Here is a 60948-nt window from a genome sequence, read left to right as displayed (position 1 = left end):
GACATAGTTAATTTGACTGCAAAAACTCAAAACATTTTATGCAAAGCTTATGCACCAATTCATGTCAAAGGAAGAGCTTCAAATTTTGCCCCTTGATTAAATCATATAGCCTCAATTCTCTGGTTTCTATTAAGGGAGACTTCCTTGTTATTTCAGATTTAGTGATTGAATGTATGATTCACGACGATTCCTTTTCAGGAAAATAAATAAAAACTGTAAAATTCTTCTAACAAATTACCATTTGATCAAACCTTTATATACACTGTTGCATTGGGCTTTATAATTCTACTTTTTTTTTTTATCAACCTGTTGCAGCTTTCAGTTTTAGTATACTGTAACTATAACAAACAACTGGTTCGGTTGAATGACAGACAGCAGGGGGAGCGTGTGTAACATCCATTTATTACCACCTTATATGACAAATCTGGAAATTACAAACATTGTTTAATTGAAACATCATCCTCAACATTTCCAAAAAAAAAAAAAAAAATCTAATTGAGAAAAAAAGATTTAAGTTAAAAGGGTGACGAGTCAACCTGAGAAACGGTACACAGATGATCAACTGATCTGGAGAAAGAAGAGAAGCAAAGGGGGGACGTATACAGAAAACCTGACCATAATTATTCATCATGTAACATTGATTTACAATACAGTTTCACATTTTATCACTTCATTTGTCAAAAAAAGAGATCATTTTCACACTTTGAGAACTTTTGGTTTTGGAGAACATTACAAATCTCCATGAACCTTTGTAATAAAAAGGTCCTTTGTTTTAAAAAATGAGCCGTTACTAAAAAAATATCACTGGAATCACACTTCAGTTCTCATGCTTTGGCTTATATCATTAGTAGACGAAGCCAATTTGAACACAACAGGAACAAATGGGGTTAAACTCTTCTGTCAATTAGGAAAAGACGAATCTACAAGAGGATCAAACTTTGGTTGCCAAAACAAGTCAGTTGCTTGGTACATCAAAAAATATTTTAAATCTGCTTTGTTCTCTGTAAAAGTGTTTTAATCTGAATCATCCCCCCCCACCTCCAAGTCATTCACAAATACTTCTCTTTTGCAGTGAAAAATCCCATTCGTGTTTGAGCGTTATTGAAAAAAAACCCAAAACAAAAAAACAAAACAAAACAAAGCAAAAAACATAACATGACCCATAACAGCGATGATCAATATGGTAATCATAAATCAACTTCTCCAAAGATGCTGATGGATTGTATACAATTTGCTGTGGCGATCGGAGCTGACACTCACACAGACACATAGGGACAGAGAGTCCAGCCTCGGCCTTTATGAGGAGAGACCAGCGCCCGGTGCGGCTTGGTCTCTGCACACTAGTCGGCGGAGGCCGGTCGAAGGTAGGCAGCGGGAGGAGAGGAGCAGGTAAGTTCTTCTAGCACCCTGCTGGAGAGGAGAGAGAAGAGTCTCCCAGCAGACAAATACCCGTCCCCTCCTCCCGTCTGCCCCTCCCACACTTGCATCGTCCCGGCCCAGATCTTTTCATTCTCCTATTCTCCCATCCCAATAATCCTCTCCTGACAGTTTCTTGAGGCAGAGCGGAAACGGTGCAAACTAGGAGACGCGTATGAGCGAGTGCTCGTGCCGGTCTGATCACCAGCGAGCAGGTACATGCACAAAAAGAGAGTACCCTAGAAGTCTGCTGCCAAGAGCACTAAGAAAAAACACGACTATACACTTTATTCATAATATAATCAGTTTTCCTCTATACATACTACCAACACGGGGAGAGAGGGAGGGGGAGCAGGTGAGGGACGGAGGGAGGGAGAGACAGACTGGTGAAGGGAGGAGAGGAGGAGGTGAAAAGGAGAGAGGAGGAGGAGGAGGAGAGGGTGTTTAAGCACGCTCCCCGCGGATGCGGCGTGCCAGCTGGATGTCTTTGGGCATGATGGTGACACGCTTGGCATGGATGGCGCACAGGTTGGTGTCCTCAAACAGACCCACCAGGTAGGCCTCGCTGGCCTCCTGCAGACGGGACAGAGGAGAGACAATGGGGAACGCATCAGTTGTCAGTTCCTGCTTGTACACCGTGTGAATGTGACGCATTTACAGGTGTTTTCTTAATATTCTCATCGTCTTATTTGTTGTATAGTGCATATATTTTGATTATTATTTTTTTCACTTATCTTATAATGCATATATTTCGTATTTTTGGTACATTTTCATATTGGACATATTTTTCCATTCATTTTTTCTTTGTGTCTGTATGTTCTACTGCTGGTATTTTGCACACCCACATAGTGCCATACTTCATAAATATTTCGTTTTTCACAGTTTTATTTCATACATTTCTACATAATGAATTCTGGTGTTGAAATTGTTGGTTACGTTATGTTTAAATAACCCCTATTTGCTAATTTCTAATTTATATTCTATTTTTCTTTCTGCTTTAGCCTGTTACTACTGTATGTGCTGCTGCAACAACCCAATTTCCACACGGTGATTAAAGTTTCATCTTATCTCTTATCTTATTTTCCCTTTAACATCACACCTAGTCAACATGGTTAAGAAGACACTTAAACTGACAGGCCTTTACACTATCACATCCATGAAGAGGTTAAGTGTACAGTTGGTCCTCACACTGTTAACACTCAGTAGCACCTTATGAGTGCATAGCGTGGATTTAGTACTGAGTTCTTTTTGGTTTTGTGCTACATACCTGCAGAGCTCCGATGGCCGCACTCTGGAAACGCAGGTCGGTCTTGAAGTCCTGGGCGATTTCTCTCACCAGGCGCTGGAAGGGCAGCTTGCGGATCAGCAGCTCAGTGGACTTCTGGTAACGACGGATCTCACGCAGAGCCACGGTACCGGGCCTTAAATACAGAAAGAATTAAGTCAGACGGGTATAGGAAATTGCAGAATTGAGCTGCAGAAAGTCCTCTTGTGTTAACTACATAAAAATTACAACAACATCTATACATCTATGGGTAATAAGATGACACCTCACACAGGGTTCCCACTCCTTTTCACTTATGAAATTGCACAACTTTTCCATTACCTTTCCCATGACTTCTCCATGACCAAATTTGAATGAGACTGAATTAAAAAGTTTGTTTTTCCACTTCAAAAATCAAAGATCGTAAAATCATTTTAACTCTGTTAACAAAAAGCAGTCAGCAACCAACAATATTTTCCTCCAACAGGGAGGCCTAGACTGTTTTGTAGCCAGCCACAGCTTTTTGTGACATTTGACAGTATTAAAGAAAAAAAGCAACAACATTAACTTAGTTTCATGACTTTTCAAAAACTCTTCTCCCTTTTACCATTTTTCATAACTTCTCCACACCTGGGAAATACAATTTTTAAAATTCCAAGACTTTTCCAGGCTTTCCAGGAGTGTGGGAACCCTGCTCACAATCTAGGGGCTGAGAGGTGACAAGTTTTATTTACTCCCTTTTTATTCCTCGATACATTTTAATACATTTTTCATCTTATTCTCCCTGCGATTGTAAATGCATCAGGAACTCATATGGTTTATGATATCTGTCTGTCAGTGAAAACATTTGTCTGGGAGCCCTTGTCGTCTGTCTCACCTGTAACGATGGGGCTTCTTGACCCCACCAGTGGAAGGGGCGCTCTTGCGGGCAGCCTTTGTGGCCAGCTGCTTACGCGGGGCTTTGCCTCCAGTGGACTTACGGGCAGTCTGCTTGGTACGGGCCATGGTTACTACAGATCACCTGAAGAAGATGGAGAAAGACACAAGCGTTAGGCTGAATCACAACTGCTTCAAATTGATTGTGTGCAATGTGTTCCACGGTTATTATTTCTTCTTTTAAGTCTTGTGTCCTCTTTGACCCTGCTCACTCACAAAATAAAACATTCTGAGATAGATCTGTGACCCCCACCCTTATTAAGTTAACACCAAGAACGCATACTGAAAATAAATAAATAAATAAATAAATACTGAATATAAAAAAACAAAAAAAAAACAAAGCAAAATGTGAATTTGAGTCGATTTTGACTTTGTAAATTGCTTCATCTTGTTGGTGTGACACTTTTACATAACATCTTGATACTGCTGTTAACAGCGGCAACAGCAACTTCCTTAAAAAAGTGATTCTTAACTTCAAAAGGGATTATCCTTTTTAACTAAATGTTAAAAGACAGTTTTTAAAAATGATAAAGTTTTGAGAATGAACCACACGACTTCAAGGAAGTGAACTTTTAGGTAAGAATACACACAAGACATTCCCTATCATAATCAGCCAGACAGACGTCAATCAAAAATGACCGTCGATGCTATTGGCTGAAAAGGCATCACGCTGCTGTAAATATAGGACAATAGCCAATCAGCATGCAGAATTAAGAAAGTAGGCGGGCTCTACAATTCCGCGACACTGTTGCTAGGCCCGCCTACTCCGCTCTGATGATGGCGGCGGTTTGATGCGCAAACGGGATAAAGACCCAGGGCAGAAGAGCAAAGGAGTAGCACATAAACAATGACAATTTTACAAATAATGACTGTGCCAGCGTGTCGAGTGATCAAAGAACTACAAAGAAGACATTTTAAGGAACTCATAAATAGACATAGGAAAGCCGAACGGTCCCTAACGGCTGCGTAGAACCGAACTGAACCCGCGCATAATTTGAAACAGAATTTCCCCTCGTCTGAACGGGTGTAGAAAAGACTGCATTTTACCTTCGGTTCGATAGCCGTGTTTGTTATTTTTCCGCACGATGAAATTATAGTTTTTTCTCTATTAAATATGTCTAGAAATGTGTCAATCTGTAACTTAAAAAATCCAAAGTTCGTTCACATTCATGGTAGTATATTTCGAGGGACTTACCTAAGGGAAAAGTCTGAGTAGAAGACGTGGGAAATGTTTCGCTTGTCTCTATTTTCTTCTTCGTATCCACAATGGGAAGCAGCGTCCAGCGGGAAAATGGCCGCCGCGTCAATCATCGGTCCCACAATGCAACAGTGTTTACAACATTTCTTTGGTTACTTTTGTCAGTTTGAGCCATGCTGGATACGTGCTGGAAAACACGATTTTTAGTTTATCGAGATGGCTCATTAAGTTTGTAAATGTTCGTCTACAAGTCAGTACGTTTGATCTTACGTATATCTATGACCAAGTATCTAAAATACGGACCTGCTGCTGTTTGGGTTGTCTTGCCTTTTTCCACTGATTTTACCATGAGGATCAACTTTATGTCATGGTTTTTCATTAGCCATACAGCAAGAGTCCAAAGTTGATATTGTATTTGTTAAAAAATATAATGGAGAACAAAGAGCAAGTAAAAATCCAGAAATCTATGTGAAAGCCATATTTTATTTAAAAACGAAACAAAAGCACATCAGGGGAGTATTCAGAGCCAGTGTTCACTCTGATAAGCTGATAGTTTGGTGACCTGTGTCTAATAATTTATCACACTGACCAAGATGCAGGGACTTTGCCATAGCTCGGGGGTTAATTAAATTACACCCCTGAATTTTAACATGTTTGTATAATAATTGCCTGGTTTCTCATACTTATTTTCTCATCTGCATTATGTATTTGATTACTGATTGTGATTGAAAATAGGATCATTGCTGACTTCTATAGATTTAACTGCTTAGTATTTGCTGTTATCTGCAGTTATTTTCACTCAGATTTCACAAGGTCAACTATGCTGTTCCAAAAGGGATGTTTAGTTATCAATCACAAACACTGTGACTTACAAAATGAATGCATGAGCAAAGAATTTTTTCTAGACAGCTTCATTGCCCAGTCTGTGTTCACCACTCGTACATCTTAGTTAACCACAAGAATCCGTTTATTATCATGTTTGCATGTGAATTCCGGAGTACAAATATTTGCTTTTAAAAATGACCAAAAACATAAATCAAAAACACAGTAGAAAAAAAAAATCATAGGTTATCATATCAACCTGAGAGAGGAACAAAAAGTCATAACATTACCTGGATATAATAATGTGGCTGAAAATTAAAATATGATCAACATAGGTCTGCTACATATATGCCGCTTGTAGTCTGTCAAACCATGCAGTGTCATTATAGCACAATGACGATTCTAATTGACAACCAGAATCAAACTTTTGTGATTTGATACATTTAACAGTAACAGTAGAAATACACCATTATCGTAAAAAAACACTACTATTACATCAAATTTCTGTTTAAAAAAAAAAAACTTTTTCAGAAGGTAAGACCCATTATATCAATGCATGTGTCCGTCTGAAGATGAAAATGTCTCAACCTTAATGCTATGTCCTATGCTGATTTGAGAACACGAGACATTCTTGACTTTGCAAAAACACCCATTCTATACAGATAACTAGGTATTCCTGTGAGCTAGCTAGTTAGACGTGAGGAGTGTAATCGTATGCGATTCAAAGTTTCAAACATACATGAACGTATTCTAAGCAAACTCTGCTACTAGTAGCACCAAAGGAGACGTGACTACACATTTTACGGTTATCACAATCATATGATATATAGAACCTCAAACCAAACTACCAACTAAGTATAGAGGAAGGAAAGGGACGAAAAGAGTGGTGAAGGGACGAGAGGATGCTCTATAATAAATGGGAGAGAAAGCGTTTTTTTTTTTTATGCACGCTCCCCGCGGATGCGGCGTGCCAGCTGGATGTCTTTGGGCATGATGGTGACACGCTTGGCATGGATGGCGCACAGGTTGGTGTCCTCAAACAGACCCACGAGGTAGGCCTCGCTGGCCTCCTGCAGACGGGACAGTGGAGAAACCATGGAATTAAGGGGGAATAAAGCATGGTGTCAGGTTAATAGTAACAATAAACCAGCAAGAGGCAATTTAACCTGATAATATATTTGTATCATGCCAGTAAAAACTTATCTAATGAAATCCTTTTGCTGAAATGACCCATCCCCCTTGCATGCAACAGCCCTCCCTCCCTCTCTATCTGTTCCACTGACCTGCAGAGCTCCGATGGCCGCACTCTGGAAACGCAGGTCGGTCTTGAAGTCCTGGGCGATTTCTCTCACCAGGCGCTGGAAGGGCAGCTTGCGGATCAGCAGCTCAGTGGACTTCTGGTAACGACGGATCTCACGCAGAGCCACGGTACCGGGCCTGCAGACGGGGAGAGGCACAACATGAGATATGGGGGAAAATTTGAGAAGGAACCTGCTTTATCGTGAATTGAAGTTCTTCTCCTTGAGGTTCAGCAGATTATATTGCAGAATGCATGATACTTGTGCACTTATATTCATGTTCAGCTTGCACCCTCTGTTGCTTATTGTTGGTAGGACAGGTGCATGCTTGAGCACACTGTGTACTCCGGTCTCAGCTGCTTTCCACTACTAAGGATTTGACACTAGTGGGTAGATTTTCATCTCCACTCCAATTATTGATTTTAAAAAAAGTGTTTTAAGTGTTTTTTCAAATTACAATCCAAGTGTACTGAGAATATGCATACTGTGTTAATGTTTTGTGACAAAGTTGTGTCTTTGTTTTGTTTAAATGTTAGGTGAGTTAACTGCATTAGTAAGCAAGCTAAAATGTCTGCACAATCAGTTTCTTGGGAACTGGAGAGAAATTGTAGAATATACGACTGTGTCAGCTGTGTTTGACTGTATAGTGACAGGTGTAATAAAGGGCTGTGAAGAAATGCATGAAACTGGCTGATCTGGTGTTGTTCCTCTCGCCAGCACTAATAGACAGGCTGCATTTGCCCTCACCTGTAACGATGGGGCTTCTTGACCCCACCAGTGGAAGGGGCGCTCTTGCGGGCAGCCTTGGTGGCCAGCTGCTTACGCGGGGCTTTGCCTCCAGTGGACTTACGGGCAGTCTGCTTGGTACGGGCCATGGTTACTACAGATCACCTGAGGGGAGATAGGAGGGTTTATTTCAGTAAAGTCATTATACAGCTTTTTTTTAAGGCTCAGGGTTGCTGAAAATGAAAATGTCAAAGCTAAAAAAAATAATTTGCCAGCTGTATCTATCATGACTTAAAAGTTTACAGTAAACATGACAGTTACTATTCTGAAGTTAGAGTGGGCTAGAAAACAAAATATCTGCACTAGCAGCCTAAAATATGTCAAACTGTATCCAAGGCAGCTTATGCAATGACTGGAAACAAGAAGGACATCGAAGGTAGCGAATCACAGTCGAGCTCTTTATCACCTAAACCAATAACAATCCGTATATGAGCTTCAGGGGCGGGATTTTCTGAGCCTTTACACCAATAACAACGACACAATCGACCGTCTAGCACCGCCCCTTGCGCACTGAATGTGGGTCTGTTCGTTTCGTTCATCTGAATTCCCCGGGTGCGCACGAGACTTGATTTTTTATTCAAAATAAGCTATTTCGCAGGAAAACCAAAGGACGCCGCCCGCGCGGGCTGCTCGATGTCAGCAAACCAGCACACCGAAAGATGATGGCTGGCTGCTGGCTAGAAGAATGTAAACGGGAAGGAAAAAATCGTTGTAGCAAACCAAGAGGGTGATGATAAAAACGACCGAAGAATATAAAAACTGCGGCATGAAACTGGAATATACATTTTGAAGACGACACTAGACATGTCAATGGAGCTATTGGTGAACAATATTTTGTCAGATGACCCCTCACTTTAGGCGCATTTCCGAGTCAAATTCGACCAGATCACAAGTGCTTTTAGGTCCCTGACTCCCCGAGCAAGCAGATAATAGCTCGTCTGCTTTGCGTTTTCTTTTTCACCAAAAATAAAGAAAAACATGTCAACCCGAGAACTAAAAAACATTAAATGATAGATTGGAGTTTTATTGAAAAGGTGACACTTACCTTTGAAAACTTAGTGAAAGATAACAGCTCAAAATTGTGAATTTATTCTGGAGTCTCTAAAGCGTTGTTCTCGCAATAAAATGAAGGGAGGAAAAAAAGGAAAAAAGAACATAGGAAAGCGATAGGACACGTTTCCCATAATGCATTTGGGACAAACATATTACATACAGAAACATGATAAACAACTGCATGACCTGACCCACATTCAATCTCATGCAACAAGTTTTGCACATTTCTGTTTATCGACAGTTCTGGTTAGTTAAGTATTAATTATTTATGTAATTGAGCATTTTAATTTTAAAGAAAAAAAAGTGAAGCACTGTCAGTTTTCAAGAGAAAATATAAAAATGGATGCCATTGAGCCCATGTGTTCAGACTGCTAGCACTACATTCATTGTATTACATTGTGTTTATTAAGTTATCAAAATAATAATGATCATTTAAAAAAATCATATGATTCCTTATTGTCTGAATATCACCTAAAACTATGCCACTACAATCATCACATTTTAAATACGAATAATTTAAGATAGTCTTAAGAAATATGATGCACTGAAAGACAAAAAAATGTTTTAAAACTTTACTTATAAGGTGACGTCCTAACATCTGCGTCGCCATTTACACTGTCAGTCCTGCAGGTGGCGCCACCACGGCTCAGCTCCACCGCCTCGGTACTAATGAAGAAGAAAGGCGTCGTGTTATTCTCCAACATGGCGGCTGCCAGGAGGCTAAAACGCGTGGTGGCTGGCGCAGCCAGGTTTTTTACCTGTAAAGTCCTCCACAAACCCCGAGGATTTGGTCAGCAGTCGGAGAAAACGTGTTAATAAGAATAAGAAGAAGAACTGGGCCAAACACAGCGACGTTCAAGATGTCGAAGAGTTTCTAGACGACGTCCGGCTCCAGCAGAGGACTACAGGGTAGGTGTGCGAGGAGTAGATAACAAAATGTTAATATCGACGAGGTGTAAGATGGACAGACTCCAGATTGTGACTCTGGCTTAAACTTGGCGTGTGAGAATTTCTTTACACTATATTTTCAGCAGCCCTGTTGATGAAAGCATCTTGCATGGGCCTGTATGGCTGTTAGCCTCGAGACATGCTGTTCTCCTGCATGGAGACAATCTCACGACAAACTCCATAAAAAAAAACCATAAAATAAAAAAAGTCTGGAAATTCAGTGTCGCTTTGATTAACAAGCATCATTGAGTTAGCAAGTCCTGCTGATGTCTAATAAGATAAACAAACAATGAAAATATTAAGCGCCCCGTGTTTTCCCACTAGTGCTAAGCTGGCATTTTCAATTTGTTAGTCTTGTCTTTAAAAAACAATTTACTTAATGCCACATGTCACAATGATTTTAGATAATGTTTGTCCACCAATTGTATCTCCCATTAGTTTTTTTTTAATAGAAATTCCCAACATCTAGTAGAAACTTGAAATCTCCCTATAATTATCCATTTGATACCCTTTCAAGCATTGAAATCAGTACCAGCACTGGAAATGTTTCTGTTTCTTCAATGGTCAGCCTTATGTGTAATAATCTGATGTTTCTGTCTGACAGGGGTCTGCTGTCTGAGAAGTCAGATGACAGTTTGTTCTTTCTGGATGTTGGACACCAGAAGAAAACCACACAGAAGGGTAAATAATAACTCCACACTGTTGTCAACCACTGTTCAGATTTTGACTGCGGTACTATTCAGTAGGTAGAATATAATTGTGAATAAAGGCAAACATGTAACCCTGCATTTTTCAAACTAGGGTATTGTGTAAATGAAAAGCTTGGTCGGTGCTTTTGGACATCGATCGGTGAAGAGATTTGTTTGTGTATCTGCTTGTTGGTATTTTGTTGGGTGAGGCTGAATTCTCTCTCTCCTCTGTGAAGCGGAGGAACCTGAAGAGGGGAAGAAGAGGAAAAGGAAAGCGTCTCGCCCTCTGAGGATCGACCTGATACTGCAGCACGACTCCCTCGTCCCGCCACCTAAAGAGTCAGTTCACATTGTTATGGCCTTCTGCCCTCTACCCTCCCTCTGTGGCTAGATTGATACTTAATCAGTCATTATCAGACGAAATGGCACACAGTTTGCTCTCTTGAATTGTTAATGCCTTTTTTGGTGGATTGTAGTTACAAACCAGCTCTTTCTAGAGTATGAATCTAGCCTTCCCCTGCTATACTCTCACCTTTCCTATTCCTCCTACCTGTCCCCCGCTTTTCAGTCTAGCCAACCCAGGCATGATTTTTGAGTCCAATACCGATAACTGGGAAAGGTTAGAGCCACCTGATATATTTCCAGTATATCGAAACATCAGCCATGCCCTACTTTTCTCAGGTTTTTATGAACTGTGTGTTTCCAGTGATGATTCCATCCTTGCGCTCCCAGTATTCCCTGCAAGGGAATGTGAAGACCAACATGGAGCTCAGGGGACTGTTATGTGAACGGCCCCCTGGGGATCTGAGAATACGCACACACACACGCCACAGTGTAGACGATGTTAAGTCACACCGGCTTAAGCATCCAATGAGAGGAAGAGTAGTTGCCTTCCCCTGTTTGAATTGCATCCCTTCCTGCTGCCTTCCTGCATGGACTCCACCTCCCTTCAGTCGCTTCTCCCTTTCCCCGCATCTCACCTCGCCTATTTTTTCCTAAACCACATTTTCCATGAGTCCTCATCTCTCATCTGCCCTCTCCCCAGTGTGTTGGCCCACCAGCAACCCAACGCCAAGAAGCTCCGTCGCATCGCCCAGAAGGCCGAGCAGCTGGCGGCCAAAGGCGTGGTGCCGCGCAGTCAGAAGCGGCTGCTGAACAGACGGCCGGTCGACAAGGCGGCCAAGAAGGCAGCGACAGAGGCCAACAACAACCCAGACAGAGGCTACTACGACCTGTGGGGACAACAGTGTGAGTTTTGTGTGTGTGTGTGTGTGTAAACGTCTGTCCATCCAGTGATGATCCCATCCTTGCGCTCCCAGTATTCCCTTCGTGGGGATGTGAAGACCAACGTGGAGCTCAGGGGACTGTTATGTGAACGGCCCCCTGGGGATCTGAGGATACTGAAAGATACACATGTAGAAATAAAGTTTAGAGATTGTGTATGATCCACATGTTCCAAATGGGGGTGTAAGGCTGGATGGAGATTACAAGATTTCCTCAAACTTCTTGAGCTGATCTCCAAAACAGGAATCCACCAGAGAAAACGTTGATGCAGGCTTTTCATGGTTTTGTGAAATGGCGAGGGCTGGCCTAATTGGAGTCCGCATTTCAACACACAAGGCTTGATTTAACCATATTTAGTCCCAATGTAGGCCACACCAACCAAATTTAGAAGTTGAGGGCAAGAATCCTTGGCCATAGTCATTCTCATAGGCTTTCTCTGAGCCCACGGTTTCTGGCAACTGTGCTGAATTGAAACTTGGACTGGAAGATGCGGTCAGGAATTTGGCCATTTGAAGTTTTCATATATTCACAAATGTTCTTGAAAAGTTGGACTTGTGGGTGTTAAATAAGCTTTTTTTCCCTTTTCTTTCTTAACCCGTTACAGTTCAAAATGTATTTTGCTCCAGTGTCTGCAGACAAAAATAATGTTCAGCTGTCATAGCAGCCAGTCATTGTATCGAAAGCTCAAACATGAAATTTCAGAGAAAAATGTCTTGAATTGAACAAATCACCATGTAAACAAAAACAGCAAAAGGACAACTGTGTTTCAAATGGGGGCGCCAAACAGCAATTATGGAGTTAAGTTCAGTTAAAAGTATTGAGTATAACAGAACCAATTCACATCTATATTTGTAACCATTTTTATTTTTCATAATGCAGCCAAAGATGCAGCTGACCCCTGGTACCTTCAACAGACTGGCAAGAAGCTTGTCAAGGTGAGAGTGAATGTATCTGGGTGATGGTTTTCAAACTGAAATGTTTTTATACAGTTTGGTGAAGGTTTAATCAAATGAGCTGCCAGCGGTGGGTCACTAATAAAGAATGCTGCCACCAGTGTGAGTTTGACTACTATTTGTGTGTGTTGGTTGGAGTTTGACTGATGTGTCGTTGTTTTGTCAGCGTCCAGAGAAGCTGAATGAGAAGCCGTCGGTGCTCCCTGCAGTGGAGGTGATCGCTCCTGGAGGATCCTACAACCCAGACTTCTTCTCCCATCAGGTAACCCACCACTCTGCTCCCTCAGTCAGCCTCAGACTAGAGCAAATCCACCTGCTCATGTGTCAAGTTGACTGCTGCAGAGAGTAGGGCTCGTGCCAACGTTTTTTTATTTAATTTTTTTCTTTAAATATCTACTATCTAAACTCAGTAGAAGGTCTTGAATACATTTAAATACAACATTGTGCATCTTAAGAGGTCTCTTGTTGAGGTTTCTTAGTGTGATGTTTTTCCAGTGAGAAATCAGCTCAGTCATGCAGACTTATGTTCTGACAAGTATATCGTTATTTTCATGTTTATTTCAATTGTGAATTTGGTCTTCATATTTCACTCTAACTAGCATCAAAAAGTCTAACATTTACCTTGGTGAACCTTGCAGACACCCAGAGTACTGACCAAATCACATTCAAAACATGAAGATGTTCAATGGGAACAATATTGAACTTCTAATAAATCCATTGTTCATGGCTTTTCTAACAGCAAAGCAGCAATGCGAGGGACCCATCTATTTGTCTACATTTTGGAGATAATTAAGAATGACAAAAATATGGTTACAATTGGACTCCAGCAAAGCAAACAATGACTTGAGTCTACCAACTTGCATGCTTCAAACGAAGGTGCTAATTGTGCTAACCAGCTCAAAGATGTGTAATGTTTTTCCATAATTTGTTTTAGTACTGTGTTGACTCACCTTGCTATATAACTAATGGGGTAACTATTCTAACTAAAGCCAGCCCCTTTAGTTATGCAGTTGTTGTTGATGAAATGATGAGCCTTCCTGACATGCCGCTGACACCGTACCATCTTAAGCTCTCTCTTGCTCTGCTCACCCAGGCCTTGCTGCTGGAGGCCCATGAGGTGGAGGTGAAGAAACAAAAGGAAGAACAGAAAATAGAGAAACAGCTGGCTGTCAACAAAGAAGACATAGCTACAGAGGTACATGTTTGGCGTGTTGTTAGTCCAGCGACTGTGATGATCTCCCTGCTCGATGCTGTAGAAGCTTTGATCATGGATTTAATCTGACCTGTGTTTGCCTATGTGCAGGAGACGGTCTTCCAGGAGCAGGTTGAAGGCCTGGTAGAGGAGGAGGAGGACCCTACTGAGGAAGGGGATGACGTGCCAGTGGGAGCCATCTCATTGGCCGCAAAGAAGACGGAGAGACAGAGGAAGAAAGAGAGGGCCGACAAGATAAAGGTACATACAGTGTTCACTACATACACAAACCTAACCACTAGCTGTACCGTTCACTGTAGCACGCAGCTTGTGAAAGACTTCACCATGATACATGGCTCCTTCAACACACATTTTATTCATATCAGTAGGTGCTGCATGCAGTTCGTACAGTTTCTACAATTGGTTAAATTCACAATCACTCACTGACATACAGAATCATCACTTGTTTTGCATTACTTGGCTGATATCTTTGCCATACTAAATGTGGAACAGAGTGTAACATCTTGACACTTGAAGTGTGGTGATGTTGGCGAAATATATTCTTAATAAAACATTTTTTAATTTAGTGAAGTCTAACACTGTAGGCAATAACCATGCAGTAGGACACTTGCTGGATCCAGCTACGAGCTTCTTTGAAAACCTCATATTTCCTAAAATTTTATGGAGTTATTTGACAGAATAATTCATCAAACAAAACACTGCAAGATTTATGTTGTCTTCAAGTGCTCCCAGAAATATTGCCGTTGGCCGCACATGAATGGTCAAACAAAGTTGTTTATACATCTATGAATTTTCTATGATGGCTGGGTTGCTAAGATGTGACATTTAGGGAATGTGTCTTGAGGAGGGAAAATGCCAGACGGAAGCCAATAATAGCCAAAAGTTGTTGAATACTACATCACTTGTACTAACAAATGAAAACATCAGTTACATGGCTGCTGTACATTTTCTCCTCTTCATTCTGCCACTGCAGCACAATGTATCTCTGTGCCGTTGGTTTCTAAAATAAAACAGTCATCCCTTTTGCTACATGGTCCGTTTATTATCGACCAAAAGCGCAGCAAGTTGTATTTATGAACCGGGAAGTTGGAACTTTACTAGTGGGGCTTCAGGACAGTATTGCGCTTCAGAGACAAGTTTGGAATTGCAGTATGTGCAATCCTTGATGATTATATAGAAAGCAAAATGTTACATAATCACTCACTCAACACACCTGCAGCTAAAAGCTGTGAGAGGTTTTCAAACTGCTCCCAAAACCAGGAGTTAAGCTGTTCAAGGTAAAGCATTTTTGCGACTACTAGAAGTCTGGATTCTAATGGCTTCCAGGAAGCATTCTCAAAAAGTTGCCAAGTTAAAATGTGTATGAGGCCTTTGTTTCTGGGTGAGCCACAAGTTTTACAACAAAACGCATGTCAACAAGTGGTGTTTAGAATCGAGACACGTGCCCTTCCCTTTCTCCTCCTTTCCTCTTTTCGAGATCTAATCGTCCATCTCAACCGTTCTCTTCCTCTTCCCACCCCAGGAGCAGCGGCGGCAGGCCAACAGACAGCAGACGGACCGGCGGCAGCAGCTCTTCCAGCTTCGCTCCATCAAGGCCTCCATCAAACAGGTGGAGCAGAAGACCAAGGAGAGACAGAAACAACGCAAGGCCAATCAGGAGGCCCAGAAAGCCCAGCCCAGACGCCTCGGCAAACTCAAGTACGCAACCCAACAATCTCCTCCTATCTGCTGCTAGATGTTAAAACTATTAAACACTTAGGCCTGTTTTTAATCTCCAATATCTTCCTTGATCCTCAGAAAAAATCTAGTTTCTACAAGCTACAAAAGTGTGTGCGTTTGCAAAATGTTGTTCATAATGTGAACTTTAGTTATTGTAAATGTTCTTGTCATTGCTGGAGACAACCTCAGTTTTCTATTGGAAGCTTGGTAATAGTCACTTTGTAGAAGAATAGAAGGAGTAAAAAAATGTTCTGTTACTCAGTTCTGACTTTTACAGCAATATTTAAATAACTTGTCTCAGTAGTGGGCAGTATGTGGACTGTGTAGCAGGGACTGAACTGTTTATTTCGCCATGGTAAACAGTTGCTGTTTCTTCCTCTGCAGGTTCCAGGCTCAGGACCTGGAGGTTCAGCTGAGTGATGAGTTGGCCGGCTCCCTACGACAACTCAAGGTACCTCACTAACTGGTATAATAGTAATACCTGGCAGTGCATGCTTGCACGTCCACTTTGAGGACAGAGTCTTATTTATCTGTATTCAGTTTTGGTGCGTTTGGTTAGTGTAGTTACTTGTATTATCTTCAGTTCTCTCTATTGTCGTATTCTTGGCTATATCCTATCCTCTGCTGCAGCGACAACCCAGTTTACCCTCAAGGATCATTAAAGTTTCATCTGATCTCATTACCAGTGGCAGAGTTTAGGCCCTCCTCTCTTTCCCCCCTACCATTATTTCTCTAAATGGTACTCAAGTCAGTCTTTGTAGTGCGAACAGGATTTTTAAAATCGGGGTGGGAATTGTGCATTGAGTGATTGCAGCGTGACGTTTGTCTCACATGGACTTGTCTGGGCTTGTCTCTTCCCTCTTCACCACTTGTAATGTGGCGGCCCTGCAGCCAGAGGGCAGTGTCCTCAAGGATCGATTCAAGAGTCTGCAGAAGAGGAACCTGATTGAACCAAGGGAGAGAGCCAAGTAAGGAACCTCTGCTTTACTCTTACATAACAGCTTGTCAGACATCCCAGTGACTTACAAACCAGTAACATGCAGATTCATAAAGTATGAAAGCACTCTTGCTGGTAAAATGCTTCCATGTACATTTCCTACTCGCATCTCATTGTTCTCCTCTCTATTACTCCCCCTTCCCCCTTTTATTAGGTTCAAGAGGAAACACAAGCTGAAGTACGTGGAGAAGAGGGCTTTCAGAGAGATCACTTAATGCCGACTCACCATACCACAGAACCTGAACACCAGGAAAAGCTGGCCAATGTTCAGAAACACAAGTGCAACATTATTGAACTGTTTAAACACAGGCGCTGCAACAGAATGACTGTTTCAGGCCCGCCGGACCCATTTGAAGGTCTCAGTACAGTAATCACTTGTGATGATTACAACCGCTAAAATGAAAATGCTTCCCACAACAGTGGAATTCCAACTTTGTGATATTTAAAATGAGACTGAAAGCGCTGGAGATGTGTGTGCCGTTTGACTCATGGTGTATTTGCTGTACTATATGTACGGTGCCTTACAGTTTTATACGGCGATCACTTGTTATTAACAATTATATTCATATAATGCCTGCTCCGTGTTTATTTTATAATATGCCCGATCACTCTGAAACCTCACTTTCATCACACTTGTTAAATCTGTGACACAAGCAGATGCGTCGGAATGGGAGCCATGTGCATTAGAAAGGTTATCTAAGGGTCATTACTGTACAGCCGGGTCTGCTGAGGCTGGGGCCAAGTGTCAGTGTGTCACTGCATAAAGACTTAATGCATAGGTTAATAACAGGGTCAGCTATAGGAAGTGTCAATATCCACTGCATGGGTATCGCCTGGGGTTATGTCAGTTCTATATATAGTTTACAGATAAGTCTAATTTGGCAGGATTACTGTAACGCTCTGAATATGTAAACAGCCTACATCGTGACTTTCTTGGTGAAAGCTGGATGGGTTAAATCAGAATGTAGTAAAAAATAATGAATGAAATAGGTGAGTTTTCAAATTCACCGCTATTCCTGGGTGATTTTTTACTGCAGTGTCGACTTGGTTCTTTCATTCTCTGTCCTCGAGCTCGCTCAAGGAAAAATGACAGGAGGTGAAACATTCAGTCATTCTTTCTCATAATCTAGGGACTTTGTCTGCATCTGCTTTGGATGCCGAGCAGATTAACATACTCCTACAGACAGACCTGCAACCATATGAACAGTTATTAAAAAGCATTTAGGGAAGAGGCAAAATGTGTTCATGAGCATGTCCAAAAATCTCCATATGCTTTTTTTATTTTTAAACTGTCCATATCGGATTAATTCATTAATAAAGTATGGTTAAACTGCAGTTGTTTAATGGATTGTTGCGTGTCAGGTAAAAAAGCAGACAGCCAGGCTCGGGGAAGTTGGCATGTGATAATTGATTTCAACCCACTGGCTTAAACCATAATTGCCTTCAGTGTCCTGCTGGTGTGGACAAGGACACACACACACACACACACACACTGTCCCCTGGTGCCTGAAGCTGTGCCAAAGCCTCTTATCCGTTAATCAGTGTGAAAATGTAATCTTTTACCTTCAGAGTCCACAGAGGCCCCCCACCCATCTAGCTGCCCAAAAGAGTTCTCTCTCTCTTTCTCTGTCATACACACACACATGCACAAGTGTGTTCTGGACCCAGGAGCACTGGGCTCCCACAGTTTATCATGGCAAACCTGCTGATCATTACAAATTAGACCACAGACAAACATTGATAATATTTTGCCCTAAGAAAACCCATCCATTGTTTTTGTATTTGGTTCTGAGTGATTATAGAATTACATAGCTGTAGGTTACAGTGGAGGCAGTGAACCCTGTAATCAAATCACTCATCTTTATACATTCTCTTAATGTGCTTATTTCTAGTGACTGAAACAGCGGTATTATTAAAGTATTCCTCATGTCGCTCGGGCCCCCTGGAGGTCTCCGGACTTTACTTTGGGAACCACACATCTGATTTACGTTACCCCTTGATGTTCATGCCTACCTGTCTGTCTGTCTGTCTCTGCAACTTGTAGCCTTGTCTGTCTCAATGGTTTATCTGTCTTTTCTATGTATGTCTTTCCATTTATCTGTATGTGCACAATGTATCCTTTATGAAAATAACTATAATCTGCTAACGTTTTTTTTCATTGTAGCCCACTACACAAATATCTCAGCATATATGTAGCTTCCTATAGAAATATTATAGTGATAACATAGATGATACAGAAATACCATAAAGAGTAGGCTACCACACAATATAAGTCCATATGTAAATCAGAGGGGTATTCTAGGAAGCTAGTTTCAGATGTCATGAATGTGGCTCACCTTTAAGTGAGGTAGTCCTACATCACCATGGTAACTGCACACCTAACCAGCTTATGTTCAGGCTATTGGACCCACACATAAAAAAACTCACTGGAAAAATGGCATCACCATTCCTAGAGGATCATATGTATCACATTCGTAGAGGTTCATATTTATGAAAATAACCTTTACTGCAAAACTCTCACTTACAAAACCAGATATGAACAGAAGCACTAAAATCAAATGAATGAGACAAATAATAAAAACTCTACAGGGGGATACTACTGAATTAACGGACAGTAAGAAGATCAGAGATATAATAACTGTTTGTAGTGTTTCCAAGTCATTTGCCCACTCTGGCCATAAAAGAGAGCTTCTAACAAATAGCTGGTAAGTGACATTACTTCATTACAATGATTAATAATGAATGATATTTACTGTTGCCTGTCAAGTGCACTGAAATTCCTTTACAGGATTCCCAGAGTGATTGGTCCATACTGCACCCTTTCCACTGTTACAATGTATTGCTCATATGTATTCATGATCACACATTGTTGTTCTTTAGAGAAGAACATACATGTTAGTAATCAATTTCTTTCTCATACTTGCCAATTTTACAGTCTACTGAACTGTTGTGTCTAATTTCCCCATAGTGATCAGTGTCATTTTATCTTAAATCAACTGCTCTGGATCTGCCCATGTTGCATTAGCCATTTGTTACAAACCCCGCCCCTTTCATGTGAATGCGCTGATAGTTGACACAGCCAGTTGATTACCACCGTCATTGTTTGGTTTTGTGAAGCCAGCTATCGCAGATATACCCTGATGATGTTGAACTGGCTTTGTGACATAGAGCACAAGTTTATTTAGCGCTACTAGTCACCATGGATTAATGTAATTGTCTCCCGACCATGTCCTTACAGGGACATTAGAGGAATATTATAGTGTTTTTTTAGGGTTGTGCCAGACAGAGGCAGATTGCAGCCGAGTTGTGTGTGTGTGTGTGTGTGTGTTTTTCCCCCTTTTCCCTTACTCTCCTCACGTGTGAGACGCGGATGGTGCCAGATTGTCTCGGCATGGGGTGGAATAGATTACGAGTGTGTGCTGTCACTCATTACCTCCTTCAGACTAGATTACTACTCCGGTCTGTGGTCTGCGGAGTGAGAGAGGAAGCCATTGAAACACTCATCTGCAACCAACAGGGATGCTTTCAGACAGTGATGGAATTGACATCAGAAAGATATTTACATCCTGATTTCATAAAATAATGCAGGTGGCAAATATGGACGACTGTGGATGTCGTCTCGATTTTTATTTTAGTGCTGCATTTACACATGTTTTCAACACTGGTGCAGGCTGTCATATCAGCATCTGTTCAAATCAAAATGTTTGCTGGGAAGTCACATGCGTTGACGTGGGGGCCACGTCTCACATGTTGTCAAGGGGACCCACAATTTCTAGCAGCGCCCCTGCCTGCATCACTTCATTATGCTGGGTTCATGGTTTCGTGGGCATGTCAATGAGGAGAGCCTGCAGCAAGGATAGAAACACACACACACACACACACAGTCCACAAATGTAATGTAATATTCATACATGTATGAACTTGCCCCCAGTGATACCTTGCGATGTTCGGTCCTCTTTAAAAAACACAAGTCCTGCATGAGGAGAGAGAGAGAGAGAGAGAGAGAGAGAGAGAGACTCAGCTGAGTAAATTACTCTAAATCTTGATGATTGTCGTTAATTCCAGTTCCATCACACACACACGCACACACACTGTCACGCTCTCTCGTCACACTCTCTCTCTCTCATCACACCCTTCCCCTTTTCTGCTTCAGTATCCTTGCATAGCCTCAGCTTTGCTTCTCCTTGGCTGAATGGGCATGTGTGTGTATATATGTGTATGTGTGTGTGTGTGTGTGGATATATATACATATATGTGTGTATGTAGACAGCTAGGATCATTCTTGCTCACAACAAAATGGAAAAAAAATAAGAATCAATACACACACCCTGGGAGAGAGAGGATGATGTACAATAAGCGTAAACAAGAAATAAATGGAAGAAGTAGGGGAATGGAGGGAGGAAGCAAGAAGAAGGGATGATGAGGGTTGAGAGAGAGAGAGAGAAGAGTGGGGAATGGTTTGTGTGGTGGTGATGGTGGTGGAGCAGGGAGAGATGAAGAGGAGAGAGGGAGGCAGAGAGAGTGGAGGGGATAAACAGAGCGATGGAGGGAGAGAGTGGAGGGGAAAGAGAGAGAGTGAGAGAGAGAGGAGGGGGGAGGAGCAGAGAGATGATTCCACTAATCCTCTAGACACACGCACGATCTGGCTGCCTACTGGCTCAGAGAGAGAGAGAGAGAGAGAGAGAGAGGCAGGTGGAGGGTGCAAACAGAGAGAGAGAGAGGGAGTGTGAAAACCAAGATGAGGGGAGAGACGAAGGGAGGAGAAGAAAGGAGAGCTGCCTCTCACAAACCCCACTGAGAGAGAGAGAGAGCGAAAGAGAAAGCGAGGGAGTGAAGAGGAGGAGTGGAGAAACCAGCGATTCACACACAGTTTGGTAGCGGAGGGAGCAGAGGAAGAGGAGGAGGAGGAGAGCGACGCTTCAGTCCAGCGCTGCCTGAACGGAACCAGGAGAGAAGGAAGGAGCAGCGGAGAGAGAGAGAGAGAGAGAGACAGACAGAAGAGAGGAGGAGAAAACAGGACAACGTGGAGAGAGAGAGAGAGAGAGAGAGGGGGGAATCTCTTCAAATATCAGGAGGAGAGAAGCAACTGGAAGGGAAGACAGAGAGAGAGAGAGAGAGAGAGAGAAATGAAGAGGATGGAGGAGTGGAGAGAGAGCGCAGACACACACAGATCCCTGGTTACTTAGGCTCACATGAGCGTATGGACCCGAGCCCGGCCAGACTACTACAAGACGCTGTCAAAGAATGAGTGTGTGTGAGGGGCGGAGTGTCGCTGCATGTGCGAGTGTGTGTGTGTGTGTGTGTGTGTGTGAGTGAGTGAGTGAGTGATGGGTGTCAGTCTGCACAAACCGCCGTTGGTCCTCGCATCTCAGTAGGAGGACAGAAAGTGCTGTGTTTGCGAGTCAGGGCCGTCCGTGTGTGTTACACCAGGTATATGTGTGTGTGTCAATGTGTGTGTGTGTGTGTGTGAATATATGAACAGGGCAGACCAGCTGTTTAAGAGGTAAACAGGGTCAGGCGCACCCAGAGGGCCGCCGCCGCTGAACCAAAAGGGAAAACAAAGAGAAAGTGGGAAGACAAACTCACGTGAGCGCAGAGCAGGTGCACGGCTGGACCAGGGGGGGCGTGACACACACACACACACACACACACACACACACACACACACACACGGATAGTGAGTGTTTGGGTGTGTGCCTCACTGGTAGACAAGCTTCAATCCAACCATCTCAGGTGCAGGTAGGGACAGTTTGGGACAGTGAGACAGTGACAGCACCGTAAAAAAGGAGGGAGGGAGACACACAGCAGCTGCAATGGGGCGTCACTGAGCTTCTTCAGGGGATTCCGCTCCTTTTGATTCCCCCTTTTTTACCCCCGGACGCTCCCCACTTCGCTCCACTACCTCGACTCGACCCAACCCTTGGACCCTGGACTTGGAGAATCGGACAAAGGGAGGCAACCCCAAAACCCTGGTGTCCCTCTGACTAGGAAGCCCGCAGGAGGTGGGGCCAGTGCTGAGTTCCTGTGTCCGGTGGATTCCTCCGAACCCCAGCCATGGGAGAATGGACCATCCTAGAGCGCCTCCTAGAGGCCGCTGTGCAGCAGCACTCTACTATGATCGGGAGGTGAGTTCTCATCTTGCCTTGAGCCTTCTTAGCTGGTCGGGAATGGAGCTGGTGGGGGTGAAAGTTGAGTTTGAGTCCCATTGAACTGGAGATAGGAACAGGATGTTTTTGTTCAATTCTGTCATATCTGTGTATACGTGTGTACAAAAATGCATGTGTCTATGTGTGTAAATACATATTTTAAAGTCCAAGTGTACCAATGCATGTATAACGTATGCATGCAGAACATGAATCCTCCCCTGCCTCTAGTCAGTGATTCCTGGTCCAAAGTGGCTGATGGCAGGGTGAGGGAGGCTTTAGCTTCTTTAATCCCTCTGAGTGACATGCGGATGGGAGGGGCGGGCTTAGCAGCAGCAAGGAGGAACGCCATTGGCCCACACAGAAGCTAAGGATGTCCGAGGATTCAGAGCGGGAGACCTTTTGTTGACACCTCACCCTACAAGACCACATCGCTTCCAAATTGTCTTAACTCGCTTTCTCTGTTCCGAAGAACCGTAGCGCTCGCCCCTGTTCTTTCCCACACACTCTCTCTATCCTGACACTTTAAATCTCCTCCTCCTCCTCTCCTCTCTCTCCCCCTGTCCCACTCTTTAATGTCAAGTTTGTTTTGGAAGCCATCACGTTCCACGAGCGTGCCTTGTTTGAACTTTCCCACCATTTCTCCTCCCTCCCTTCTCTCCCGCCTTTCTCCCCCTCTGTCTTTCTCTGTAAAGTATGAAGTCATTTCATGAGGTAACAAAATACCTCCGTGCCGCCTCTGTCCCTATGGTGTAAGGTCACGGCAATCATGATTTATGCATCATTTTGTCATTTCAGTCAGAATTACTCATTCTTCTAGACTAGATGACAAATAATTCATGGACATTTTAGGCACGGAGACACGTCAGCTTGGTAGACAATATGAAACATGATATTACATCTGGTAAAAGAGATATTTATGAGTTTGGGGTTGTCTTGGGCCATGCGTGAAGCTGGAGGTTTAGCATGGGGTCACTAGAGACCGTCTAAATTAGAAGTTAAACCAATCCCCCGAAGCCACTGAGTCACTCTGACTAGTGCTACTCTTGAACGAATGAGTGAATAAATGTCAGCTGGTTTACGAGGTAAATGATGTGTACAATTATTCTCTTTTCTTTTGGCATGGAATGACTCTTATTCTGCTGACAAACCGCTGCGTGTGAAGGCTGTCATGCCGAGTTACAAAACCAAAGTGATCCCAAGCCCCGCTCCGTCTGTCGGTTGGCCAGTCACTTAGTCAGTGTTGTTGTTGTTGCTGTTGCGCTGCCTCCTTGGTGTTGTTATGAATGAGTGGTCAGTGTTTGCTTTCATCCTCATTCATGACACACTGGAAACACAGTGTCGCTCATCAGCCGGACTAGTCATACTGGCTCCGGGGTCTCCAAGACAGCAAGGAAGACACAGAGAGAAAGAGACGGTTTGTGAGAAGGAAAGGCAGAGAGGAAAAGCATGAAGGGGGGGGGGGGGATGAAATCCGGAGAGGCAATCGAGGAAAAAAACAGAAAGAGAGTGTGGGTGCAAAGTAGAGGGGAGAGGAGCGGGATCGACGGGATAGAGTGTGAGACGTGAGAGACGGGGAGCAGACGACGGAGGGAGAGCGGAAAGAGCAGGAGAAAGGGAAAGGGAGCGAAAAAACAGTTATTCACAGACAAGCGAGCAGACACATGGCTTCAGTCTACAGGGCATTGGCGGGGCGCCAAGAGGACTGTCTCGTCACGAGATGGTGCTGCATGTCATGACCTCAGCGGGACAACCAGGACACCCGTCCGCTAAAAGCCTCAGATCATCTTCGCGCAGATTATATGCGTTGTCCAGACAGTTGAAATGTTCAGATGGCTGGAATACACGCAGCAGCGGGCCAAAAGTTTTTCACAACATGAAAAATGCATGCAGGCTTTCCGCCGGCCTTGTAGAGTTTAATTTGCATTCGCTTTACGCATAACTACATGCAAGCTCCGCTGCCTAAGGCAATTCAAGCAATGCTTTAGAATTTATAATGTACATACTGTTTGAATCTCTCATACAAAGAATAATAGGTTTTGAGATGTTTTCAAATCTCATTATCTATAGACTGTTAGCTGTGGTGTTGTGTACATTCTCTACTTTGTGCTACTATGTTGATGCCATGAATGAGAAATTTACCTTTTTACTTGAGCTAGTAGGGATTCAGTGTCTTGCTCAAGGATACTTCAGCAGGGCGGATGCTTGCTGCCACGGTCTTTCTACCTAATGGTTAAACCACTGAATGACTTTTTGAATGCCTGTACAACATTGTCACACTGGCTATTAAAAAATTTCAAAACAGATTTGCATGATTCGCCATCTGAGGGCTTTAACTATGTCCATTTCACTAACAGATTAGGAGTTCAGAATGATTTAGGGTTCACATGAGGGAGGTTCCACTGTAGTTTTTCTCATCAAAGTCACCAGATGTAACACATATCCACCATTTATGTCACTAATGTGTCAGAGATAGTGCTGGGAAGGAATTAGAGTGTGATTTGACCCAAGGTACTCTGTGTGGGGCTGTAATCTATTTATGTAATGTGTTACAAAAGTGTTATTAGAGTTAGTTGTAAAACTGCAAGTGCAACTCCTTTGGTGTTCTCTCTAAAGCCTTGTCTATCCAACATTTGTAGTTAAAATGGATTGACATATTGATTGACTGTCCAACTGACCAACTGGCTAATTGTAAGGCTGTCCTTTCCCATGTTCTATGTGTTATTTTTATCATTAGATCTAAAGGGCTACATTTTTTTTTCATTCACTCACAAAATTACCCCCCCCCCCCCCCCCCCGGTGTGATCAGAGAGCGCCTCATTGGCCGTGCAGGTGACAGCCCGGGTGAGGAGGCGGTGGATAGGTTGTGTGGTGGGCATCCGTCCCTGAGGCGATGCCAGTGTGTGTTCTCATGAGCCCGCCGTGACAACAGCCTGCGGGCCCGAGTTCGTCATAGATGAGTCACACGCAAACACACATTAGTGGGAATAGAACACACAGCGATGTGTTTGGGTAAGATTGCAGCGGGCTCCAGAGATTCCCGTCTACAGCCAGGGTGTGTGTGTGTGTGTGCATGTACAAATATACTTAGATTATGTGTAAAGTATGTGCTTTGGGTGGATATCTGTGTGTATGCGCTTGGATGGGCCTCGGTCTTGTCTATGTGTGTGTGTGTGTGTCTGTTTATGCACGTGTATTCACCTGCTACCTGTGATTTATTCCTGCCATTACGGGCTGTTGGATGGGTGCAAATCGACTAACCCCGGGACCATGTGATAGACCGTGGGACCGCTCCGCCTGTTGGTACACAGAGGATAAGCCGCCATGAAGCGCTCTCTACCTAACTACTGTCAACACATCACTCATGCTGCCTCTCCGGCTCTCCCGCTCCCATAGGCCGGAGTCCCGTTCGAGGGCTCCCATTGGTCGGGGCGGGGACTGATAAACATGGAAATGCATCCTCCCGCCGCCCCATGGTATTGATCTCCAATAATGGGATAGGAAGTGGAGTTTGATAGAAGACAGGCCACTTAATGAAACAGTCTTTAGGGCTGTCCGTTTGCAATACAAATGGACTCGCTGGTCGTAGCGACTGGAATGTTAAGTGAGCGCTTAGTGCTGTAAGTGCCTCGTTGAGTTGTTTACCGATTAAAATAAACCTTGATAGTAAATTAGTCAGCCGAATGTTTATTCATGCAATACCCTTTCTCGCTTAGAGAAGCGACGCTGAGGCAGAGGAGGGCAATGTGATAACAGTTCTAATGGAATTTAATAATCAGCCTTACTGGTTCTGATGAATCTCTCTCCATCCTCTTGCCTCCTAAAATGTTACCAAGCTGCTCAGTAGTGGATGTGCGTTTTAATATACCAGCTGTAGGTCAGTAGGCTACCATATGGACCAGCAGATATTTGAGAAAAGAGTGTTCTTTGTAAGAAAAACTTGCACCCACGTCACAGGAGGTGATTGAAAGTGTGTGTGTGTGCACAGCCTCCATACACCTCAGTCTCAACATAGGCCAGCTCAGCACGACTCCTCAGCACGGTTCCCCCGAGTCAAATGAGTCTTGTCACTCACGAACCTCTACCTCATCCCTCAAGGGAAGCGGGTGTGTGTGCGTGTGTGTGTACTCCACACAGCAGCATATTGCGATCCATACACACGCTAATAAGCATTAGTAAACAGAGTATGCATGTGACTGCCTGTGTCTGCTACAGGTACGGCCCTGTCGTCACGTGACCTCCAGATCATTATGCTTTTATTTTGCCGCTCCCCGGGGAAGCCTCGCAGCCCCCGCGGTGATGGATGATTTTGTTTATGTAGCGCGAGGCTTATCTAGCCGTGTCCGTTCTTGACGAGGGAGGGAAGAGAAAAGGGGGAAAGCGAGAGAAAGAGAGAGAGAGAGAGAGAGGCTGCGATGTCGCCTCGGTCCCGGCAGATCCCCCAGAGAGATAGCCAAAGAGACTGACTTACAGAAGCGAGGCGCCCGACATCTATTCATCCCATCCCTCCCTCTAGTATCTCTCCGTTCACACCTTCGTCCATCCATACGTAATGACCCCTGGGGTGCAGCATGCCTGTAATGTCAGCTCCTTCCTCCCTGTATAGCCATAGGACGCCTGTTATTAATATGACCTCCCATGTTCCATAGGGACAGATTATGAGCCGCTGGTGGGAGGCAGATGCATGTGATTTAAGCTATGAAATGGACTTGTAGAACAAACGTAAAGGATCACTATTTATTATTGAAGATGCCCAAAACCAACCCCGGTGTACAAGTGTCCATTACCGCTCATGTCAGTGTTGATAGTGGGACTGATCAATTCTATCTGAGGTACTAGAGATACTACATCCTGGAAATGAGCCCCATGAGCCCCAATGCAGCTGCTTATAGCCCTACATGCAAGGCTATCATTAGCCTGCTGAGACTGTAGTACTATACTACTATACTACAACCAAACCAGTCTCCATTGGGACTGGTGTAGAAGCAGCGTTGTAGTGGGGGAGAGAGAGGCAACTGCGCGTAATTATGCAGTACGTGCTCTCATTTCTTTTTGCTTACATCTGTCTCCTTCCCTCTCGCCCTCCCTTCCTCAACTGCTTATTTTCCATCCCTTCATCCTTACAGTCCACGCATATGGCAAGGTCAAGGTTCCTGCGCAGTGTTTACACGCTGATGGATTAATCGATAAAGCTGCTGTTGCGCCAAGTGTGTGTGTGTGTGTTAATCAAAGATTATCTTTGAGGATAAACCTCCATCATCCTTGAATGTCTGAGTTATCCCCAGCTATGATATCTCTTTGAACGTCTAAGTCATGGTTTTCTCAATGGAAACACAAACTACACACATACACACTTGTGCGCACAATATAGATTAGAGACAGTAGTGGAAACACAGGCAGATGGATAAACATCCTCAGCAGTGATTATGAAATCTTGTGTGTGAGAGAGAGGGATAGAGAGATGGAAAAAAGGGCAAATCAATAGACAGAGACAGGTGAGACTGAACCAGAATACAGTAACAAGAATGGGAATACAGAAGGGAACTGGATGGATACAGATGGAGAGATTAGAGCTGGTGAAAAGGTCGGGGTTCGGACAGATTTCACCTTGCGGGGCCTCAGGGAGAAGCTTGTCTCTGGCAAGGTGACTCAGCAAGGCTTATAGGTTTACCATTAGCACCTCGCTGGAGGACGGCACTGGTCAGTGTAATGCAGCATTCATGTCATATGAGAAGAAGTTTGGAAGCATTCATGCGTTGAACTCATTGGAATGCCCGTATTCAAAATCATTTTTATTTATAAATTTGAAATCAAACATAAACAACGTACAGCAGTCATTACATACTGATTTTTGTTGTCTTGGACTGCTGACACTGGTGGATTCGCTGCAGTATTGCTTGAGTTGACACACTTCTGCAATCCATGACCCCAAGTGGGAGAAACAGGAGTCCGCAAAAAAAGTCCCATTTGTAATTACCGCTAGGAGTTTGACGGGAATGGGTTTTCCCAGTCTGCAGGCCGTATTTAAGGTAAATCCGATATGACATGAACGCAATATATAGTTCAACTGGGACATTACCTCTCTTACACCAGCTACTCACACAAACACAGGGAGGCAACCCTGCAGAAAAATATCCATCTCAACAAGCCACAAACATCAATATATCATTTTCAAATTAATTGAATTACCGTAGACATGGTTGAGAACATGGTTGATATGCTTGGTAGCCTCTATCTCATGCCAGTGCTAGTGCTTCTCAAAATGAAGACCACATTTCCCATAAACCCTGTTGCTTCCTGAGGATGAATGGCAGCCCTCTTCCTGTTTTGTGCCGTAAAGCAATGCAGCAGATTTCCCGCCAAATCTGATCTGGTTACACACAGTGTAAAATGCAGTGTAGAGGCTGCCAATCTTCTCAGTGATGGTCTTGTTTATTTATGGTAATGTCTATACTAATGTCTCAAAATGAATTCGGTGGTGATTTATTGATGTTAAAAATACTACACGTGGCACCTTTAAAGTGAGTGCAAAATTCTTATTTCCAATGCAATATCACTTGTTTCAGGAACTTTATAGAAACAAGTGTTAGTACCTTCAAACAAGGCAGAATAAGGCAGAGCACTCAACTAGTATCAAGAAAAACACACTAGATTTTTTGAAGAAAATAAGATTTTAAGACTCAAATGACTGGATATTTTTGCAGTGTAGCTTCTGACCACACAACAATACTGACAAACTAGGGCAGTGTCTCCCCTATGCATTTATGTCCATTCAAAACCAATGGAGCAAAGACTTCCTTAGCGCCATGGCACTTTTGGAAACCCCGGCCTAGATCTTTGAAAGGTGTCATGATCAACTACACGCAGGCAAAGTCTTCAAAATACACAGTGAGACTGCGGTCGTATGGTAAAGAAACATCTGCATTCTCAGACCAGGAGAAATAGCACAGCTTTACATTTGTCCTGGGTCAAGGTTTATGCCATTTGCCTGGTTTAGCTGAAAAGGATTTTAGGTTTAATTGTAATGTTATGCGACTAGATGACTTATGAATAATTACTCAGTGTGAATTGATTGTGCTGACTCCATATGTAGTGAGGTAAAAATTTAACATAACAAAATATGAGGGATAATATTAAAATTTAGAGCCAACTTTGATCTTTGTGTGCTACAAAGAGATATCAGCTTTTGAAGTTTTCCTATTTGTATGAGTGTGTGTGTGTGTGTGTGAGGTGTCAGGGGGTGTGTGTGTGTGATTATCTGTTTTTATCACACTTGACTAACAGACATCTCCATGTCGGGATCACAAAGTTTCCATTTGTCGCTTTGTTTTGTTTGATTGATCTTAATGTTTGCCTGGTGATGTGGCGATAAAATCCCTCCGACACAGAGAATCTCTGCCTATCTCTCTCTCTCTCTCTCTCTCTCTCTCTCTCTCTTTCCCACTCTAACTCCCCACTCTATCTCGCTCTGCCTCATTCTTTGAAGATGAAAAGGACAGTCTGCTGCCATTGATTTACTCACAAGAGAGAGAAGCGCTTTAATCCCCAGCCGTCCTTGACTCTATCTCCACAGTTTATTGGGGTCTCTAATGAAGGAGGTGAGAGTGTAAGAGGCAATAATAGACTTTTGAACAGCACATACATAGGCCTGTGTGAGCGTGTGTGTGTGCGTGTGTGTGTGTGTGTGTGTGTGTGTATGTGACGGCTGTTTTCCATAGGGCCTGGCAGTGTCAGCTGCTGCAGTGTGTGATTTACTCAACATGATACAAGATGATGAGCAAGAAGACACGCCCACACACCAGTCGAACACCTTATACCTTGCCAGCACACACACACACACACACACACACACACACACACTCCGCCAGGTCCAACATACTGTAAGTAGACATCTGATTCACCACCCCCTCTCACATACACACACACACACACACACACACACACACACACACACACACACTCAGAAGAAGCATAGTCACATAGCCAGATGGTCATCCAAACATACAAACATGTGCGTAAGCAAAGTTGCAGCGTGGTTACTAAATTTACTTATTACTCAGAGGCAGAAATGTACGCATACACACGATTTCTCACACACACACACACACACACACACACACACACACACACACTGCCAAAACTGGCATTCTCCTTGCAGCCAGATCATATGCATATGAACACCCCGATAGAGTGTGACAACGTATTCGCACCCCAACACACACACTCCACACACTCCGCACACACTACACGCACACTCGTACACACACACACATTCACAGATCCTCCAATTAAGCAGTGAAGTCAAGCTGCAGGGAGGGCATTTGACTGTCGGCAATATGCTACATTCACACTGCTCTCCCAGCCAATTACGGAGAAGCATGAAGAATTTGGTAGACAGTGCTGTAATGTGAAACAGGGAAAATTAGCCCTCAGAACCTGTAAAGTGACAACAGCAGGAATCATATTATTTGCTGCTATTTACTGTAGAAAGCTGCACCTCCTAACAGGTGTCCACACCACATTATGAGACAAGGGGATCATTATGCTGCATTCATGTCATATGGGATACATGGTAGATATGAGCTTCCTACATGAAAATACTGTTCACCTCAGCTTTGGGAATTCTTCCCAAATTCTTCCATTCTTCCTTCATTCATTTCAAAGAAAGCGAGCCAAATGAACCATTTTCATCACATAAGTCATTTTGTGATTACATCTCTTAAAATGTCATGGCTACTTGCTGGACTTTTCATTTGTGGTTGAAGTTGTTTGGTTTGCTTTAAACTGCTTTGAACTCAAATGCATCACTCACTAAGTGCATGTTAAGTGTGAAAAAGCTGATCAGGAGCAAGAAAAGCCTGCAGAAAACTTCAAATGAGTCCAAGTCCGTAATTTGAACTGTCAAGATGTTTGGACAGGTATTCCCATATGACATGACTGCAGCATTAAATATAACAAAACAGATGTTGATTGATTCTAAAACACTAACAAGCTTAACAAATTTAAACATATAACGTTTGTTATCATGTCAACCCCTCTGACTGCCTTTCCACCCTGCATTAACAATGATCCTGGGTGAGAGGACAGTAATCAGGTCAGTACAAACACATTAAAGCTACATGTATATGCACCTAAGAAGCATTGAAGATCCAATCATCTGACCCACCTCCAGTGGTCAGAGTCACATTTGTCCGCATTAAAGGCAAAGTGTAAATACAATGGATCTCCAGTGCAAATAGCAACGACGTAAATGAGACACAAGGGAGACAATGCTTTCTGAGCCAGTGTGAAAATGGATTTGAATGGTAGATGCATATTGATCTCTCTCATTGTGACATTCTCTTTTACTGTACTGACTCCCAGCCTCAGGAGAGGTTTTCATTCACAAATCTAAATTCATGAGGAGGAAGCTCCTTCTTCATGTATATATTATTGTTTTAAAGATTATATTGGCAAACTATTATTGGCATGCAAGCATCAAGCATCACAGTATGTGATGTTTATTTATGTCTTTTTAATTTATTGTCTATATTTCTTATATATGTCTCCACATATGTGTAATAATCCCTCTCTTTTTGTGCTAATTTACACTATATAGTTACATGTTCATGGAACAAAAAAAGGAAGCAAGCAGAAGTGAAAAAACAAGCGAGACGAGGCGTTTACTGTCCATTTTAAAGGTCGTAAATATCATGACAGGAGGTGACAGGCAAGAGAAATGTGATTTTAATATGTAAACCAGAGACACATTTTAATACAAGGTGTAAATGTAATCCAGTTAAATCATATTGAGACTCAATCCGGATACATGACACATGTTAATGTCAGGTGTAAAGGTGGAATTTCTCACTCCTACTCCGTATTACTTTCCATTGTAGACTATCTGGTGCATCAGAAATGCTATAAAACTAATGTTCAAACATAAAGAGTGTGTTTGGGGTGTGTGCTGTACAGCAGTATGTGCTGTTCCCTGCACAGGCCATGTGCTCCCTGCTTGTGTGTCATGGAGGCTCCCTGCATGTGCCAGGGAGGCTGCTTTGGGCCGGGGCTTGGCACGGGAGGACCGGGGCGGGTGGGGGAGTTGGCATGGACGCGACGGCCCTAACTCGGGATTGTCCAAAACCCACCGATTTAATCCGGATTAGGCCCATCGTTTCTCCCTCTCTCTCTCTCTGTCTATATCTGTTTCCCTCTATTGCTCTCTCTCTCCCCCCTTTCCCGCCCACGCACTTTGTGCGCTCTTCCTCTCTCCCGCTGCTCTTTCCCTCGCTCACGCCTTGCCCCTCCATCACAACCTTCCAACCTTTATTCCAAAAAACCAGCGCTCCGACTGGTTGGTCTGTTGCCATGGTGACCGCATGTCACTTCGTTTCATCCCCGCCGATCGATGATCAGTCTGAATGATGATTCAGAAACAGTCTAGATTTCAGACACAGGTCTATTTTTTGATATTTGAGTTCCTTTATGACTCTTTACTTGATCTGTTGCTGAGGTAATTTCCATGGTTATTATCGTCATGGAGACCCTTGCCTACACTCCAGTACACCAGTGAACTAGAGCAGTTCCTTAACAAAGACAATAGGATGCACTTAATCTCTATATGGATCCATTTGTCCTTTATAACCCCTTTACAGAAAAAAAATCCTTTAATCCTTCTATAGCCATTTTTATAGCCAAGATTATCGTTAATTTTCTCATGGGAATGCAACTTCATCCACTACTGATGTGCAGGCCTGCACAGAAATACACAGCTGGACATTTGTGTCTGTGTGCGTGTGTGTGTGTGTGTGTGTGTGTGTGTGTGTGTATGCATGTGCATGTGTGTATGTGAGCTACTAATGTGTTAAATATGGATTATTGTCTGCTTCAGTAGGGATTGTGATCCATTCATGTCCAAGGCCAGCCAGCCAGTCAACATTCACACCACCTAACTACCTTTGTGTGTGTGTGTGTGTGTGTGTGTGTGTATGTGTGAGAGAGAGTGAGAGAGAGAGAGAGAGAGAGAGAGAGAGAGAGAGAGAGATGGAAAGCGAGATAGAGAGAGAGAGAGAGAGAGATGGATAAGTGAACAGTATTAGAGCACTATTAGATATTAGATTTCTATTTCAACAACGTAATGTTGCACCTGAGAAGCAACACATGGAGATGCTTTCAATATTTTTATCCAATATCCTCTTTGAGAGGCAACTGATAAAAATAATAATGCGCGGCCAGCCTGGCCGTGAGGTAATACTCCTGACTTACAGTAATATTTTGTAATGCGGTCGCAGATTTATCTACAGCAAGCATCCTTCCGTTAACAAAAAATCATAAACTGTATACAAAACCATCAATGCACCACATATTATAATACAAGCCTGTACAGAAGCAGATAGGAAAATAATGTCAAGATGCATATTCACGCCAAAGCTGCACAGACTGACATAAAGTAATAATGAATGTGGCAAAACAAGTATGCTCACATGTAGACTACATATCTAAAATCGTCTGTTCAGTTATGATTATTTGTGTTTTGGGGCTTTGGCAATAATATTCCCTCAGCCTTCCTGCCAGTAAAACACATTAAGCTGAAACTGAACTGAGCTCAACATAGAGAGAAGCCACCTGATTGCAGATCACAGGGTCCAGACAGTGGTAAAACCATTATTACTGGTTGGTATGATACAAATTCATCTTCTTCTGAGAGGACGAAGCAAACACCCGGCAATGTCAGACACAATCGGCTTTGTGATGCCCTGCAACAGCTGGAAGTGTGTGTGTGTGTGTGTGTGTGTGTGTGTCTGATTAAATGTGTTTGTGCACATGTGCATGCAGAGGTGTCCTTATTCTGTGTAAGCCGAGAGTTTACTCCGCTCCTGTGTACACTCTATGTGTTTTTTTTTTTATATTTGTCTTAGCATTTGAGTGTGATGGTGTGTGTGTGTGTGTGTGTGTGTATGTATGTGTGTATGCGTGGGCAGGAGGAGGTGGGGGGTTATGCAGGATAAAGGTCTGGCAGCAGGGGAGAGTGCTGCCCCCACACTCCTTCTGTCACTGGCCCTCAGCACCGGAACATCCCTTCTGCGTGTGTGTGTGTGTGTGTGTGTGTGTGTGTGAGGGCTCCTGTCCGAGGATGGCTATGGCGTGATGCCAGGTGACCTGCCATGAACCATGCTCTATTGATAAACCTTGGCAAATGAACAGAGAGAGAGAGAGAGAGAGAGAGAGAGAGAGAGAGAGAGAGAGAGAGAGAGAGAGCGAGAGAGAGAGAGAGAGAGAGAGAGAGAGAATATGACAACTGTCCGTTCATGTTTGATGTGATTTGATTAGATCTGTCAGAGCTGCTGGTATGTTGTTTTTGGATTATCGACTGGCACCTTGAAGACAGAGAAGAGAGATGGCATGTCATTGAGAAACTGAGGAAGAGATGGATGGAGAGAGGAAGGATTTCCCTACACATAGTTAACACTGGTGGCAAAACATTACTCACAACTAGATGTACAGTATATGAAGATTTGTACAGTGTATATATGCCGTTTGAGGGACGTTTATGCTATTTGAGGGACCCAAGGCATGCATACATTTTTAGCATGGGTGGTCCCAGTAGGAATTGACCCCTGACCCTGAGAGTGTTACTGTCATGCTCACCTCACTGAGCCACAAGAGTACAGGGCCAATGTTTATGATGCGTCCTTATATGAAAGTATACAAATAAAATAACAGCCATTAGGAAACCATCCAAGGCACTGACAACAATGCTGTGTGTACGGTTACTCGCTTCCCATAAACAACGAATGGAGGCAAACTGTTCACGGCGTGTGCAGCTACCATACACAGACACACACATCTGGGTTTGTGGAAATAAAGGAGAGAGGAAATGCAAGACGGCAGGCTGCGAGGTCGAGAAAGGTGAACGTATTGCGGAGGGAGAGATGGAGAGAAAGGCACAGTAAAGCCGCGAGGGAACAGGTATTGATGGAGGCTAAAGGTGAAGCTCTAATAAAGGATTAGCAGGTCAGCCGTAGCACCGGGCTTGTTTACGTCGCCGGACAGAGCGGCTGACAGACTCCTCAGCCTGCAGAGGCACAGCACAGAGCTTCTGTATACATTTAACATTGAGGATTTTATACTTTTGACTAAAACTAGAGGCTGAGTTCGCTGTTCTTTTGTCTTAAAGGTGATGCTTGGGCCCATATTTGCTTATTTTCTTGGCGCCTTATATTACATACAGTATTATTTGCTTTGCCTCACATCCTTTAAGGAACTCGCTCTAGCTTTTGTTCAGAGTAAAGTAGCATCAAGCTCTATCAAGCCACGCTCTAACTGGTGCTACAAATCTGCTCCGCTCCTTAGCGCAAACAAGCTGTTCTTTAGTTGCTCGCAGACTTAGCATCTTGTCGGCACACTTCTCTCTCTCTCTCTCTCTCTCTCTCTCGCCCTCTTCGTTTTCTGCCCCTCGCCTGTTGCCGTGGTAACTAGCGGAGGGAAGTTGAGTGGAGGGCAGATTGAAGGGAAAGCGGGAGGAGAGGCGAGAGGAAATGAGAGGAGAGGAGGAGAGCAAAGCAAAAGGGGGGTTGCATCGGGTTTCTGGGTAAAGGAACCAAGGCTGCGCTTCCTCCCTTCCTTCCTCCCTCCCTCCCTCCTTCTTCTTCGTTTTATCTCCGCCGCCACATCTGCCAGTCTCTCCAAATCCTCGCTCCTTATCGATCCCCGTCCAATTATTTCCCGTTCTTTGCCTCCTCTTCCTCATTTTCTTGCTTCGTGCCTGCCTTCTCCCGTTTTAATTTCTTCTTCTATTGTCTCCTTCATCCCCAGTCCCTTCATGTTCATGTTTTCTATCCCGTCTCCATCTCTTCCCTTGTCTCTATCCCCTCTATCTACATCTCTTTTGTTTCACACTGTAATCCAAAGTGCCTTACAACACCACAAGTGCATACATTTTTCATATGCTTGGCCTCAGCAGGAAATGAAGTCACGACCCTGGCATTGTCAGTGCCATCCTCTACCCATTGAGCTACACATTACCTCTTTCTCTCCTCTACTATCCTCCTTTTTCATTCAGCTCATACTCTCCCATGGCCACACAAACAGCATTCAAGCCTTTGTTAAAGAGATTGACAATAAACACAAAGGGGGGGTCTTCAATAATATTAAGGGAGCTGCGCTGTGAGTGGCATTTCAATCTCTCTGCGAGTTAAATAATACAGTGTGTATGTGTGTGCATGTGTGTATGTGTATGTGTGTGTGTACGTCCATGTACAGTATGTGGATGCATATGGATGGGGACAGATGGAGCTGGATTCCTCCTGTCAGGCAGAATCCATTGTTGTTTTTTCCCCCGTTACCGCACACGTTTTAATTGTTGATACACTGCAGATGCCTAATAGGAGCTTTTTGAAATGACAAATGCCCCCTTAGTGCCAGATATCAATCGTGGATAATGAGGAAGAGAAAGAGAGAAAGACAGAGGGTCGGGGACAGACAATGCTGGGAGAGAAGAGTGGTTTTTGCGTTGTGTGGGCATAATGTTTTTACATAATCACCGCGGCGTGTGCGACAACACAGGCGGCCTATTAGTCCAAGGGAACAACAAATAATGTCTGCTGGGAACAGAGGGTCGGTGGGAGTGTGTGTGTGTATATGTTTGTGTGTGTGTAGCAGTTTGTGTGTGTTGAGATGTGTGCTAATAGGTCTGGCGTGTGCCTGTCTGAAGAACGCATATCCAAATGTAACGTACATGGGAATGCACAACTTGGTGAATGCAACTGGTGAATGCATATAGTAAAGGAGACAGAGAGAGTGAGAGAGAGAGGGAGAGAGTGCGTTATTGTGGAACGATGTCCTCTAAAATCACCAAGGCGATATAAACTCCTCTTCTGCCTGTTCTCAGAGCCGCAGTGGGAAGGGAGGCTCTTCACAGAAAACTAAAGACACAGCCTGTATGAGGAGATTATTCTTACAGAGAGAGAGGTGAGGGGGTCATGGAGAGAGGCGGCCCGAGCACGAGCGCCGGGAATAGAAAAAAAAAGAAAGAAAGAAGGAAGAGAGACAGAGAGAGAGAGATGAGCTAGAGAAGAGAGAAGAAGCAGGTGGGGGTTGCTGTGTGGGCTATGATAATCTAAAGCTATTCGATGGCATTAACAAAAAAAAAAAAAAAAAAAACCTAATGCAAGAATCCTCCCTTGGCCCAGCCACAGATTACAGCAGTGGGTTTGCGTGCGGAAGCCATTATATAATTCATTCTCTATGATGAGATTTCCCTCCATTGCTGGTTTTCCTTACTACCCCCCTCCATCTCTCTCTCTCTCTCTCTGTCCCAACGTTGGCAGGTTTCTCTTTTAATTTAAGGAGAAGCTGTCCGAGCCGCACTGGGTTTTTTGGTGACTTTATAATCTTTTTATCCCTGTCTGGAACTAATTCATCTTAACCAGTAATTTGATGTCTTCCTTCAGTACCTAATCAGTTTTAAACAGCCTGACTGCATGTTTCGATTTTTGCTGCATGGATGTGTGTCCATGCGTGTGCATATATGTGTGTGTATCTTTATCTAGCAGTATGTGTGTGTTTTTATGTGCACATTTAGCGCGATGCTCCCTCACTCGGGTATTGTGAATTCTCTGCTCTCTAAGCTCCTTAATGGAGTCACTACAAGGGCAAAAGCATTTCCAGTTTTTTCATTTGTTTTTCTCCCTCCATCCATCCCCCTCCACATGCCAGCTGATCACAGGTGGGCGGGTCGGCAATAAGTCCTTTATTTTTCATTTTTGGAGGTCGTCATCGGCGACCCGCCGTTTTGATGAGAGGTACACGCGAAGCGCTCGGCGTCGGACTGTGGAAGGGATTAACTCTGCCCTTCGACTCCACATCTGCGCCACACAAGACTGGCAGAGCCGCTGTGCGATTGGTAGATTACCCTTCACACGGCCAAATGCCATCTAATGATTATTTGGCAATAGCGAAGGTGCAGTGGTGCGGGCCTCCCTCTGGATCCACCCTGCGGTCACAGCGGTGCCCAGATATGTGTTTGACAGAGTTTAACAGCTGGAATCACTGTACAATTCAGTGTTACTGTGAAATCTCTGTTTGATAAATCTACAGAGTGTAGATAATATTGAGGACCACCTTGTCTTTCCCTATCATAGACGGACCTGAGGTGAATCCTGGCGAAAGCTGCTATTTCTTGTTGATTGCACCTTTTAAATCCACTCTTATCCTGAGAGACAGATGTAGGTGAAGAGGAGGAGGCTGGTTAAGAAAGGATTTTTAACTTGCCCTCAACCTGCCTCGTCTACTTCTACTTCAGTTAATGCTTTCTTACATTTCCCAGAATGACCCCTTACTCAAAATGCAACCTGTCTCATGGCTGCATTGCATTCTGGTCTATTGAGGTTAATGTCAGTGGAGCAATTGGTCTCTCTGTTTCTTCTACGGTGGATTTCTCCCTGTATTATTGTTGAATGTTGGTGCAAAATTTTCTGTTGTTGTGGTGTTATGTTTTCGATCGCTGAAAAAGTTTCTGCTATTAAACTCCATTATATATTATATATATTGTCTAATATCATCTACGTTTGGCTAGTTATCTGCAGGAATAAGAAAATTACACCACCAAACAACAAAATGGACCCAAAATGTACATAAACAACAGCTGTGTTGATTTTCTCTTTAATCCTTCAGACAACTGTGATGGGAGTGATGTGTGTGTGTGTGTGTGTGTGTGTGTGTGTGTGCGTATATACTGTATGTGTGTGTGCATATGTGTGTGTTCTCAAGGTTCAGTGATCAGTCTATCTTGAAGTGCTGGTTGGCAATGTTGCCAGCAACTGCATCCAGCTGCTTGTTGTGATGCTTTGGTTCCTTAAATTAAAACCCTCTATATTATGCACATTGACTTTGTCCCAGGAATGAATTGCTCACCCTGTGGCAGGCTATATTGCCCATCAACACTGCTTCAAAAACATTTGTATGTCACCATCTATTGATTTGTATATGCGCACAAAGCCCATAAATCCATGATAAAAATCTGTGACGTCAAGTTTCAATGTGTTACTGTAATGGCTTCTACTATATGTCCTCAATGAGGTAATTATGGTGATATAGCATACCGTTATTTACGGGATCATCATTAGTGAGAGTTGATCTTATGTGGGAATCGGTTTGAACTCTCTGATCTCTGTGGGCTTGAAAACAAAGAACTACGAGGCAGTAATCAGTACTGTATATGCCTCTCTGCAGTCTGCAGCCTTGCTCCAGACTTTAGTTTAGCCATAGATTACACTGTGAGACAGCCAACAGACACACACACTCTGGCAAAAACCAAAAAGCCTGCTATCTAAAGTGCTTGCTTGGTCGCAGGTCTGAAAAATAAATGAGGGATGAATAGAGTGAGGAAAGAACAAAGAGAAGGGGAGTGTTCGAAGACAAATGTCTGCAAGCAGGGAAAGCAGAAGAGAGTATGTAGAGTGAAAGAATGGAAACCTGTAGTCCATCTACTGAATGTGTATAACACCATGTAAACACACACACATACAGTACACAAGCACTGTAGGTGTTCTCATATGCTAAGTCAGCACATCTAAGCGTAAACACACACGCACACGCGCACACACACACACACACGCTCACAAACACAGAGAATTGCCTCACCTCACTACAGCCACAATAATCTCTCTTCCCTACCTCCATGTCACACACACAGAAATAGCATCTAATCTGCAAACAAGGTACACCTCAATCTCATCTGTTGCTAGGGCCAGAGAGAGAGGGAGACAGAGAGAGAGAGAGAGAGAGAGAGAGAGAGAGCAAGGGAGACAGAGAGAGAGAGAGCGAGGGTATATGTAGTGTATTAAAAAGTGAACTGAGAGAACACATTATTACTCTGTGTGTATGATTGTGTGTGTGTGTGTGTGTGTGTGTATATTTTGGTATATACGAGTTAAGAAATTAATCAGAGCCCCAACCTCAACTGTCACCATGTTACCGTGCTAACTGAGCCTAATGATGCAGAAGACGCTAAAATTAGACCAGGTGATGTGTCATCCCACCTCTTTACACCTATAAACACCCTCCTCTCAAATACAGACACACACACACACACACACACGCTCCGTCTTGAATCACACACACAGCCCCCTCCAGATAAGTGGCTGTGTGTTATGAGGTATGACGACAGAGGCTCCACTCATAACCGCTCCTCTTCTGGAGTGTTTACCAGGGCTAATAAATGAGATTCGGTGCACTCTTCTTCTCTGGTCCTTATCAAGTGTAGCAGTGTCATAACCGTGACATAAAGTCCCTCACCAGTCTTCATTAGTACATGTCTTTCTTTCTTTTTCTCTTTATCTCTCTGGCTCTGCAATTTCTCTTACTTCTCTTCCTGATTACGGTGTTAAAAGTCATTTCCCAAGCTCCCTGCCACGATTTCAGTTTTAGATATTTCCTCTCAACCTCAATTCTGTCTTCTGTTCTGTCGGTTCTCCTGCATTTCTTCCCCATTTATCTTGCGCCTTTATGCACAGTTTGAAACCAAGTGGTAATGTAACAATCCAGTTTTATGCTTTCCAAAATTGATCATACAGACTTCTAGATTGAAAATCTTCATGCTTTTTAACATTCATCCACCCTTTACTGCCTCTTGTATTTTGTCTTATTGTTCTTTCCTTTGTCTGCTTTCTCACACTGTTCCCTCTCAGTCAGCACATCTTTAGGACCTGTGGGGAGGATATCTCAGGACATCTCATCCTTCCTAATGTCTCACTCTATCTCTCTGACACTCTATTAACCCGTTTGTCTCTCTCTCCTGTAGGATCCTGCTGACAGTAGTGGTGATCTTCCGCATCTTGATCGTGGCCATCGTCGGCGAGACCGTGTATGAGGATGAGCAGACCATGTTCATCTGTAACACCCTGCAGCCCGGCTGCAACCAGGCCTGCTATGACAAGGCTTTCCCCATCTCCCACATCCGCTACTGGGTCTTCCAGATCATACTGGTGTGCACGCCCAGCCTCTGCTTCATCACCTACTCCGTCCACCAGTCGGCCAAGCAGAGGGACCGCCGCTACTCCTTTCTCTATCCCATTCTGGAGAGGGACTACGGGGGAAGAGACGGGGCGCGAAAGCTCCGCAACATCAACGGGATCCTGGTCCAGCACGGCGGCGACGGCGGAGGCGGGAAGGAGGAGCCCGACTGCCTGGAGGTGAAGGAGATCCCGAACGCGCCTAGGGGGCTCACCCACGGGAAGAGCTCCAAGGTGCGCCGGCAAGAGGGGATCTCGCGCTTCTACATCATCCAGGTGGTGTTCCGGAACGCGCTGGAGATCGGCTTCCTGGCGGGCCAGTACTTCCTCTACGGCTTCAGCGTGCCCGGGATCTTCGAGTGCGACCGCTACCCGTGTCTGAAGGAGGTGGAGTGCTACGTGTCCCGGCCCACGGAAAAGACCGTGTTCCTAGTGTTCATGTTCGCCGTGAGCGGCATCTGCGTGGTGCTCAACCTGGCGGAGCTCAACCACCTGGGCTGGCGGAAGATCAAGGCGGCCATCCGGGGCGTGCAGGCGCGCAGGAAGTCCATCTGCGAGATCAGGAAGAAGGACATGGCACATCTGTCGCAGCCGCCCAACCTGGGACGCACGCAGTCCAGCGAGTCGGCCTACGTCTGAGGAGGAGGAGGAGGAGGAGCGCGGGGGTCGAGTAGGAGTGGAGTGAATGTGCGAAGGTGAGAGAGAGAGTGAATTTATTCTGATTTTAATTTAACGAAGAAGGCACTGAGGTCCAGCTAAAGGACCTCTGCTCTGTGGTGATGGAATGAAACGGAATGTAAAAAAAGGACCAAACCTCCAGGTCTTCGATTATGAGAACGATGAAGAAGAAATACAGGGAAGATCGCAGAGGATGAAGAAGAAGTTCTGCGAATGGACAAAACGTGACTTGATCATGACATTTTAGAGATGAGGAGGAAGCAAAGAAGACATTCCAACTGCCACGGAATATTTTATACATTTCTCTTTTTTTTTAAACTAAACCTCTCCTGTTCGTCTCATTTCTTTTAATGGGAGGAATATAGCCTCAAAGGGCTGGATGTGAGAGCGAAGGCCTGGCGATGAGCAGAAGAGGTGAGGGGAGGGGAGAACAGATGAGAGGCTGTTTTCTGTTCATTGAGGGTTGTGAGGACATCGGGGCGATGATGTTGACGTATCCCATGGTGCTTTTCTTCTGGACTGTGTCAGCCCCAGCGAAAGAGGGAGGACAGGAAAGACGGCGGGACAGGGGAGACGAGCGGGGGACATCATTAAAAGAGCAACGGAAGAGCTGTCAAAACCACGACGGACTCTAGAGAAAGGAGGGAGAGACAGAGAGAGAGAGAGTAGGAGGGAGATCTTCACGCTCCAAGAAAACATCTGAGGAAAGGAGAGGGGGAGGTGTTGTTGAGGAAAGAGAGAGAACGGTACTCTTTCGCTTCCTCTATCCGAAGGTAGGCCGAAGCCAAGAGGGAGCTGCCTCTGATCAGTGTCAGGCCGGCCCCGCTGGAACGCCGTCGCGGGGCCAAAAACCGACAGAGAAAGTGAGTGATGATGTTTATGTTTTGTCTCTTGGCAAAAGATTATCGTAACGCAAACACGAGGAGTACCATAAACACTTTCCTCTCCTCTCTCGCTGCCGTCTCTCTCTCTCTCTCTCTCTCTCTCTGCTCGGCGGCTGGCAGCTATGTAGTAGACCGCGGGGGGGCTCCGGGGGACAGTAATGACCCTCGCCGCTCTCTCCCCGCTGTGTAAACTTGAGAGAGGAACCGACAAAACAGGACAAACAGCTCGTAAACGTCAGCAGCCCTCCGCCCGGGCATTCCAACGTGTTGAGAGACCCGAAGGAGAGAGAGAGAGAGAGAGAGAGAGAGAGAGGCAGAGAGGAGAAGAAGAAGAGGGAGAGGGAAAGATCACTTTATGACCACTTTAAACAACTTTTATAAACTTATATCACCGTGAGTTATGATTTTTTTTTTTTTTCTTTTTTTGAGAAAGAGATGGTGCCATCCTCGGGATATTTAATTATTGTTTGAAAAGTTACATAGAGTATATCATATTATTTAACCATTTAGGATATATCCAAATAGATTTATTTATCTTTGCGGGACGGGGGGGGGGGGGGGAGGGGGATGGGTTGGTTGGGGAATCATGTTGCTGTTTTTTTCAAATGTATAAACTGTCTGTCTTTTTTTTTCTGTTTTTGTTTATTTCAAAGCATTTCTCACTGATGGAACTGAATGACATGTACGGGGGGTGGGGGAGGGACAAAGTTCGCCGAACACGCCGAGGTTGTGCAACTGGTTTCGGAAAACTTTGTTCTCTTCCCGAGACGTAGGAAACCAGTCTCCAGTAATTGTTCAACAGTGCAACAAAATGCAGCTGTTACATCAGCCAACATCAGCACATGAAGTGTTTTTTGAGAAAAACACATCTAAACAGAGCCTGGGTTCACTTCAGAATCAGTTGCACAACCCCAGGCAGTCGAGGCCTGGGAGCCGTTTGAAAAAGGCATGTTTACACGAAGCGGTGTTTCTCGAACGATCGAGCTGTGTATCTGATGAGTCGTAACTCTCTGAGGACAGTAGTGTTTTTCTGAATCTCAGTGGTTTTCATTTTTGCATTTCTCTCCTGACCGGGCGATCAGCATGCATGCCTTGTAAGAGAAAAGAAAAGGAATGAAATTTAAACGAAAGAATTAGGAAAAAAGATAAAGATGACGGAGAGATAAGTGTTGCACCTTGATTCTTGCAGACAGGTGGGAGAGTGGCAGACTGGAAGGAACTCACGCTGGGGAAAAAGGCTGTGGCGGACCTGGAGTAATACACATCACGCACACACACACACACACATTCACACACATGCATGCACATCATTGGAACTATCATACTGCAAGCCTATGAGACCAGATGTCGGGACAGTTTGGTGCACAACGTGTGGTGTCCTTCGAAAGAAAATTAGAGCACTTAACCGACACACACACACACACACACACACACACACACATGCTAAGCAGTCAAACTCAGCTATTTTCAGTCAAAATTAGTTCGGTACATCATCATTGTTTCTGTCCCAGAGAGACAGATATGGGGGTGACAGTGTCTTGGTTATCAGCCAACTCAGGAATAATTCCACAAGGCTTCTTTCACACCTGATCTAAACATAGCTGAGGCTAAACGTCAGGCTGGAGGAAGACTGGCTGCTGTGTGTGTGTGTGTGTGTGTGTGTGTGTGTGTGTGTGTGTGTGACAGTGTGTCTGTATATCTACCCATGTTCTCCCCCATCGTCCCATTCTAAATTTGGTAAGTCCATTCTTGGATGGCGTGTTAACCCAACTCTGAATTACAGTCACTACATCTCGACCTGCAAGGGTTGTAAATAAAGAAGGGGCACCTTGGAGGAGAATACATGCTATGTAGCCTACAGAGCGGCCCCCGCATCAAACACCTTCACTGACCGAGAACTGAGCTGTGAACCCTGCACCGCCCCAAGCACCAGTAACCGAAATGAAAACACAGATAAAGCAGCAGAAAGCCTGGTGTGTATGTGTCCCAAGTATTATAGAGTATCTTATCTAACGCTACATACTATGTTGTACAATATACTTCACATGGAGCAAGGCACTATCACTGCCACAGTTAGGGTTTTGACTCCTAGAAGAGTATACACTCACTATGCTTGTAAGGCACTTTGGATAAAAGCATCCACCAAATGGCAGATATATTACACCGCTGAGGTATTAAAAATTCCCCTCGGATAGTCTTACTTGTTATGATGAAGTGTTGTAATTTACTTCTTTGGAGTGCCCACTCTACTTCTACTTCAGTTTTCCTACGTTTCCCAGAATTACTTTTAACAACCCCCAGAGAATCTGACCCAGAAACGCAAAGTACATCAGCAGCAAAGTACATCAGCGATAGCTGTTTTTTAAGTGTTTTAGGATAGATTTAAGCTCACTGTGGCTAGAGCTAAATCTTGGCCAGGCTTGAGCTAACAGCTGAAGTGACAGAACAAATCCCAACTCTCTCTCTGTCTGGGTTAGAGCTAACCCTGGGTTAACAATGCACAGCGTGAAAAGCCCTCTCCTGTCCTAATCTCTGTGGTTCCTACAGGTGATTATCCCCTGATTTAGACCCCTCCAAGGATCTCTATGGAGCTCAATGGGCATCGGTGCGGTCTACAGTATGTAAATGCTGACAGGGACTAATAATAGAGGCTTGGCTTCCCCTAATTTAGCCAGAGCCTGCGCTTCTAGTGAGGGCTTAAACCCTGACCTTGAGTTGGAAGGCCAAGCCAATGTCCTGTACTATAGCTGCTGCTGGAGAGTCACCGCACAGTGCAGCACCCATCTAATCTCCACACAGTGCAGGCAGAGTGTGAAGGCTGTCCTTACTTCATGATACATACACATACACATATGCTGAACTCTTACATTTTACATACAAGAAGCAAGTAAATATGGATTCAGGAACAGCAGTTTGAGTTCAATTTTTCTGCTCCTCTTTGATTCTCTGCTTATGTCTGGTCTCATTTAGGTCACAAACATACACACACACACACACACACACACACACACACACACACACGAGCACACACACACATTGCAAGGAGGTAGAGGGTGAGGAACTCTTGATTTTCTATGGTTTGCATTTATTACTGAACAGCTCCTTACAACTGAACTGCTGTGAGTCAGTGGGTTCACCACCTCCCAAAGTAAGAGCTGGCCCCAGCTCTTCTAACAGTCCACCACTCTCCACGGTCTACTTTTCTATTTGTCAATGTGAAATGAATTATGCAACTTTTTTTTTTCTGATTTGTTTATCTTTCTGACTTGTGGATTCATTTTGTTGTCTGTTGCTCTTTTTGTACAGTGACATATCAAAAAAAGAAAGATGGGTTTTTTTCTATGTAAAGGAACAAAAAGAAAAATTTTCAGTGTGCAAAACCAAGGGTACAGTGTTGAAATATAAGACTAGCAGAAAATGCATTATATTTCCTCCCTTGCCAAAGTGATATGCAAAATAATTTTCAAAGTTGTTTTTTTTTTTTTAAATTGCATGTGTAATGGCTAGAATAAGCATGTTTCTACATTTTCTTCAACTGAATCTTTAAAGAAAGATGTTTTTTAGTCCAAACTTTGGAGATAAGCTATGAAGTGTTGATGCCAAGTGTCTATAATACCCAGCTCTCCAGACGGGACGAAGCCAAGCAGATGACGCCAACTCAGTGATGTTTCCAGCTACCTATTGTAATCTCAGTCTCAGTCTCAACTCCCACAAGATTTTGAAAACAGCTACACAAACCTACCTAAAGAAATTCACACTCAAATATATACCTGTAAGCCAACCAGATAAGTGTACAGGCAACATTGTGTGTAGGGAACACAGGAACACAAGAGTACAGGGTGAAGGTTGGTGACAGAACATTCCAGGGTTAGCTCCCCAGCACAACGTCTAATTAACTCATCATTCAAAACCTCTTAATGTGTCAATTAAGGCATGATTAAATCCTCAATAGCCCCAGCAAGACACAATGGCAACCTATTGAGTTGCTGTAAGCCATCTCTAACTAACACAAAGGGGCACAGTACTGACAACAGACTCAGGAAAGAAAACAACGCTGATCTTTTACAACAATCTTTTGTAGGGAAAAAAAAACTATTTCTATTTCTAACGCTTTTATAGAAATGGTATGGACACGGGTCAGCATACTTTCCATATACCACCTTACCTTGTACTGTAAAGGCAACCCGAGAAAATCCTCTACCAGCCTGATTATTTACCTGTTGGTGCTTTTGAGGGTCGACTTGTTACCAAAAAGTAAGGTTCAAAAACGCGGCTCATGACGGAGCTAATGGAGCCAATTGGCTGCATGTTAGCTTTGGATTAGTCAAGTGATCAGATACATTCCCTTCTCTCCAGCGCTCTACTGCCTGAATACCATTCAAGACCATAGCAGCTAAACTATCAACCACTAATATAATTTTGATGCAAATGCCCCACTTCCTTCATACTGAAGAACAGTAGCAAACAAATTGACTCCTCAGGAAAGCAACATCTAATTGAGCTGTTTTCATTCATTAACATAGTCCTGACTGATAAAACTACTATAATATTCTTTATACAGGTTTATAAAGATTCTTAGATTAATTTAGTAACCACATTATGTAGCCAATCTAAAGGGCTGGTAGCCCTTAAGCTTTGTGGACTCCCCTCTCATACAGCTGACTTGAACGTTCAAGGGCTTCTAATTTATTACAAACTAAAAAGCCATAGTTATGAAAAACAAAGAGTTTTGAAACTTGACCACTTAAAAAAAAAAAAAAACTTGACACATTACTTTGATAATACATTCATTCTGTGAGTCACATAGGCCAAACTACAGAGTGATGAAATCACTCACTATATGGTGATGTGCACTCATATGGGCCGAGGTTAATCACATTCCTATCCAGTCAATTGGATATTTTTTTTTAATTTAAATTGAAAAATGAAGAAACCTTTTCAAATGAAAAGCTTACTGTGTTTAACCGAATGAAAACATTTATTTTTAAGCATCCTTTTCCCCAGATGTTCCACTGCAATTTTCATTTTGTTCTGTGAACTGAACTGAATTCCCCCCCCAGCCCTGCCTGGTCCTGGTGCTGCTGTGCTGTGAGCTAGATTATAACCATTTCAGGGTTCAGAGAAGGACCTCTAGACCTCTCACTAATCTCTCATGATATCAATAGTGATTAGTTCATCTAATTACGCAGAGTGGCAGGTCCAGGCAGAATGGAATTTAAATTACAATCCGGATTTGACCAAACGGCCCTGTGCATCTCTCCCATCCCGCACTAACACTGCCAGCACCTCTATACAGTGGGGTTGTTGATGTGAGAATATGAACTACCTGGTATTCCTTCTATAGCTCCTGTCATTAAGATCAATAGTCAGTCCAATTCTAGATTGTATCTTTACAGAGCAGAGTGGGGGAGGGAGTTTGAATTGAAACAAAAGGGTGAACACGGACAGAGGAAACAGCGGCTTTTAACTGCACAGCATCGCCTACCTCAAGTCCACTTCTCACCTTTCCACTTCCCCCCCTCCAAGACCACCAGCCACCCAGTGAACTAGCATGACCAACCTGGGTCAGATCAGCTCTGTGACGTGGTGAGTGTCGCTCTTTAAAGGATCAGAAAGGGAAAGTCGTTGATGATCTTATAGCTCTAGAAACTTGTCATTCTTCAGCATAGCTTCTACAACACACCGTATCTCCGACATCTGTACGGATGTAAAAACATAGACTTAAAGCAGGAACGTTAAAACACACACACACACACGCACATGCTTTGTAGTTTTCAACTGAAAATCTGTTGTTTTGGACTGCAGATTTTGTTTTGTACCTGACGGACCTTCGTTGAAGGCCAACTGTATATTTCTGACTGGTGTACTGTATGTAAAGACTGAATAAAACCTTGAATGTTACAACATGGACTAGCCTTGTGCTGCCGATTTATGGCATGTGAGTGGGTGTGTGTGTGTGTGTGAGAGTGTGTCATTTCCTGTGTGATATGATGCATACTTGATGTGTGTATAGCAAACCTGGGTGGGTGGATGTATGTGCATGTGAGCAGGAGCGATGGGGATTAATCAAATATAAAAGCATTCTTTGGTGTGACAGAAACCTAAAAAAGGTGCCTACAATTCATATTGATAGGTCTATATATAGCTGACCAAAACCAATATTCACAGAGAGCTTCGTGCAGCCCAGTTGGTTGGCTTAATGGCATTTCTGAAATCAGTAGGTGACACTGAAACCTTTCAGCAGGATTAAAACCTTTAGACCATGGCACTGATGTGAGGAGAGGAGGGAGGGGGAGAGGGAGAGGGCAAGTGTGTGTGTGTGTGCGTGTGTGTATGTGTGTGCATGAGTGCAGTAATTTTCCCTCTTAAACCACCCTCACCATGGAAAGTGTGTGTTATGCGCACAGCCTGTGTATGTGCATGCCAACCTGTGCAGTAGGTGTGTGCTCACGAACAAAACATGCATGCATCAGAACACTGGACCTGTGTGTATTTTGGTGTTTGCTTGTGTGCATATATATGTGTGTGTATGTGCGTGTGTGTGTGTGCGTGTGCGTGTGTGTGTGTGGGTCCAACCCCCACCTACCTTCCTCGGCAGGGTCACATGGTGGCTGCGCTGGACTGGGATTGAAGGCTTGTTGCCACGGCGATAAGCCAGCCGGTAATATCTCTAAGCACAGCCAGGATTAATCTGCCGACAGATGGCCCGCTGCTCGGCGTCACTTCCTGATACACACACACACGCACACACACACACACACTCACACACACACACACACACACACACACACACAGTGGCTTCATATTCATATTCATCATCATCATCATCATCATTGTCCTCTTATCCTTCAACACTACCATCACCTTCGCATCCGACGGCGGGCAGCGACACACACACACACACACACACACACACACACAGATAACATCACTAGCAAATATGACATTCATTCTATCTTCATCATCATCTTCATCAACACCCAAACGTGCCACACTAGCCACATCATCTTCACCATTATCTTCATCCCTGCAGTGACCATCATCATCACCGCCATCTCAACATCAGCTGCCTTTATCTCTATCGCCATCATCATCATCATCATCATCATCATCATCATCATCTTCATCATCATCATCATCATCATCATCATCTTCATCGTCATCACGACCGTCCTCATCCTCCCCTACCACCACATCCAAAGTCAAGCGCTTCTCTCTCCTTCATCATCATATCCATTGCCACCAGCTTCATCTTAACCACAGCGGTCATTACCTATAGCCATCGTCATCATCCCAGAAGATCAATACAGTAGCCAGCTGTTAAATCAGCCTGCGTGCCGCTCCCTGGTTCATCAGCACAGCCTCATAATAACAGCAGCATGCCCTTAGTTCACGGTTCAGCGGGCCTGTGCCTGTTCCGCACAGAGGAGCTCTTGATTTACCCTCTTAAGAATTTCCATATGAGCTCAGAGGTGAGAACACTGCGGAGAAAAACTTAGCTTTAGCTTTTCAACCTGGATTATAGATTAGAGATCATATCTGACCCTAAGAAATGCAGTCAGTGCATATAGTTTTGCTGCTCACTGTTCAAATGGCGTATATCACTGCACTTTGACCTTACAGGCTTCTGTTGAGGCTAAACTAGTTTATTTATAAAGCAGGCAAATGCATGGTCCAGTGTTTCCTCACAGCATACTGTATACGATGCAACAAAATGCAACAAGCATTACTCATGCTGTGCGTAATGTGACAGGGCCATGGGCAGGGAACGAGGGCGAGAAAGTCATTACCATAAACATGACTGTATATGTGACACTAATGAAAACTGTACAAGAAAGGAGGGAGCAGATGAGGGGAATCAAAGAGTAAATAAAAACAGGGAGAGAGCTAGAAAAAAGAGGAGGGATGGTGGGGAAGCAGGAGGTTTGAGGCTGAGCGCGAAGGAAGCAAGGGAAGGGAGGAAGTGGAGAAAGAGAGGGATGGAGGAGAAAAGAGGGCTAAGGGACGAAAGGAGGCAGGGGGGGCCGCAAGCAATGTTTAGAAGGGGAGGAAGAGGAGGAGGGGGGAGTAGGAGAGAGATGGAAAAGGGAAAGGGTAAAGCCCGGAGGGGAGGAAAAGGAAAGGAGGCAGAGGAAGGAAAGGAGGAAGGATAACGATCAGAGAAAGACATAAATGAGAAATGAATGGAGAATCAGGGAGGGCTGGCAGGTTGGGAAATGACAACGGCGAGAAAGAGAGAATGAGGAGGCAGGGAGAAGAGAGGGAGCGCTGAGGAGAGGAGAGGAGGCATGGAGGAGGAGAAGAGGGGCTAATAGAGAGGCAAGGGGGAGAGGGTTAAGAGGGCTGCTGCTGCTGCAGAGCTGGAGTAAAAGAACATGGGAACATGCTGGCTGTTCTGCCTGGCTGCCTCTGCTCTGTCTTCAGGGAGAGCAGCTGAGGAGGAGGAGGAGGGAGAGAGGGAGGGAGGGAGGAAGATGAGGAGGAGGAGGAGAGGGGGTTGCTATAGGAGCGAATAGAGGGCATGGATGGATATGGAAAGAGAAAGAGAGAGGTTAGGGAGATGGAGAAAGGTAGAGAGAGAGGGAGGGGAAGAGATAAGAGAGAGAAATGGGGAGAGAGAGGTAGAGGGAGAGAGAGAGAGAGAGAGAGAGACTTCATTGAGGATGATGAACCGACTGACAAGGTGTTAAAACAAAAGTGGTCTTTTGAGAGTTGAGAGGACAAGCAGAGAGAGACAAATGGACAAAGGCAGCGGGGAAAAAATGAAGCACAGTGCTAGTGGAACTAAAATGGAAAGAAAAAAAATAAAGGGAGAGTGAGAGTAAGTAGAAATGAGAAGATAGACAGAAGGACAGAGAGAGAGAGAGAGAGAGAGAGAGAGAGAGAGAGACAGAGAGAAAGCAAAACAAAGCAATGAAGAGTGAAATGGGAGCAGAGTCGCGGGACGCAGATAAAGAAAAGAATAAGCAGACAAAGAAAGGAAGAAAGTAAGAGAGAGAGAGAGAGAGAGAGAGAGAGAGAAGAAGAAGAAGAGAGGGAGCCGTGTCAGAGTGATTGTGAGAAGGCGAGGCAGTAGCTCTGGGCAGGGTGAGAGGAAGTGATGCGTGCGCTAACAGGAAGAAGCAGATCTCGGCGGCACGCGCCAATCAAACACCAGTCCTCCCAGGCGCCCTCCTTGACCGCCAGCACAAACACACACACGTACGTGCGTGCACACACACACACACACACACACACACACACACACACACACGTACACACACACAATGGAGGATTGGCAGAACCCTGGAAAACTACATGAATGCTTACTCACACATGCACACACACACACACACAGGCCAGTTGGCAGGGCCTCAGTGGCACGACAGTGTCCAGGCGATGTCTGGCGAGCTCCTCAAGCAGGACACCACTACACCAGCCTCTCTGTCTCTTCCAACCCACTGCCGTTCACTGTAGCATACAGCTATAATAAATGGGATCTACGTCACACAGCTAAGAGCTATAAGTGAGATACATGTATTAGGATTAGAAATGTTATTTTCACTGCACATTTTATTAATTCATTTAATTGTTCAGTTATGCTTTTTATGTAAACCTATTCTATTCTATTCTATTCTATTCTATTCTATATTTAAAGGCTTAGTGAATCCCAGAGTTTCCCCTACCATTGAATAGGTGAGGTGGGTCACCCTGCCTTAAAGAGCTGCTGCTAACTCTAAAAGAATTTCATTAGTCAATGGAGCGTTTTAGTGTCCCATGATGGTCTAAAAGCTGTTTCAGAGGCTTTTCAACCTTGACAAGAATAACATTCTGTGGAAACAATGAATACTTGTATTTTTTGTTTTTTGTTATGAAAAGGTCAAATTTAGAATTATAGAGTATAGCCAAAAAATATCGATGACTTCAGTCTATACATTTTTTGTCAGTATCAGCCTTCAAAAACCCGTACCAGTCCAACACTAGTGCATATAACTACACAGCATAGAGCTATAAGTGAGATGCACGTCACACATTCTGTCCTCAGAAATAAACACACTGCACATCATGCCCACATGTTCAGACAAGCAACGAAGGAACAGCTGTACAGATTGCACAGACCTTAAGGTGACATATTTGAGATTGATTGATCCAGCGGGGGTCTGCATTATTTGTGGGGGACAACCTGCTTACTGTTGCCTTGCATTTTGTTTTGTTTTTTTACTTTGTTCCTCATCAGGTCATCATCCACTGCAGTTCACCCTCCAGAAATCCTATTTGTGATGGCTTTCATATACGTTTCAGCCCAGTTGTAGAAAGCTGTAAGTGCCCTGCAGTACACTTACTGCTTGGCTTATCTCTCTTTGTCTTGTCTTTGGCTCAGTGGTTTGGAAATAAAGGCAGCAGACAAGTAATAAAACACAGACAGACACCACAACATCTGAAAGGTTAACTCAAGGGCATATATGCACAATAGCACTGCATATCATGCATACATAACAATGCTCACACACGTCATGCACATGCACATGCACATGCTTTCTTTAAGTAGTGCAAGGCAATCCTATAGGCAATCCCTAACATTTTTTTTTTCTCTTCTTTGATAGCAAAGAATGTATTGGACAGCACAGTACACGGAAGAAAGTTTGCATTGGAGAGTGCCAGGATTTGTGTGTGTGTGTGTGTGTGTGTGTGTGTGTGTGTTTCATATATTTTATAAGACACGCTCAGCAATATACAGCCTGTTCGTCACCTGACCGCCAGCCTTAATGTAAACAGGACAACGTGCCAGGTTCCATGACGCTGTTCAAACATAGTATTATGCCAACAATGAGTCCCTTCAAACACTCATCACTGCTCCCACACATCACACCACTGTGTGTTTTTGTCATCCTTGTTATCACATGGGAGCCTCGTGACTCTAATTTTTGTTATTTTATCGTTCTATTATTCTATATGGTATTTTGGGGCTCCTGAAAACCATTGGCAACCTGTAAAATGGTAATCGATTGGAAAATAGGCATTTTTCTCATTCTATAGACTTAAAATGCCAGGTTATAATGCACTGGACAAATATAGCATATTCAAACTGACGTGCCCTTTAAAGCAGCCTGATTCTCACCATCTCCAACAAGCAATTACAGTACATGCTGTTAAGGTCATGGACATGAATATCTTCCTATGATTTACCAGCTTTTTCTGACTTCATTTAGAGGGTGCGCACTCCTGCTTCCATGTGTCATCTGAAGCAGTATTTAGGGATATGACGTCGACATGAGGGTGATCGCTCAGAAGATGAGAAAAAAGGGGTTTCTGTGCACTCCCATGTTCTCAAACTCCACCGTCTTAAAAATGGCTGAATGAATTATTGACCATCTCTGAGAGAGTCTGCCTTTTGTTTTGGCGGTGACATCACCCCTCCCCAGACGTTACACCGTACCATGTCTCCCCTTTACCGGCTTATACACAATGGGGCTCAGCTATAAAAGGGTCTTATGCACAAAATTCATGCTTCCAATCCAAATCAATGGCTTTTTAACAGATTTTTGCAGACAACTTTGTTTATCCAAAGAGCGCCCACCCACACAATCTTTAGCGTTGGAAGCTATGAGACAATCCAGCCTAGTATCTGTTTTTCAGTGTCTAATCTCAGTGTTTTCTCCAATTTTCTGTCACCTGTCAAAAGCTGAAAAACAATGTCTAGCCTTGCCCGAGGTATGAATGCCACTGATATCATTTCCATTTGTCATCACAGTTGTTCGAATGATTGTATGATGAAATCCAGGATAAAGTCGGAGAACATGTTTTATAAATGAGGCCCCAGTGTTTCCTTACATAATGCCCAGGAACAGAGGGACAGTGGACATTAGACAGGAGCTCTTTACAGGGCCGCTGGACTGTGTCTGCTAAGTGCTTTCAGAGAGGGAGCGGCAGGGAGACTTACACTGACAAGCACACATACACACGGACAAATATATCTGTGCACAAGAACACATGCATGCACCCACCCTTGCCCCCCTGAACCCCCGCCCCCCCCTCCGTACACACACACACACACACACACACACACACACACACAGAGCGGAGAGAGATCCACCATCCTGACAGAGGGCTACACGAAACACTCTTCTTATGTAATCCTCACCACTAGAGATCATTACGGAGGCTTTAAAGCTCCAATCCGTCACTTTAACAGCATCTCCAGCCCCTGCCACTTTGTTTAGGGTAAGCTGAGGGATGTGGCACCGGGGGAAATACCTTGGAAGCTGGTGCTATGGATTGTGCCAGGAAAGTGACTTTCATCAAGTTACACTACGGTACAATACGTTTCAACGCAGATAAAGAACAAAGGGACAAAAATGGCTCCATTGTCACCTCAAGGCTAACCTCGGATCGTAGTGAGCATCTATGAAACTGTGATGAGCACTAATTGCTTGTAGCGCAGAAGGAAAAAGAGCAAATATAGATATAGCAACAGTAAAGATGTTGTCTTTACACATGATGCAGTCATGTATATAGCAAACTGACTAAAATTAGGTTACCTTGTGTAATGCTTAATGCTAACCCTCTACTTACAATACAGATAGTCGTGGAATTCTGGACAAAATGATATCTGACAATAAAAATATGCTCAGATTGGGGTTCCAGAGAAATCGAACGGGGGTCTGTGGCCCAAATGTGTACTAAATTAGGGGTCCTTGATATGAAAAAGGTTGAGAATCACTGGTATAGTATGGTCTGTGGATTAATTTATGCCCTGACGTGTTATATCTTATCAGTGACTGGCCAATCAGGTCAATCAGAATAATTTTTTACATGGCAAAACACAATGGCATAATGTGTCATCCCTCCAAGTTTCATCAAAATTGGACCAGTGTTTTCTGAGATGTCACGTTTGAGTTAAACATTCTGGCCTTGAATTGCAGCGCCACCATTAAGCCAATCACTGTCATTTGTAAGGATGGCTGGATTTGTGTAGCAAGTTTCGTGTCAATTGGTCTTAGTGTAGGAGTAAGGGCCTGAATGTATCGCCGCTCCAAGTTTTGTCAAAATTGGACCAGTGGTGTTTGTATTACAGTTGGGTTTAAATGTTTTGCCTTTAATGATATCATTAGGCCGAGCAGTGTAATTTGTAACAATAGCTTGATGTGTGTAGCAAGTATCGTGTCAGTAGGAGTTAGGGCCTTTCAGAGTTTGAAATTTTGACATTTAATGATATCGCCCCCATCACGCCATTTGGGTATTTTTTTAACACCAGAATACAAAATACAAAATGCATCATCCCTCCAAGTTTTATCAAAGTCAGACCAGTGATGTCTGAGATGTCAACTGAGATATCCTGTTTGATGGACGGACATAGTTTATGCATTAACTCTGGTTTCTAACATTCATAAGACCTGGATAAGAGCTTCATATCTGCTATGTAACACGATCATGAGAAGAGGCTTGACTTCTCCTGAGGGAATTTGATATATAATCATATTAGTGAGTATACTGAATACTAACAGAAGATGGCAATTACATTTTTGCATGAAATCAATCTTCTGTAATTAATTGTAAAAGGTCTTGGCTGCTGAAGACAACAGTGTTGTCGACTTTACTGCAATGGATTGTAATGTAGATTAGGCTACTTTTTATAATCTTGTCTATTTAAAAGTTAAATAGACAAAATAGCTAAAAATGATATTGTATTTCTTTCTGAGACTTTCTCAGGAAAAAAATGCAAGAAGTAGGAGCAGAAGTTGTCACTTTCTTTCTCTGTAATTTGACAGATAGTCTGTCAGCAGTTAGTCATCTGACTGTGGAAGCAGCCACGAGCCAAAGTGCCATCAATAATTCTTCCCCTTTAGGGAGATGGATGGAAAACTGGATATGGAGACAGATGGACCGAAGGATGGAAGGACAGAGGAGTCAGTCAGTCTCTTCAACAGGAAAAAGCTGAATGTCAGGGAGACCTGGGAATAATATCATTTAGATTGTTTATGATAATCCACTAAAGACAAAGAGAGAGAGATTTGAACCAAAAATCTGAGGTGAAGGTGAAAAATGTTCTTAGATTACTGAGATGAGAATCAAAATCAAATCAATTAAAATCAGCTTTTAAAATTTGTTGCATGAATGCATCCAGCCATGTGGTTGAAGGTAAGGTATGGTAAGCCCCAGGTGCATAATATGTGGATAAGGGCTCACATTGTATTTCATTCTATTTTATTTAATTCTATTTAAACTGTCATCTTGGACAGGAATCTCTCAATAGGAAAAATGGACCAATATCCAACATGGATAAACATAAAATGACATATTAATCTCCAAATGTTTTTCAAACCTGAGTTTTGAGTCACTTCACCTGACTTAATTCACAACAACACTGTAAGCAAACTTATATATATATATGTGTATATATATATATATATATATATATATATATACATACATACATACATACATACATACATACATATGTGTATATATATATATATATATATATATACACATATGTTCATTATATACTAGACAATAGAATGTGCAGCAGAAAGTCATGATTGACTTTCACCCAGCAGTCTGCTCCAGCATATACTGGCCTTCCAGCCCCATCTGAATCACTGGAGACACACTACAGGCCATCAGCAAGGACAATGCGGCACCATGGCTGAGGGTCTGTCGACTTCACTGTCACTCACTACCATACACCTTAAGCCTATGTCTTTGCTTGTTCGGCTGATGTGTGTGTTGTGTGTGTATGTGCATAGTGTGTGTGCCTGTGTGAGCGGCTAAGGGGTTGGGGAGGTGGGTGAGCCTGCATGCATAGTACATGCATACATGTCGTTTGTGCATTCATCTGTGTTTGTGTGTGTGTGTGTTCGTATTACAACATGATTTTTTTAACTCAATAATCTTGTTTGGTTCTGCATTCACCATTCATAATATTGTATTATCATTAATATTTTATACATTTAAATTACATTTTGACTTCAAATATCCGCTCATCATGAATTATTAACAAGACCCATGTTCTGAGGATTCTGACTGCTGGTAAAGTCATTGTATACTGTGTGTGTGCTTTGAGTTTGACACTAAAAGATGTAGTACCAGATGAGATGGAGATAAATAACATTTTTGGGGGGGAGTGGGGGCAGCCCACTCTCTTTGGGTGATGTTCTTCTAGTTATTTAGACAGTAGGAAAGTTGAGAGGGGCAGGAAAGGGAGACAGGAGAGAAGGCTCTGGTATGATTAAAGCTGCAATCTGCACCTTTTTCACATTAAAATAACAATAAATAAATGCTGGTGAACATCAGGAAGAGGGCGGGTCTAATACACCTCACTCAAGGCGAAAAGTTGCATATTGTAGCTTTAAATCCAAGGCTAGAAGTGACACGTGTGTCGAGATGTGGGAGTCTGATCCACATCATCATCTCAGGGCACGTGAGATATCTACATATATCGATTCTGCTAGACACGTCCCCAGAAAACAATTTCACCCTTTGCACGCTCAAATAGACTAGCGGTTTGTTGTTCCATTACTATGTAAATTTACAGCAAGCCTAAACCCACAAGCAGTCTGTCGTATTGCATTTAGAAGAAGCAAGCGTGTCCCTCCATTTGAACCAAAAGGTGAATGGAGATTTTCCTCTTCTTCTCTCTCTCTCTCTCTCTCTCTCTACAAACTCACACACACATATGCACAAACACAGGAGACTATTTCAGTAGTTCTGGGAATGGTTACCGTGACGAAGTCGGAGTGGTTTTTAGCCCCTAGACTGAGCGCTATTACCAAATCAATAGCAAGGTCACAGATACAGCTCAAACAGCTGAGAACAGAGGTTGGCGTTCTGTGCTCAAAACATGGATTTGCTTTTTTGATGTGTATCCCACCTGATCTCCTAAGGGACTAAACACAATGATAGTGAGCCCAGTCTATACTTGCTATATCTCACCCTGGAGGAGGCAGTGGAGGAGTGATGGAAAAGATAGGAGAGAGAAAATGGAAAAGAAGAGGAGAACGTAGGAAAGGGAAATGAAGTATAGACAATTCCATGATTTGTCCATGATTTCTATGACCAATACCTGTCGGTTTCATACATTCATAGCTTTGCCAGGCACACTTTTCAAATGAGGAACCCGGTTTAGAGGAGAACAAGGGCGAAGGAAAGAGTCGGAGAAGACGGATTGGAGACCCGGCCACACCACCAAACACGTGCCAAGTTGCTCATTACGCTCGGTGGAAATGCCTGCTCTTTGTTTGGCTATCTATCAGGGGGAAGAGTACACACAGGATAGAGCATCAGTCAACTCAACTCTATCCGCCCGAGGCACCGGTCATACTTGTGCCATATCTCAGCACCGCAGGAGACGAGAGGAGAGGGATGAGGCGAGAGAGGAGAGGAGAAGGGGGGATGGATGATGAAGAGGAAGAGGAGGAGGTAGAGGACAGGGGCGAGGGATGCAGTTGTAAATAAAAAGGTGGATGTGAATACACTATGGCCTCCTAAGGCCAACAACCACCGATATGAATAAAAATCAATTATATTTTCAGAAAAGCATTAATCTATACCTTTTACCCTAAATTTTAACCTATAACTTCATATAACTTCTTAATATAACTTCTACTTAGTATGATGTGTGCTATGAATTTAAAGGTGGTTAAACTCAATTGAGGAGGGCTTAACCGCCACTATATCCCTCGTCGGGAGGAAGAGCGGGAGATAAAGCATGTAGAAGGAGAGAGGGAAGGAGGGAAGGAAGGAAGGAAGGAGGGAAGACAGAGAAGTACAGATTTAATGAACTGGTAATGATTGGGAAAGGAAGGGAAGGACAGAGTGAGGTGACGGAAGACGGGGAGGAAGATGAGGGAGATTGGTGGGAAGGCTGACGGCTGCACTTTGTGCCACCCGGCCCCTGCTGGCTGCCGCTCGCACGACAAGAGGATCATCACAGAGCACATATTAAGTATGAGCCACGCTAATTAGCTTTCAACCTCTGCGCCTCAACATGATAAAGTAGGCTCTGATGGCATGCATGGACGGAGAGAGAGAGAGAGAGAGAGAGAGAGAGAGAGAGCCTTTCTTGAATTCCTCAAGAGTCGACTTTTCGATTTTTGTCTGACTTACATTAGTGTGAAAGAGAGAGGGAGGAGAAAGGGGCAAGGATGACGGATGGACGGATGGGTGGATGGATGGATGCACACATGGGTGAAAGGGTGAAAGAGGAAATTGAAGAGACATTATGGTGATGTCAGAGCGAATAAATGAGCGGGGGGGGAGAGGAGGAAGGGACAATGATAAGGCGGTGAGGGAGGGATAAACGAAGGACAGAGAAAAAAGGAAAAAAGAGATGGATGGAGGATGATAGTAGAGGGGGGGGGGGGGGGGGGGGGGGGGGGGGATGAGAGAAGACAGTGTGCGTGCCATAGATGAGGATTGACTTTCACTATACCGGATCAGATCTGAGAGCGAAGAGAGTCTAATCTGTCAAATTCCACACACACACACACCCACATGTACACACACACACACACACACAAACAAATGTCTGTTTCCCCTGCTATCTGTTTGCATGGGGCCGATCGCATCCTACCATCATCATCATGATGAGTAATATTGTTGTTTCTAATGTCATAATGCAGACTTATATGGTCTAACCGCATTCATTTGATGTATTATGTCTTGTGTTTGCTTTACCCGCGAGTCAGATGAAGACT

The 60948-nt window shown here is 43.7% G+C and overlaps 4 protein-coding genes across 4 annotated transcripts; 2 read left to right on the top strand and 2 right to left on the bottom strand.

Moving 5' to 3' along the window:
- Positions 1 to 383: 383 nt before the first annotated feature.
- LOC139658755 (histone H3.3A) lies at positions 384 to 4948 on the bottom strand. Its single transcript, XM_071536918.1, has 4 exons — positions 4812 to 4948; positions 3558 to 3701; positions 2684 to 2837; positions 384 to 1989 (listed from the first exon to the last, which is right to left on the bottom strand). The coding sequence occupies exons 2-4, from the start codon at positions 3683 to 3685 to the stop codon at positions 1861 to 1863; spliced, it is 411 nt and encodes a 136-aa protein (XP_071393019.1). The 5' UTR covers positions 3686 to 3701; positions 4812 to 4948; the 3' UTR covers positions 384 to 1860.
- An 815-nt stretch (positions 4949 to 5763) lies between these two features.
- On the bottom strand, positions 5764 to 8911 carry LOC139658754 (histone H3.3A). The gene is made up of 4 exons (XM_071536917.1): positions 8766 to 8911; positions 7682 to 7825; positions 6920 to 7073; positions 5764 to 6706 (listed from the first exon to the last, which is right to left on the bottom strand). The coding sequence occupies exons 2-4, from the start codon at positions 7807 to 7809 to the stop codon at positions 6578 to 6580; spliced, it is 411 nt and encodes a 136-aa protein (XP_071393018.1). The 5' UTR covers positions 7810 to 7825; positions 8766 to 8911; the 3' UTR covers positions 5764 to 6577.
- A 564-nt stretch (positions 8912 to 9475) lies between these two features.
- On the top strand, positions 9476 to 17911 carry nop53 (NOP53 ribosome biogenesis factor). The gene is given in 13 exon segments (XM_071536930.1): positions 9476 to 9511; positions 9513 to 9682; positions 10326 to 10402; positions 10662 to 10749; positions 11456 to 11658; positions 12574 to 12629; positions 12814 to 12909; positions 13741 to 13842; positions 13951 to 14100; positions 15383 to 15558; positions 15964 to 16030; positions 16471 to 16547; positions 16731 to 17911. Coding segments are annotated over 13 exon segments (1359 nt in total). The 3' UTR covers positions 16792 to 17911.
- Positions 17912 to 22630: 4719 nt separating this feature from the next.
- Positions 22631 to 42350, top strand: LOC139658780 (gap junction delta-2 protein). Its single transcript, XM_071536948.1, has 2 exons — positions 22631 to 22701; positions 41501 to 42350. The coding sequence occupies exons 1-2, from the start codon at positions 22631 to 22633 to the stop codon at positions 42348 to 42350; spliced, it is 921 nt and encodes a 306-aa protein (XP_071393049.1).
- Positions 42351 to 60948: the final 18598 nt, after the last annotated feature.

This window comes from Centroberyx affinis, unplaced genomic scaffold, assembly GCF_046629955.1.
Source record: "Centroberyx affinis isolate AG114_WGS23_722 - 3 ecotype Tasmania unplaced genomic scaffold, CSIRO-AGI_Caff_v1 ptg002960l_1, whole genome shotgun sequence".
NCBI classification, from domain to species: domain Eukaryota; kingdom Metazoa; phylum Chordata; class Actinopteri; order Beryciformes; family Berycidae; genus Centroberyx; species Centroberyx affinis.
Note: the sequence above shows the minus strand (reverse complement) of the source record. Positions and strands in the feature narration are given on the sequence as shown.

Bases quoted from the DNA above. Each gene is read 5' to 3' on its own strand.
- LOC139658755 (XM_071536918.1), bottom strand. From the start codon at position 3,685: ATGGCCCGTACCAAGCAGACTGCCCGTAAGTCCACTGGAGGCAAAGCC. The intron at 2,838-3,557 runs GTGAGACAGACG...TCTGTATTTAAG, and splicing joins AAGAAGCCCCATCGTTACAG to GCCCGGTACCGTGGCTCTGC. The intron at 1,990-2,683 runs GTATGTAGCACA...TCCCGTCTGCAG, and splicing joins CGGCCATCGGAGCTCTGCAG to GAGGCCAGCGAGGCCTACCT.
- LOC139658780 (XM_071536948.1), top strand. From the start codon at position 22,631: ATGGGAGAATGGACCATCCTAGAGCGCCTCCTAGAGGCCGCTGTGCAG. The intron at 22,702-41,500 runs GTGAGTTCTCAT...TCTCTCCTGTAG, and splicing joins CACTCTACTATGATCGGGAG to GATCCTGCTGACAGTAGTGG.
- LOC139658754 (XM_071536917.1), bottom strand. From the start codon at position 7,809: ATGGCCCGTACCAAGCAGACTGCCCGTAAGTCCACTGGAGGCAAAGCC. The intron at 7,074-7,681 runs GTGAGGGCAAAT...CCCCGTCTGCAG, and splicing joins AAGAAGCCCCATCGTTACAG to GCCCGGTACCGTGGCTCTGC. The intron at 6,707-6,919 runs GTCAGTGGAACA...TCCCGTCTGCAG, and splicing joins CGGCCATCGGAGCTCTGCAG to GAGGCCAGCGAGGCCTACCT.